Source organism: Myripristis murdjan, chromosome 6, assembly GCF_902150065.1.
Source record: "Myripristis murdjan chromosome 6, fMyrMur1.1, whole genome shotgun sequence".
Taxonomy (NCBI): Eukaryota; Metazoa; Chordata; class Actinopteri; order Holocentriformes; family Holocentridae; genus Myripristis; species Myripristis murdjan.
Genome location: NC_043985.1, coordinates 4,093,980 through 4,166,068, shown reverse-complemented (window position 1 = coordinate 4,166,068; position 72,089 = coordinate 4,093,980). Strand labels below are relative to the sequence as shown.

General features: G+C 40.3%; 3 protein-coding genes and 1 pseudogene across 4 annotated transcripts in view; 3 read left to right on the top strand and 1 right to left on the bottom strand.

The window, feature by feature from the left end:
* Positions 1-11,201, top strand: part of LOC115360433 (leucine-rich repeat-containing G-protein coupled receptor 5-like) — a 23,404-nt pseudogene extending 12,203 nt beyond the window's left edge.
* A 1,933-nt stretch (positions 11,202-13,134) lies between these two features.
* On the bottom strand, positions 13,135-43,164 carry zfc3h1 (zinc finger C3H1-type containing). Its single transcript, XM_030053109.1, has 35 exons — positions 42,473-43,164; positions 41,531-41,950; positions 40,977-41,170; positions 39,252-39,687; positions 38,373-38,584; positions 37,893-38,013; positions 37,049-37,143; positions 36,353-36,544; positions 35,361-35,525; positions 32,786-32,923; positions 32,460-32,578; positions 31,583-31,732; positions 30,553-30,727; positions 30,262-30,390; positions 27,069-27,698; positions 26,647-26,756; positions 26,429-26,560; positions 26,216-26,337; positions 25,131-25,232; positions 24,618-24,746; positions 24,111-24,288; positions 23,625-23,811; positions 21,061-21,249; positions 20,134-20,371; positions 19,472-19,577; positions 18,882-19,080; positions 18,160-18,254; positions 17,628-17,735; positions 17,150-17,254; positions 16,784-16,946; positions 15,910-16,010; positions 15,434-15,535; positions 15,193-15,232; positions 14,400-14,462; positions 13,135-14,229 (listed from the first exon to the last, which is right to left on the bottom strand). Exons 1-35 carry the CDS (start codon positions 43,005-43,007, stop codon positions 14,092-14,094), a joined length of 6,318 nt encoding a protein of 2,105 aa, XP_029908969.1. The 5' UTR covers positions 43,008-43,164; the 3' UTR covers positions 13,135-14,091.
* A 540-nt stretch (positions 43,165-43,704) lies between these two features.
* Positions 43,705-62,067, top strand: tbc1d15 (TBC1 domain family, member 15). Its single transcript, XM_030054289.1, has 17 exons — positions 43,705-43,811; positions 44,873-44,974; positions 45,344-45,418; positions 45,906-46,047; positions 47,469-47,676; positions 49,097-49,199; positions 49,288-49,482; positions 50,915-51,043; positions 51,521-51,624; positions 52,107-52,201; positions 55,620-55,736; positions 56,104-56,204; positions 56,992-57,091; positions 57,253-57,350; positions 59,423-59,539; positions 60,924-61,010; positions 61,307-62,067. The coding sequence occupies exons 1-17, from the start codon at positions 43,788-43,790 to the stop codon at positions 61,481-61,483; spliced, it is 1,974 nt and encodes a 657-aa protein (XP_029910149.1). The 5' UTR covers positions 43,705-43,787; the 3' UTR covers positions 61,484-62,067.
* Positions 62,068-66,481: 4,414 nt separating this feature from the next.
* tph2 (tryptophan hydroxylase 2 (tryptophan 5-monooxygenase)) overlaps positions 66,482-72,089 on the top strand; it is an 11,828-nt gene continuing 6,220 nt past the window's right edge. Inside the window, exons 1-6 of one of the 2 annotated variants that reach the window (XM_030053740.1) lie at positions 66,482-66,628; positions 69,303-69,437; positions 69,637-69,820; positions 70,487-70,587; positions 71,450-71,517; positions 71,816-72,012. In XM_030053740.1, the coding sequence (XP_029909600.1) occupies positions 66,488-66,628; positions 69,303-69,437; positions 69,637-69,820; positions 70,487-70,587; positions 71,450-71,517; positions 71,816-72,012 (826 nt within the window). In that variant the 5' untranslated portion in view covers positions 66,482-66,487. Of the gene's footprint in view, positions 66,677-69,302; positions 69,438-69,636; positions 69,821-70,486; positions 70,588-71,449; positions 71,518-71,815; positions 72,013-72,089 lie in introns of both variants that reach the window. The other variant, XM_030053741.1, reaches the window with a different exon arrangement.

The window sequence follows — 72,089 nt, the reverse complement described above, 5'->3', positions numbered from 1 at the left end:
CTGAGCGGAAACATTGCTTTTCTCAAACAAAGATGGTGACAAAATAACTACTTACCACTTAGGGGTCATGAAACACCTATGCAAATTTTGAAATAGCAGGTAAGCACAGGTGTTACTACTGTACATCTAGATTTATAGTAAAAGAGATCAAGATTTTAGCACTAAAGATGACACTTAATGACTTGTTAAGAGTTTTTTTTTAGTGCAGCAAACAGTGCATAGATATGACACATCTCCTCTCAGTCTTTCTCAGGTCCACCTCTTGGTTTATCTGTCTGTCTCTCTCTGTTTACATTTTGTTTTCCACCATCCAAGTATGCTGCTTTTTCTCTTCCTTTTCTCCTGTAATTGACCACACCTCCCACCTCTCATCGCAGACATCTCCATGACAACCAGATCCACTCTTTGGGGCAGAGGTGTTTTGACGGGCTGCACAACTTAGAGACCCTGTGAGTTGACTTTTTGACCTTGAGCACAGCAAGTACACATGATGCTGAACAGAGTCATCGGGCAACATGTTTCGTCCATGATCCGTGTTCTGCCTGCACACACAATGAAGGCCTGAAGCCGGAGGAAGTTGATGAAGAAGTAAAGCAAAGAAGAATACTAAAAATATTGAGAATATTCCTGAAGGAAGATGAATTCTGTTAATATGGTCTATGCAGGTAGATGATTTGACTCTTTTTTTAACAGGCCAAAACTCAATGTGTGATTCCCTTACTTGTTAACTTGATAGTTAAGGTTTTTTTTTTTTAACTTTCATTTTGGATGTTTAATTTGGCAGCAAGATCAAATTATATCAAGTAAACAATTGAAAAGTTTCTCCAAAATGAGATATACACAACTTGCACAAGCAGTTGTTTGACAAAAATCCAACTGGGCCCCCAATATTTAATAACCACTGAATGCTGAAATTGTTTTTTTTTTTTCTCAGATCAGTCATTATCATTTGGGAAACAAAGCTCAAGTTTAGAAAACAAAAGTTGAATTGAACTGAATTTGGAAAGCACTCGAAGAGAGCAGACCTTGGCCAAAACTGCACACATCCTCTAACTTTCTATTACGCCAAATGACATCATTCCCATCACTTAAATACTTTCAGTTAAATTGATTTCTTGACCCTGCAAACATCCCCATAAGACTTGGAATCAAATCAATGTGTCCGTTAGTTGTGGCTGAAAAACAATTGTAATTGCCTGATGGCAGAAATCCCAGATGCAGATCACCACCAAAATCTAATCAGCTGTTGTTTGGCTCACAGCTTATCTGTCCACTAAATTCCACGGAGATGTTTTCGCAGGTTTCTGAAGTGGCACTTTTTGCATAGGTAAAAATAAACCGGCGAACTCAGAGGCGGTGCAGGTACAGTGCTCTTCCTAGTGGGTGTGCATAACAAAGGCGCCTTGAGTGTGCCTTTACAGGAAAACTCTCTGGGTTTAGTCGTAAGTGAGCCACCACTGCAGTTCAAACGGCGCTGGGCGGCCTCATCTGGTGCATCACAGTGTGTGGTCACAGCACAGGCCTCTGACAATTACCCTCAATCTAAGACGCACGTGTTTTCCTGACTGTTTGGATGCAGTACCCAAACAAGCCCGCAGGCACGTGGAGCGTCAGACAGGACAGACAACTCTCATTATTCTGGTCTATGAGGAGGGGGGGGGGGCAGGTTCCAGCCACCATTATGATACAGAGGCATTTGTCTTGGTGAAAGAAAACAGAATTGTAAAGCAGGACTGTAAGGAAATCATTTGTATCGCCTAAAAAAGAGGGGAGGGATTTTCAAGACACATGCACGTCTAGCTCAAATGGGCACACTTTTAAAAATAAGATTATGCTGGTAACAATTTTTGAATCAGCGTGTGTTGTTACGAAGGTATTTGTTTGGATGGAAATGGAGATGGATGTGTGTTGCTCTGCACATTTTAGGCTGGAATGACCCTTCTTTGTTTCCGAGAGCAGGGTGGTATCTTTATCTGCATATGTAGATTTGGTGTGGCAACTTTACAGCATTATGCATCTGGCTGGCATTTATCTAGATTGGCCTATTACTACGTAGACCTATATAAGATAGATCCGCTTGCGGTCTCTTTGTTTCTTGGCAGACATACACATGGTCGGAAAGGAAGGCCAAGTCTTCCATTGACAAGCACAGATGTCTAATTTTATTTCATCTCTCTGAAATAGCCCTTTGAATTCCTAAATGTTCATTTGAAGCTAACCAAAAACGGTGTATCCATTTTGGAGAGAAAATTCTAACTTCAGTGTTCAAAATTCAGTGCGCTTAATCATGAGCAATCTGATCCTTGGTGCTATTGTTTTGTCAACTAAGGACTTAAGTAACCACATCAAGTCAAATCAACTCCATCTTTCTGCTCAAAATTATGCAGAATTCTGCTGAGGCGGTCGAAGACTTAATGTCCTCCATATGATGCGGACGTATTATCCCTAGTTTAGCATTTACCCTGGTCGCCGGTTAGTTTTGGAACTGACTTATTTATGTTATACTACCTGTTTAATTTACTTTTAAGCAACACTCAGTTTGGAGTTGTGCTTATAAAGCTGACATAACACTGTCGTATAACTGACATGACAGCAGTCATAAACATTAATGAATATTTAGTCATTTAGTCAATTATATGACTCAGCCCGCAACGTTGATTTTTTTCTTTCGATCAGCTAAGTCTTTCTTTCAAGGTAAAATGATATAAGTGAATGACACTTAATGACAAGTCAATTATATGACTCAGCCCGCAACGTTGATTTTTTTTTTTTTCGATCAGCTAAGTCTTTCTTTCAAGGGAAAATTATATAAGTTAATGACACTTAATGACACCAGCTACATATCTCGTGCACGGCCACGTGTTCCTTTTACTTGCACAAAAAATAAAAACTAAAAGACTGAGGGCATCTGTCTGAAGACTTCATCAATCATGTTATGGTAGCATTCTGATTCTTCTGTCTTATGAACCCAAGTATTATTGACTATTGATCTATTATTATCACATTCTGTTATTAGAATGACGTAATAACTATTGTTATTGTTACTACAAACAGCAGCAACAGTTAAAGTAGAGGTACTGGTAATAGCACTGGTGGCAGCAGCAGCATACGTAGTAGCAGGAGTAGCAGTAGTAGCAATTCATGAACAGAGGATCTCACAAAAATTAAACGATACATATATACAAGTTGTTGATAAATGATGAAAAGCGGCAGTAGGAGCAGCAGTTGCAGTAGTAGTAGCTGTAGTTGTAGCATTACTAGAAAAAAAAAAAAAGAATTTAATTTGGACAGCAACTTCCACACAAGACACACAGCTCAAAGTGCTTTACAGTACAGAAAGTGCATGCACCCAGTGCTTCACGTGTAAGTCAACTGAACATAAAAACAAGGACAGAATGCCATAATTAATTTAACATAAGATGGAGGATCAGCGTGCTTCTCTTCATACTTTATCCTCATTTAACAACAATGAGAAACAAGACAAAAATAGTAGTATAAGTAGCAGTGGACTTGTATATCAGAATCAGAATCAGAAATACCTCATTGATCCCTGAGGGCAAACGGGGTCAGTTATATATAGCTGAGGCAATGATATTAGCATTAGTGTGATCAGTAGTAATGATATCATTAAAGTAACAGCATCTTCTGCCCTCTCTCCAGAGATCTGAGCTCCAACAGCCTGGACAGTTTTCCTGCAGCCATCAGATCCCTGAGCAGCCTGAGGGAAATGTGAGTCATTTCAGCGAAACCTCGGCTTTTTATCCCTGCCTCTCACTATATATCCTTATTGCTGTAACACCTCCTTGTCATGCATTATCATTCATCCAATATCAGGATGCTGCGACATCTGACCTGTGATCTAGTTACTGTTACATGGTTTTAGCGTTGGAGATGTAGAGAGAGATGGTTGTTGTACTGTTGCGCTTAATGTAAAATAAAGATTTTAAGGCAGGCAGTATACATTCACTTTCAGTTCAACCAGCTAAGGAATTATTTGAGGAAGTATTTCTTTTGTTGACCGTTCATCCTGCAGAAACCTCCACAGCAACAACATTAAAGCCATCCCAGAATACTCCTTTGTTGGAAACCCCTCCTTGGAGACGATGTGGGTACCGTCAATCTCAATTTTGGTTTCTAATCATGTGTAGCTGCTTTCTATTAACATATTTCTGTCAGCATATAACATCTAGTGTTTTTCAACACTAGATGTGTTTTTCAACACTAGATGTGTTTTTCAACAATTTTTAAAAGAATGCTTATTTGTTTTATATATTTATTTATTCATACATTTTAGCAGGCATGAAAAGCCTGGGGTGTGACAAAATAAAATGACAGATTAAATACTAAATTTAAGAAAAGAAAAAAAAAAAACTCAATCACATGACAATCGATAAAATAAGGATATATGGACTGTCTTCTTTTTTTCTCCAACAGAAACATCCAGAACAATCCTGTTCACACTGTTGGAAGATCAGCCTTCCAGAGGCTACCTGAGCTTCACACACTGTAGGTCACAATTTACTCTTTATTGTAAACACTATAACAACAACTACTGTATCGTCACCGTCCAGTGAAAATCACTTAACTCCAATAATTTTGCTGGTTTCCATGTTTATATTCAATTAAAGAATTGATCCTTTCTTCTCTGGGTTGAGAAAGTTCTGCAACCCTTGGGTTCATTAAAGCTTTTCAAAGCCAAGCAGATCAACTGAAAAGTGCACAGCTGTCCAGCTAAAAATAAGACTGTTTTTCTTCATTTCTGAAGAGTCGATGTTTTGGCAATAAGTGGTTTTCACTTGACAGCGACAATATATATATATATGAGTCCCACTGAGCAGTCTCTATAAGTGGCCTTGGGAGATGATCTTGTTGTATATGAGGACTTTCAGTCCCACCACCAGATGTCCACAGCAAGTGAACACTGGCATGTCGGTGAAACCCAGCATGGCAATTCACTTAATTTATTTGCTTGATAGAAGATATTAAAATAAATAAATAAACAAATGCATTTTTGCTCATGGAATCATCTATATTTGGGAACATCCATATTTTTGAAATATGGAATTTCATTCTAATACATTCAAATCATTTCTGTGGGTGTGTCATTTTAACTTTATTAGGCTTTTCAAACTAAGCACAGGTGTATCTAGAAAGAGGGAAATGTTTAATAAGAAAATGAGTTTTGATCAAGAATATAAACTTAGGTACAAACCTGAATACAGTATTTTGTTTGTTGTATCTGCATTCCTGTGTCAGATATCTGAGTGGAACCAGCGGCATCACCGAGTTCCCAGACCTGAGGGAGACAAACAGACTAGAAACCCTGTAAGTCTCCTCCCTGTCCTGCCATCTTTCTGTTGTTGATATATGTTTATGTTGTGTATATGTATATGTATATGTATATGTATGTTTATGTATATGTTTTCACAGTACCATTAAATATATACATATATCCAAACATCAACAACAGTGGGTGTAACTTTCAAAGTAGGATCAAAGTCACATATTTGCTAGAAAAAACTCAGAAATTCTCTGAGATTAAAGGAGAAAATTAATGAGAAAAAAACCTCACAAATTTATTGAAAAAAAAAAAAAAAATCAAAAATGTGTGTGTTTTCTTCTGATTAGACCCAAGTCATAGCAATGTCTCTTCAAAGTCCATGTTTATGATAATATTGTGATTCTGGGCTAAAATCCCCAGGATCTCCTTGTGACTTAATCCATTTGCAAAGCAGAATTTGACGAAGTCATCAGCTGCACGCCTGCAGTGTGTGGCTGATCCAAGCTCGCAAAGTCAAACCATGACAACCAAAAAATAAATAAATGAAGAAAAGAAAAACTATTTTTCTGAGTTTTTTCCTGCCAAATTTGTGACTTTGTAATCTCAGAATTTTAGATTTTTTGTCTTATAATTTTGAGATTTTTCTGGTAAATTTATTGCTTTAATTTTGGAAATTTTTATTTTATCCATAATTTTTTCCCTCCAATGGCCCTAATACAGCGTTGTAAAAGTCTGATTTCCTGTAGATGGCGCTCTTTTCTTTCTCTGTTCAGGCATGGTGGCTATCATTGTTCATGCTAACCCTAACCCTAACCCTAACCCTAACCCTAACCCTACCTAATATTTCTTCTGTTTATTCCAAACAAACTGGAAATGTAAAACACATCACCTTCTGTATGCCAGAGGATTTTTCCTGGGAAACGCCGGCCAGACATAAGGGGTTTAGAATAGCAGATGCAAAAGCTTTCCTTCATTGGTTGGATCATCATTGTTCGACATCAATCACCAACACAGAGCAGCACAACAGACAGTGTGAGTGTTTTAAGGAGAAGCCATGATCTCACTGTGTCTGTGTAATCTCACCGTGCAGCTCCATCACAGGGACCCACATCTCCACCATACCCAGCACCATCTGTGAGGAACTGCCCAACCTGCACAAGCTGTACGTTTGCACTCACATCTCCTTTTCACTTATCCATCCATTTTCCATACCTGTTTACCCTTATTCATGGTCACAAGGGGGGTTGTGCCTATCCCAGCATGTGTTGCATGGAAGTGCCTCAGTTATGAGAAACCTGAATATGATAGCTGTGATGTCTACCATAATTATCTAACCAAAGCAGACCACACAACCTGAACTGAAATATATCTCCATCATTGGTGCAGTCAGAGCATACAACTCCATGTACTCATGTGGATGAAGTTAAAAGGTCTTCATTGACAGTATATCATATTAAAAGATACACAAATACAGATTGGCTGTACCAGTCCTTCATCACGGTGCCATGATTTTGTTCTGCCTACTCCAGAGCACCTGTGGCTGTTTATTAGCACATCAGATGCTCTTCTGAAACTCTTTTGATCCGGACCATTTAACAAACCTGTTGTCAATCTGTAGGGATCTGTCTCACAACCTGATCCAGAGTCTGCCCAGCTTCAGCAGCTGTAGAAAACTACAAAACATGTAAGTGATTATGTTACACATCCATGATTCACTCTGATTTTTTTCATCATCCTCGTTTCAGTCTTGAAGCTGCCAGATGAAACTGATTTTGTCTTTGCAGTGATCTGCATCATAACTCCATACATAACGTCCATTCAGATACTTTCCGGCAGATGAAGGACCTCAGATCACTGTAAGTGAGCTTAAGCACATATGTACGACAAATACATTGCTGTGGGTAAAAGTGTGCATCTAGATAAGATCCATTCTTCATAATATCAGCTCCTATCTTACTCCTTGCCTTTTCCAGTCTAATGTCAGACTGGAAAAAACATGCAGCGCTTTGGCTCTACCCACTGATGTTAATATTTTGATACGTGCAAACAGAATGGCATGATAGCTGCACTTGATAACACCTCCCTCTCCCTTCAGTGACCTCACCTCCAACCACATCTCCTCCATCTCCTTGGAGGATCTTCAGAGTCTCACCCACCTGAAGCTGGCTGGGAACCTGGAGCTGAGAGCCCAGCTGCCCCTTCACCAGCTCCCCAGACTCAGGTAGAGGGGGTGCGGGGTGGTGCAGGGGGGTGAGAGAGACCGTCCTGTAACCAAGAAGTGCCAGGCTCAAAGCCCCCACAGCACCATGGAAATGTCCTGTAGAAACATTTCAATACATTCTATCTATTTGAATGGCCTTTTTGCAACAATACTAATTGCACTACACCGATATTGTCAGTAGAAAGTCAAGAAATGGCCTTTTTTTTTTTTTTTTTTTTTTTTTTTTAGGAAAGAAGAAAATAATATTTCCCCACTGAAATTGTGTTGTTTTTTTTTTTCAACATCATATCTATATACAGTTGATTTGTGTGTGTGTCCATGTATTTCAGAAATTCTACATTGGATTATTTGACAAAGTTTCAAGAGCACAATGGTGATAAAACACACTCAATGCATAAGCCTTGTAAAATAATTTGTGTTGCCATTAATTATTGCGTGCCTCTTGTGTTGGATTGTTCTGTTCTCAGGGTAGCAGAGATGCCGTTTGCCTTCCAGTGCTGCGTGTTCCTTCACTGTGTCAAGTCAAAGAGCCCAAAAAGCTGGAACCCAAACGCTGCTGACAACATCAGAAAGAAAAGTCAGTTCCTTTTTTTTCTTTTCTTTTTTCATTCTGATAACATGAATCATCAACTCTGAAACATAAACCTGCCACAAACAGTCATGATGGGTGAGCAAACCTACTAAAGGAGAGCAGCTTGACCACCCAGGGAAGGCTTTAAGAAACAGATTCTAATGTAACTGTGTTACTGTTCACAGCCACTTTATTTACCAGCTACAATACATGTGCAGGTTTGCGAATGATGCAGAGACATCAACTTAAATAGGAGCTCAGCACAATGACAGACCACAAGGGGTCAGATATAATGCAGTATATTTACAGAGCAGCTACAATGGAGTTTAATAGCAGAAATGTTTTTGGCATTAGAGGTAAATTTCACGTTTTGGTGTCGGTCCCTAAGAATCAAAAAACAAGGGCATCTTTCTAGAGTGATCATTTTGCACACATGTTCAACAAACATACAGGGAGAAATCCATCATAGGAGAGGCTGAGATATCATTTTATCCACCAGCGATAGTCTCAGTATCCCAGGGTGCAATGCAGCAACAGCTTCCATTCCTTTGGTTCCTTGCATGTCAAATGAAACACTCTGTTTTGTCATTCGTTATTTTGTCAACCGCGTGTGGCTCCATGCCATAATTTTCTCTCACTTTTCCTCAAAAAGACTTTCAATGTTATCGCAATCACTCTCCACCCACATGTATACAGCACAGAAAACCACTGACTCTTGTCGAGAGGCATTCTGGGCAATCAGGAACTGAAGTAGAAGATGGCAGAAGCAGATGAGGTGGTTTGAGGGAAAGCGGGTACAACAACTACAACTGTGTATGGTCAATGTGAGGAAAAGTGGCCAGTTTGTTAGTAGCAAAATGGAAACATTTAAAAAGTGACTGGTCCGCAAACAGCAGCTGCACTGGACAGCAGTTTTCAAACCCGGATTATTTATACATTTAAATAGTGGTGATTTTTTTTTTTTTTTTTAATGAAATTAGACACTTTTCCACTGTATGGTACAGCTCACCTCAACTCAACTCCACTCACCTTTTTATTTTCCATCAGGTAAAAGTTAGGGATAGTACCTGATACTTTTTTGCCACTGCTACGACCTTCAACGAGGTTCCAAGTGAACTGAGCCGGCACTAAAAGGTGACATGAAAACACTGCAGAGCACTGACTGGTCAGAGAGAAACTCAACAGCTCTGTGTACAACCAGGGAATGCCAAAGCCACACTTGTGAAACTCGTATCATACTTGATAATCTATCCATGCAAAACCTTTTTTTTTTTTTCAGCAAATCTCTTTGTTACACAAATATTGTTGAGGTGAAGCAGCTATTTTGAATTGGTGTTGTTGTTTTGTAACCGCTGCAAATTCTCCACCATTCAGTCGACCGATGGTGTAACTTCATCACTCAGTCAGTGAGTGAGTGACGGACATTTGTGTTTGTAGGGCTGGCCCTGCTGTTTTGGTCCAGTTAAACACTACCTCACATCAGACTGGTGACATTAAACAGTGTAAGAACATCTGATCATTTCTTTTCTTTAATTAAAAAAAAAAAATCCCTGCTATCTTTTCATAGAGAACAAAAGTCCAGACAACTTGACGACGGATTTTAGTGTGAAGGTGAGACCACAGCCTGCTGTCCGCTGTTCTCCAACACCAGGTGAGTCTGCGAAACCAAGACGTTCCAAAATGAGATACCCATCTGAAAGAGGTGACACATGCTATAACAAAATCATTTTTAAAGCATGGTAGGTAGTTCTAAGTCTTGGGTGGACAAAAGTAGCACTCTTGCAACGTTGATCTTTTATTTTCCAGCGATAATGAAAAAGTTTAGAGCTGATGAAATTGTTGCTGTTCAATAAAGAAAAAGCTATAGATGGACAATATTGTTCAGTATGTATTAATGGCTGATTTTCATTACATGCCAACAATCATTTTATTATAGCAAATATCACATTTTCCAAAAGGTGGATTTAATTTTTGAATAAATGTCTTCATATACAAGATCCTTTCCCAAGGCCATGTGAAGAGATAAATTTCAGTGTAGTTATTCTATTATACATATATAATAGAAGTGTGATTCTGTATTGATCCTGCAGCCTATCTTATAAATTAATAGTCACAAAATGAATTTCCCGGTATCTTGTCTGTCTCCATCTTCAGGTCCATCCCAAATGTGCCAAAGCCCATTTGTTCCCCGATTCATGCAGTTGAGTGTGCGGTTCATCTTCATCCTCTCTGTAGCCTTCAACTTCCTGGTCCTGGTCTCCATCTTCCTCTCCTCAGCATCAAAACCTCCCAGCCAGCATCTCCTAGGCGTTCTCTTCTGGCTCCGCTTCCTCTCAGGCGTCTCCGGCGGCACCATGGATGTAAGAGACGGCGTGATCATGGACTGCTTCGGTGCTTTTGGCCCGTCAAAGGAAACAGAGGCAGGATCCAGAGTCACGGGCTTCCTCTTCACCCTCTCCTCCCAGGCCTGCGTCTTCCTCACAATGGCATTCGTCCTCCAGCACAAAAACCTGAGCTTCGACCTCAACCTGCCGAAGGCTTGGAGGAACCTTCAAGTCACCTTTGCAGTTTGTTGCACTCTGGCTCTGGCTGTGACTGCCTTGCCTCTCATTATAAGTCTCTTCTCGCCCTGTGTGTCCTCATCCCACAGACATTCGCCATGTTGGGGTTACAACACAGCCTTAGTGGTGTTGAACGCCCTTTGTTACACATTCACGACTGTAACCCACGCTTTCCTTGACTGTCATCGTGTGACATTAAAGCCGAAGGGTCTCCAGGACGCCGCCACAACCAGAATGACGACGTTCCTCCTCGTCACCAACACTGTGCTTTTCTTATCTGCGACCCTCCTCTCCTTCTCCTCCCTGCTCCCCCTCCCCTCCCTCCCTGACACACAAGTTGACAAATCCACGGTGTTACTCATCGTCACGGCCCTTCCCGCATGTCTTGATCCCCTGCTCTACATGTTTTTCAGCCTGCATTTCAGAGAGGACCTCCTCCATTTTCTCCAAAAGAAACTGTACAGGTTGAATTCTGGCAAAGACACTCAGCATGCGTCTGTGAACTCAGAGGACGCAGACAAACAATCCTGTCAGTCCGTGGAGATCGTCGTCTCCGTCTCACTGTAAGAGGCCTGTCTTCTTGAGGGTTGGCATGTTACTTCGCTGTCAAATTGGGAGCATGTCTACAGGATGATCCCAAGGTCCTGTGCTCCCCCAGTGTCAGTTTTTTACACTATTTTCAGACACCACCTCAGATATTATTTACTGAACTTGTACTACTATCATATTGCGCATTTTGGTTAATATACCAGAGGACATGGACACTATAGGCATTCTTCTTTTTTATATTTAAGGAACATAGGATTGGGTATGTTGCTAATGTTTAATGTTATGTATGTGGTTTATGTTTATGGAACATAGGATTGAGGGAAAATGGGGCTGTTTTCATTTTGAAAAAATTCACTAAATGAACCAAGAGCCTGGGAACATACGGTGGACTCCATTAAATCAAGTTCATAAAGGCTCTGTTGCTTTTTTAATAAACATTAAGAACAAACTTGCACGCTTCGATTGTATAAACTGAAGTTTATAAACCCAGGGTTAGGATTAGTGCTTGCATGCTGGCACTGCAAAAGCAAATGCAAACATTTAGATGTAATATTCTCTTGCAGCCATATTGGAGGTCCTCAGAATTTGGGCAAGGATAGCTGAGCATCTGATTCAAAACACTGACGCCGTTCATCTCAGCAGAAATTAATGCACATTTAATTTTTCCTCTGATACATGTGATCAGTATGTTTCTCTCAAGTTAACTGAGCTTCTCAAACTACAATTCAAGAGGGTTTTGCCGTAGAGACTTGGACTAAAGACAAGTCTGTTTCTGACAACTTGAAACAAATGTTATGTGTCAAAGTATTCACTTTACTTTGAACAATATCTTTTCTTTTTTTTATCATTAAAAAATCTACTGAGTGTATTTTCAAATGCATAGATGAGTAACCCTTTTTACTGTGTGAGCACTACAATTTAATTCAGAAAGATTCATTAAGTTATGGAAAGCAGCCTTCCTTTCTTACTGTGGCTTTATTGTGATGTTACTTATTGATTTCATTATTTGCATCAACATCCGCATGTGTATACTGAACACTTTAATATTCAGCTTAATTTATTCAGTATTCAGATTAATTCAGTAGGATTATTTCTACTTTTACATCTAACTGCTCACTTAATATTTTTTCCTGATTGAGGGTAGTTACTTAAAATCTGAAGTGTAAATGTAATATGCAGCCTGGTTATGATAAATTGAATTAGTGGATGTATTGTCTTTAATTATTGAAGTTTAAAAGCATAGGATGTTCATAAGGTATTTACTGTTAAGCAAAATTGGTGGAGTCAGGGTTACCGTGGCTGTGGTGTGACTGTCTCCACACCCTTATAATAACATCTTTCTAAAACCATAAACACTCCTGCTGGTATACCTAATATTTCAAGCAGTTTATCCCACAAGCAGTTAACCTTAACAGACTCTTCACCAAATCCCTCCCATTTCCACATATTTGTCCTCTTTCTACTGATCATTGATATTTTTCTTTACTGCATACATGCCTCATGCCTTGCAGCAAATTCAAATTTCAGTCTGTAACCTTTGCTGCTTCCATGAAATGTACAAACTGTGCGATTCAAGGTCCCTTACTGACTTCATCTGTCAAATCCACTGCCAACATAAGGTTCAGGATAAAGATTTTACACTTCTTATTTGGGACCTGCAAGCATCAGTAGGCATAGTAGAAATGTAAGTATTTTTTTTTTCTCTGCTGTCATCAGTATTGGTGAAGCACAGGATTTACATGAGTTTCTGCTTTGTGCTGTGTGGCCTGTGCCAGTGGAATGTGTTTCTATGCCAATGAGGTCATCTCACCCAAGTCTTCCATATGTTTGAGATGTAATGCAGTGCCTGTGTATTCAAAATATGCATTGCATTTGTGTGACCAAGTGCTTTCTGTCACTGATTGATCTGGTGTTTTGATTAATTACAGCACAATAAAAACACAGAAAAACATTTTCTTTAGAAAATAATTTAATATAAACATTTGAATCAAACATAGAAAAACAGTGGAAGGACTTAAATTCTCCTCTCCTTGCTAATACTCTTTAATTATTATATAATAGAACTCTGACAAAAAAAGACAAAAATTGCACATGAGAACATGTTAGCAAGGTCCTGACTGTCTTGTCCTTGACTATCAATGTTATGCGTTTAAAGGGCCTTCCCCGTTGGTCGGCTGGCAGAGGACAGTCACAGCGTTGATCAGTCTCTGTGGCAGTCTCACAAATACGAGTGGCAACGGAAAGGCCAAATAGAATACTAGCAGGCAGCCATGATCCACATGGACTTCAATTTTCAGTTTGTTTGTTTGTTTTTTTGGATCAGTTAAACAGAATGGTGAAATAAATGTCTCAATCCCTTTCCTCGGGAGGCATCAAGACAAAGAAAGACAATGTACAGTTGTTGGGGGAAAACATCCTTTAAAACACACAAGGTTATCAAACACCACAGTGAGATGTCATGGTCCATCCCAACACCAAACCCCAGGTAAAAAACTGAAAATAAACTCCAAATGAAAGTGACAGTACAGGGATAAAAAAGGGAACACATAAATTAAAAACGGGGAGAAAGGCAAGACTGTGTCACTTAGCATAATCTATACTTACGTATGTGATGTAAGGTTGATATAAGCTGGCCCAGACAGTTTTGGACATTCGAGGGAGTTCAATGACCTCCATGGTTGAGTGCTCCTTTCTTCCTGGCGCCCCCTGGCTTGCAAAGGCGGCACTGCAGGAGGGGGGAGGCGACTAATGTAGCCCGCCTGCCCTCCTCTGGCTTACCTCGGCAGTCGCCGTCTCATTAGTATAGTCTCACTGAACAATCTAGCGCCAATCTTGTTTTTGATTCGTTTTTTGTTAATTAATTTTTCTCTCTTGGAGAGAAGGTCGACCTGAGGAATGGTAGCGAGTGTCACTGATCCTCTCCCTGCGTTCTGCCCGGGCCTAAATTTAGGGGCTCACTTAGACTCACTCCCACCTCTTGACACTTGTCAACAAGTTTCCTCAGTTTATCTGTTTTACCTCCCTCAGCAGCTTCAAACAGCAGACGCTGGAAAAGGGTGGAAAGAGAGAGAAGGGAGGGGGAGGGAGGAAGGGGAGCAGGTGAACATGCGTGTACACTGGTCTAGTGCAACAACAAAAACAAAACAAAAAAAGAATCAAATTTGTTTTGTATGTGTGTTATGTGTTTGCATGTCATGAGTGTTAAGGGGAAATTACATCTTTCCAAAGGGCGGCACACAGTGGAAGGTTTTGGAGGGCTTGCTGATAGAGTAGTCGTACCTACAAAACCAAAACAAAGCAAACAAAAACAAAACAAAAATGGGGAAAAAAAAAAAAACACCAAATGCCGGAGCAGTGTGTCAGTTTAGCAGAGGACAAGGACAGGAAAAAACAGTGTGTGGAATGACGTCAGAGGTTTAGTTATGTCATCCTACAGAAACCAAACTGAGCAAAGCCAATTTCCATCAAGACAGTGAACCAACCATACAGTACACTACTTTGTGAACTAGTGACAAAAAGCCTGTAGGGAAAGAAGTAAGATTTGACACAATGAAATGATCATGATCATGAACAGTTGGGTAGGGCAGGTCATGGAAAACCAAGAAAGCCACACTGACAGATGACAAGTCAGGACACTGCTGACTGCCTCTTTGTATCATCCTACCCCTCTGGCTGGGCACTCCAACAACTAAAGCCTAACTCAAAAAAAAAAATATATATATATATACCACAAAAACACAAAACAGCAGCACTCCTGTAAAAAATAAAAAAAAATACATAATACATAAATGAACAGTATGTATTTTTACTGATAGACAAAAGGGGTTGTTTCTGATAAAGTTTTTTATCTGGGCCTCCTGCTGATCTGAGATTTTTTTTTTGCGGGGAAAACCTGAAGAAAGGGTGTCACCTCATCATTTTCTTCATGTATTTGTGTCTACCACTGTTGCTACACTAACTTTACACCTCAACTCCCCCTCACATCCCAACACTTCCATCTCTAACTCACCTCAGATCGCTCCTTTAGCTCCCTCTCCACAGCTATTGCTCTGCCGAAAAACATAGCAGAAAGAAGTCATCAGCTTCGCTTCAGGGAAACTCGAAGAGAGCTTTTTAGACAGTGTGTTAGCTAGCAGACACACAAATTCGCATCCCAACTAGCTTAAAAAAGACGAATGTCGTCCATGTGAGCTTTTTTCATGTTTCTCTTGATTGTTATTCAGCAGGGGACAGCTAAATCTTAGACTTACATTTTCCAGGTGGCCAAACACTTTGGAGCACTATTGCTCAACATCCTGGCCTGGAATTTCAGATGTTCAGTGTTTCCATCCTGCCACTCATGGTACAGCAACCTGTACAGTGACAAATCAACACTAACCAAGTGGACAACATAAATGGCTACCATACAACTAACTTGACTCAAAACACTCCAAGAGGCTGCAACAACTGGAGAACATAAAAGGTACTTTCTTTTTTAAATTTTTTTTAAATAATTAAAATGACTAAAGAAAGACAGAGGCTCCAAGTTGACGGTTGTCCACCTGGCAAAAGTGGCTTGTACAGCCAAAACCCAACAGGTCACAGCCTAAACAGGACAGTGAAGCACATGCCGCCAGTTGCATGCAACAGGTATAAACGCAAAGTGCTGCAGCATGTGCTGTGTAACCTTTGTACGGTAGGGAAATTCCTGCACGGTACTGTCACTTGGTGATTAGTGATTCTGTACCTCAAACCAAGCTCGATGTTGTGGGGCATGGTGTTTCGCAGTCTCTCCAGGACAAGGGCATGCTGGGACTGCGGCAGACAGCTCAGATAGTAAGTCACCACCTGAAGACCCAATAAAGAGAAAATAAAAAAGAGTTAACACTCTCCGTGCCCTCCATGAACGAGCCACTAAGCCCCCAGCTGTGTCAGTGGAGCTGCTCAGAGGCCAAACAGCACTGGTGGTAATGAGCAGCTCCCACTGTGAATGTTTGCAACTACATGAATGTCAGTCTATAAATATAACTGATAGCTTTTTAAATTCATCTCACCTACATCAGCTGAACCCTACTACCAATATTATCAAAAAAAGGTTCCTCCAGCAAGTTAAATTTAAGACTTAAGATTTTTTTAATGTCACTAGGAATAAAATTGAGGATCAATTTTACTAATAACCAGAAATTATTAAAAAACATCAATTACTAGGGTAGAGGAATTCTGTGTTTCTCACTCTGCATGTGGGATGCCGCTGCCTTTATTCCCATCATGCCAAGTTTGAAAAACATACTTCACAAAATACACTGCTGCTCTGATGATTATGGCCGCAAACAAAATGTAAGTGTTGTCGGTTCTGCTATCCTGATCTGTGTGATGTTAAAGCAGGAGGCATTTGACAAATTATTAAAAAAAAAAAAAAATAGAAGGTACTCATTATTTTGAGATTTGAAATTTGAACACCAGGGAAAAAACCTTTTGAAAGAATGCTTTAAGACATTTTAAAACCACTTAAGGCCTTATTTTTAGATGAATGAATTCAATGCCTTGAGACTTTACAGATCCACAGGACACCTGTAGAACTGACAGGAGCCTGCTGCTGAACACAGCCAGAGTTGCCTTGCCTTGTTATGGAAGCGGTAGCAGCTCCAGTACTCCGCTGGGCTGAAGGGAAGCTCTAGCCGAGACGGGACGGTGCCCAGACAACGCAACACCATTTCTGAGAAGAGTTTGTACCTGCTGGCAGCTGGGCCACCAGCCTGCTGAGTGCTGGTGAAATGGAGATAACTGGAGGGAAAACAGCGTTGGACGACAAATATTACTGCTTTGAACTACTCGAGTGAAGGTATGACTACTCTTCAGTTACCGCGGTGAGAGAATACTGATGTCCTTGTAGCATCTTAATACAGAACAATCTCTGATTTGTATTACAGATCAATTAGTAAATACTGAACTTGCCAGCTGCTGAGTTTAGTGCATGTGCGACTTACTCCATCCAAAGTTTGTGAAGCACATCCAGCTGCATGGTTGATCCCAGTGCCCTCTCAAAGGCGTCCATCGTCTCCTCTACAGTACCGTGCAGCCACTGCCAGCAGCTGGGAAAAGATGATAACACTAAGTTGTGTACAATTACATTCGAAATTTGAGGTATTAATCTGAGTGATCGGGTTCAGTATTTTGCAGTATCTCTACTAGTATTTTGACACTGAGATCGCTAATTATTCTGGTTAGTGGTCTTTCTAGTTAGAAGTCTATCATATTATGAATGGAAAATGACTTCACTTGTGTTGACTTATCACTTGAGTTGCTTGTTGTGTGAACATGCATTTTACCTACTGTACTTCCAAATACTTTTCCAGTACTAGTCCTGAAGATCAATGGGTAAAATGACACCAACGTTGTTAAGGTTTATGGGTTCATGTGGAGTTACAGCTCAATAAACAGACAGAGCAATAGGGCAGTACCAACCAGTGAACCAGATGGAGGTAAGGCATCTGCTGGCCAAGCTGCTCCTGAACTTCCTTTTTGATGACTGGGCCACGCAAGATCTCCTCAGTGGGAATACCAAGGATGTGCCTGCCACCAAAACTCCAATAACTCATTGTGTCATGTTTTCAACAAGCGAACCAATGGCATGCATTCAAATTACTATACATATATTTTTTTTACAATCTATTTACCACAGGCAGCTGTTCCTTATGCAACAGTCTATGTAACCATCATGTCACTTCCAACTATTCACCTCCATTCTTCAATCTGTTTTTTTTTCCATTGTTTCCATTTTGTCTTGTGGATATCTGACATTTATTTTGTTTTCACAATTATTTCTATGTATGTGTATGATGAGCAGGAAACAGGTATACTTGCATGCAGACCAGGAAACCTTTTCTTTTGGCTGGTGGGTACTGTAGATTCCCCACATTGGAGAGAAGCCTAACTAAAATGGTCAGATTCCCATTAGGGAGTAATAAAGTCTGGCATTATTTTCTGGAAAACCTACCGCAGAATGTCCATAGGTTGCTTCAGACTCTGTTCATCTTCACAAAGAGACAGGATGAATCCTCGAAACAAAGGCACGATGGCGCTAGACTTCTCCTGTGGATGAGGACAACAGGAAACCAACAGTAAAATGTCCATATGTAATAGTTTAAGCAATTACTTGACAGTGTTTAACGAGGATTTAATGAGGATGAGAGGGGAGTATGTTTAAATTCAAACTACAAGCAACCAGCTGTAAGCAGGACAGAACAACAGATGGAACAAAATATTCCTGAAACTATAAAAGATACAGAAATGCTTGGAAAGCAAAATACAAAACCAGAGGAGAGAGCTGAAAACCATGTTTGCCTTCAGAGCAATAGTTCTACCACAATAAACCCCAAATATTATTATCACGAGGGGACAATAATTTCCATTTTATTCCACAATATGACGCTCTCCACCACTACTATGAGAGATCAAGTGGTTATTAAAAGGGGGTATTTTCATCCTTTTTTATATGATGAAACATTGTTAAAAAAAAAAAAAAAAAAAAAAAAAAAAAAAGTTCACCCTCCGCCCTGACTTTAATGGCTGTTACCCAACAGGGCTGCTAAACTGATGCAAACCATCTCCCACCGACAACCTTTGCACAATACCACCACCATCTTTTGACATCATTAAATAACGTCCCAGACTGCAACATTCATAACCAAACTAGGTAAAACGTGTTTTCTTTATTACCTGAGCCATGAGGAACTTGCAGGAGTGGTAGAAGACCTCAGCGTTGTTGGGACACTCTGCCAGGGCATGAAGCCACATGCTGACTGCCTGGTCGCAGTTTCCTTTAGCTATGTGGAGGTCGGCCAGGGCGTTCCGTAGGATACAGGACTCAGGGCAAAACTCCATCAAGGACTCACACAGCTGAATACCCACATCAAACCTAAAGGGGCATAAAAGAGAAATCTTTCAGTAGTGTTTTTACAGCAGATGGGCCTTAACAATTAATTGGAAAAATACCTAAGAGGATGCAAGTTATTCTGGTGCTGGACAACAAATCAAGCTGCATGCCAAGGCAAAACATTTAATTCAACTGAGTAAAAGCATATCATCTCCATTGGGCCAGTCAGCACAGTTAAAAACCAGAGCATCTGTCGTTCCTCCACATTTTGCCAAAAATCAGAACAATGGCATCTAAGTTGACAGTTTTGAGTTAGAAATATCAGCCTTTACCTATAGAGCCCCGGTTAGGCCAATAAGTCATGCTAGGTTTTTAATGAATTCCTTTATGCAAGCAAAATCTCCAAAGCCACAGAGAACAGCAGGCAGCTCACCTTTCTAGGAGTTTGTTAAGGGAGATGAGATTGGTGTGCAGAGGCATGCAGGCCAGCGTCCTCTCAGCTGGCGACATAGTCTCATCGCTGCACTGATGGATGGCATCTAATGAGGAAAACCAACATTATCGAGGGTGGAATCAGTAACATGAAACAAAGGAGCACAGTGGTTTCCCTATAACAGGCACTATTACAGAGGACACAAGTTTTGTATGAGGCTCTAGTTTATGTAACAAATACCAAGGATTTCAGATAAGACACTTAAACATAGTTTTCTTGTGTTGTGGAGAAGTTGTGGGCTCCAAATCAAGTTTGTAAAGATCAATCATTTAACAAAAAATAAGGGAACACAGTAAGAATTTCTGTCAATGGTGTCAAGCCATACTTGCAGTACAACAAATAATGTAATAAGCAGTACAGAACAAATAATGGAATAATACAAGTTGATCATCTCTATGAGAAATGGAAGAGATGTGTATCTAAATAGGAAACCTGAAAACAGAACTATGCCTTTGATCATGCACACTTAATATGAAATCCATTTTCAGAGAGGCCAGAGATCTCAAACTGTGATACATACTTGAAAGAATGGTGAACACACCAGGTAGTGATTTGCTCAGATGACTTCACTTATTTATTAGCAACTGTGGTTGCGTTTGTACCTTCAAACAGGGCGATGAGGATATCAAGTGGTGTGCTGATGTCCTGTGGCGTTCTCCAGGGCAGCTGGAAGGGCTCTCGGCTCACGAGCCTGGAGGGGCTGGAAGTGGCTGGATTGTACAGGCTGGATGGCAGGCGATCAAACTCTGTCAGGTGGATGTAAGAGAGCCAGACCAGGGCCCGGTCGCTTGCTGTCAGGTGGTCAGCGATGCTCCTCTCATTGGCTGATTTCAAGGCATTCTGGAATAATGAGATACATTGTTTTTGTAAATGATACTCTGTTAAGCTCTCAGGAAAAAGGTCTTTATCAGGGTTTTCAATTTGCAACAATTCAATTTCAAATTCAAAAGTCTCTCACTGCTAGGTGAATCGGCTGCCAATCATTAAGCACAGACCGAAACTGTTTATTCAACTGCTGTGTGCTTTGTTCTGCATTTCCTTGGCATTTTTTCTGTAGTGTTATGCCTCCACAGCAAGATAAACACTGTAAGAGAATATGTGGAATCAGCATTTGCCAAGTACTGATCAGAGCTTGCACTCCAAATTAGTTTAGTTCATCCCACGTAATGGTGCCAACTAATGCCACATAATTCCACTGCAAAGCCCACTTACCGTCAGTTCCTATAGTGAAATCCCAATGATTAACATTACATTATTTCTCCCAGTGAGTTCGCCTGTTCTACAACTGCTCATTACCATTCTTTTAAAATTGGCCGGTTGAGCTCATGGATACTTGGAAAGCAAAAAAAACACTTCATGAACTTCACAAATGCTGTAACTTCATCATTCAGCTACAGAGTCAGTCAATCGGGCAGCCACGGACAATTGCCATTATTGGCCTTCAGCCTATAGATGTCCTAAAAACCTTCCCATTTTACTTGGGCAGCTTATACCCCATGTATAGGATCTTCAGTCAGGTTATACTTTACCTGTAAAAAGGCCAGGGCACTCTCCATCCTGCCTGTGAACAGATTGAGGTCGACTCTGTAGAGCAGAGCCTCCATAAGCTGGAAGGAGACTTTCTCTGTGACACCAGAAGACGCCACAGTGAGGAGGTACTGTAGAAGACGATCACATACGTAGTCCTTCCCCTCAAAGGAGTTCTCCAAGTTCAAATACTGGGGGAAAAAAGGATCATTGCATATAAGATTTTAAAATTTTAGACATTAACCAGATACAGCGTTATTTATGTTTTGTTTTTTTAATGGTAACCTACAATGGCTTTATTACAGTGTGTCAGGCTATTAAGCAATGGATACATACTATGTCCAAGTGCTTGATGAGACTGTCCATTACACAAAATCTACTACTACAAGGACATAACTGTTAGACACATTCATTATATCGCTGGAATGAAACATTGTAGAAATATGCAGCTAGGTGCATTGTGCTGATGTTGAGAATTGTGTGGCAGAGGATGCCGCCTCTGACTGCTCTTGCTCATTTATTTTTGATACACTGGGCTGATACTGGCATTTTATTAAATGTCAGGTATGACGCATGTTCAATGTCATCCACCACCAATATGATGTTAGTTTCACACTGAACATACGCAGCAAAAAGTCATAAAACCTGCGATGACATTTCTTTTTTGCACATCTTATCTTATCTTCTTTGTTGTTTTTGCGCATTAACAGGCTATACAAGTCACACTGTAATCACTGTAGCCCTTCAGAGTGATAGTAAGCTCTGTGGCAGAGATTCATCGCACAACTGATTTCAACCATTTCAAGAAAGGACATGATAAATATTAGCATTTAACCACTGCATTTAAGACAACTGCTGAATAAAGATGTTTCAATGTTCCAGCTGAACATCAACTGGCAAATTCTATTCATCGTACACCTTAATGAAAGTATCTAACAGAAGTCCTAGAACAAAGTGATGTGCTTGTAGCAGTGTTAATTTCATTGAATTTCACAAATAACTTTTGTCATTGTTTTCATCAACGACGACGAAAACAAGACAATAAATAACTATGAGTACAAAAGCTATGACAAAATTATTGACACTCTCGTTAACAGATAAAAACAAGATGAAAATGTTAGGGGGGGACAATTTGGGAAGAGCTACAATCAAAAGTAATTTCAGGAGGAACGAGTTGGGGAGAGATCCAATCAGAACTAATCTTCTTGGGTTGTTGGGAGCAGGAGGTTAGATGCACACTGGAGAAGCCAATTAGCACTTGTTGCATGCTGACACAAACTGTACAGAAATGTCGACATTAGGGAGAATACATTTCATTTGATGATAATAAAACAAGACCCTTTGTAAAAAGTGTGCAGCGACAGTAGCTGGTGAAAAACACAACAGACTTCAAGTGACATTTGCAGATGGGTCTGAAATTCATGCAAAGGTAAGCACACTTAAATGTGACTTAAAAGTGACTCTTAAGAACAACAATTGAAGGAGGAGGCCATAACAAAATGGATTGGGCGCACAGGATTACCAGTCACAACGACTGAAGATGATGACTTTGGTCTAATGATGGAGACAGTAGATAGCGGGCTGACTAAAGAAAACAAAAAATACTAATCAAATTGACAAATATTATGAAGATGAAAAACAAAAATTCAGAAAAAAACTGGCTGCTGCTCAGAGTATCTTTTGGCATCGACTTTTGGACAAAAAAGGACTGGCTTGAATGTGTTTGAGAATTACAACTGTTGAAATAATTAACAGTGAGTAACGGATAGTTCTTCCTATAGAAATAAGCACAACCTAGGAGTATTTTGGTGCATACTGTTTCACTTCTTATGTTATAAATGACTGGAGATCATTTAGTTGGACCACATTTTTATACACTAATGACAGTGCTGACTTTACAATATTTCACAGCATCAGGCTGAGAAGCAGAACAGTTACACTGATTTCCATTGCCTATGTTAGCTGTAGACAACAGCACAACCAAAATATGTCCCTTGTCTTGAGTTTCTTGATACTTATTTTCATTATTACCAGATGATATTCAAGTACTATGTGCAATGGTATTACAGCCATTACAGCCATAATATTTGAGATTTGCACTTCTCCTTGAAATACATAATGCATATCTAATTATTCAGGGAGAGCAGGACTAATGCTTATCGGTGTAGACTTGGTTTGATTTCTATTTGACTTTAAGATAAATAAAGACATGTTTTATATTATGACAGTTTAATCTGTGTGTGTATTGCACATTGAAACCTAAACACCATTCCATAAAAACAGGTTCATAGATGTTTCCTCCAGGTGTATATAATGACTTTGGAAATTCTAGAGAAACATTTTAACAATGCATTACACTTACACTACATTACACACTCAACTAAATCTACTTTAGATATAGTCGACTAAAATCTTATAATATTTAGTCGACTAAATATTAGTAAACATTAAATATTAGTTAGTCATAATTCAGATGACTAAAATATGACACTGGCTTGTAGACTTTCAGAGACCTGCACAAAGAGAACAGGGTTTGAAGATTTTAATCATGTGGAAAGGGACTTACACTCCACCACACTTGGTAGTCAGGCGCGTGCTCTACAGCCATCTCACACATCTCCTGTACTTCCTCCCTCCTGCCTCGTTTGGAGAACAGCAACAGGTAGTGGCTCCAGATCTCTGGGTTGTCGCAGTTGTCCTCCAGAGCACGGGACAGCGTGTTCAAGGCAGCGTCCAGGCACTCCGATGGAGAACTGGAGAAAAAGGATCATTATGATATTGTTATATTTTAAAAAAAACCCAAAAAACATCAAGAGGTCAAAGGGAGAATGTCACTAAATTGGTTACATTATCCATTCAGTAGTGATATGACATCACAGCCGATATCACAGCGTGTAAAGTATAATGTGAGACAGACTGGCCAGCAAATAAACAAATGAATACACCAAGACTCATTCATAGTCTGGGCTAATTATACCTACAACATAAATACATTTTTGAGAAATCATATATGGGAGTAAAGGCACGTTAACCCAGATGTGTGGCCACTTACGTTTCTTTCTGATTGAGGTATTTGAAAGCCAATTTGATCCAAAGCTGAGCGTCACAGGGGTTCTCCACAACACTGCTCTCCAGGTTTGATATGTCATCTGTCTCACTGACAAAATAGCGCTTGTCCTCTGACGTGATACACACATCCAGGGCAGATAAGCCGGTTTTAGAGCAGTCATCTGTGTAAAGATAAATAGGCAGTCATGAGCGATTTATCCCCAGTCTGTCACAAGCAAAGCATCCTGCTGCTCTGAGGCAGTGAGCTGATACAAGTGCAGCAAACTACATCAGTAGTACTTATAAAACTAATTTGTGTTTGACAGAATTCTGTGACAGTTCTTCCACACAATGTATTATTATTAAATGTTAATATATATTACCAATGTTATTCCCTCTGAACTAGATATGCTGATATGGCTCATTAGATGGAAAAACAGCACAAAACATTTTCTATATCAGTAGCTTTTTTCCATATTTTCAGATTCCGAGACAGTAAATTTTGTCTTACCATGTTTCCCTAGTGCCAGACAGCCACCTATAGTCTCATCGTCGCTGTCCTCTGCAGGGCTGGAGTTACTCTGCCCCGATGGCTTTGGCCTCCACTTCCTGATATCCTTACATGTGGTAAAGGGAGGGACTGGAGAAGGAGATACACTTTCATATATTGAATTTTGATGTTTCCAAGTACAAAAATGTCAGCTGGTGCATCTGTCTGAGCATATATGAAGGGAAGAAAAATGCACTTTGGGTGTAGTTTTCTGTTCAATTGCTGGAAAATAAGGTAAAAGAGTAACAGTATTCTATTCTATAACTGTAATATTACTCTAGGAATCAGCCTCAAAACTGTAAAGATGCATTTAAAAAAAAAAAAAAAAAAAAAGCATGTAAGCACTGAGAACATGTCAAAGACTATCCAAAAGGATACTGTAGTGCTGTAGTATCAGTCACACCATATTTGTTACAATATGAGAATATGTGTTAAAACAGAAGGATGAAATCAATAATGATATGGATCACCAACCGTGTCGTTTGCTTTCGTTCACTTTGCTCACGAGGAGGACAGCCTTTTGGTCTATTCCCATTCGGTCCTTGTTTGTGCCAAACAGCTTCTTGATATATTTTTCTACAGAAGACACATAAAAATCCATTTAGTTCCTATATGAACCATCCAACATCTGAGAATACAAGTGTCGCAAAGACACTGAACACATACAAAAGACATTCTGGTTCACTGTTTATACAGTAGAGGGTAATCAAGGTCTTTGGTTTATATAATGGTCTGGACATGTGATTGGAAATTTTCAACTGATCTGGAGGAAATAATCTAAATGATGAAATGATGATTTTTAAAATTTATTTAATGATTTATTTTGTGTGACGTTATGCTGTAGACATTACACAATTTACAGCAGGGGTGGAGTAGGCCTAACATTCAGGCAGCGTTAGTAGTGGTGAGCTAGCTGTAGTAGACTAACACAGGGCAAACATGAGGCTGGCGTCTTGGGACAGTGAGAATGTGAAAAATGTTGGCAGTTTGGAAGTATTTTAAAATTGGACAGTGAAAGCAGTGCAACAGCCACTTGTAATGTGTGCAAACTGGGCATTTCGCATGTCGGAAAGAACAGCTGCGTTCAACACTACCAATATGATATGCCACCTGAAAAACAAACACCCAGCACAATACTCCAAGTTCACTGCAGCAACTTGGGCAAAGACACTGAGCCTACTGACACTGAAAGAGACTTTGAAAAATAAAGAGATATTTAGTTTGTTTATTTAAGACTAGATATTTATTTAAATTGAATTTGGTTATGGTTATTTTGTGCTGCATCACTAAGCTAAAGAGATTTTGTTTTGTTTACATGGTTTGAACCAATACTAAATAACTAAAAAGGCTTCATGTTGGATACTGTTGTTTAAATTTAAAAAACCTTCAGGGACAACTAGGATGTTTTTTTTTTTTTCTTCTTAATGCATTTCCAAAGTATCAGAACGGACTCGGTACTGGCAGGTACTCAAAATCAAATGACTTGGAGGCAAATGTGATAGGGACATCCCTAATATGGAATGTGACTTGACTGAGTAATAGTCATTTTTAAGGCCAACCTGTGCAAACACTGATTTCGTCGTAGGAGCTGCTCTCGGAACAGCCAATTAAGGACAGGTTGTAGGAAAGAATATCCTGGAAGAGCTGGTTTCCAGTCAAAGTGCAGTTTCTCATGTGTTGCCTGAAGCACAGGGGGAGACAAACAACAAATTAAACAATGCAAAACACAAAGCACTTTGGCAGAGAATCTGAACAAGATTTTTTACACTCACCATTGGCAGTCATCATCATTGCAGGTACCCGTCAGGTCAAACCGGCAGAAAGACTTTTTCGGGTCTATAGTGTTGCTATAAGTTACAGAGCTCAGTGATAACTTCTCCTTGGTCCTGTAATATGGGCTAAACCTGAGAAAAGGGATGCAAGATGTTTTAATCAAAATATCAAATAAACATATAGAAGCTGAATGTGCACTACAGAAATGTGGATTTACCTGTATGATTTGAAGGCCAGAAGAGGGCTACGATACAGTCCGAAGGGAACAGGCTTCTGCTCGATGCTACCTACTTGGCTTGTGACTGCTTCTACATCTGGTGCAATAACCTGCCCAGTGAGAAAACAAACATAAAAAACATACAAACAGGTATAAGCCCACTCTGACACATTCCAACCAACGTTGGATGTCAAATGAAAATAAAACTGATTAATACCTCCATCAAAGTTTCAAGAATACCAGAGTACATTATCATCAGTACAATATCACCCCCTGAATGTTTTTTCCTTTGATTTTAGAAAAGATTATTTAAATTCAATACAAGATCAAGTGAACTGTTAAAATGGAGACAGACTGCACTAAAATGTTAAACCTCAAGGACAATTTCAAAGAACTGACAGTGGGACCATTCGTGGTATCACCTTTCCAGCTGGAGGGGTCTCCGCATCCTCTCCCACTTTATGCAACTCTGTTAGCAGCAGCTCTCCTAATGGGGCCTGCTGCAGGTATCTCTGCTTCAGGGCATCCATGTCCAGCCCTGTAAACATCTCTGAAGGCTCTGTGGAACTAGCTGAGGCTTTGGCCGGCTTGGCGCCACTGTTGTCTTTAGCTGGAGTCGAGCCAAGCTGCTCCAGTTTGGGTTTGGTGAAAGAGCTGGACTGACGGAAAGAGTGGCGACGGGTTCCTGTGGCGGTGCTGGGCGCTGGTGTAGGTTCAGCTTCGTGATCTTCAGGCTCGGCGACGTCTCCACTATCTATGGTTAGCTTGTCCTGGGTGAGGTCATGTAAGGAAGGCTGGGGCAAGTCGAAGGGGCTGGAGGGGGGCGGTAGCTGGCTCTGAAGGTGGGGCGGCGTGGCAGCTCGCAAAGGCGGCTCTGTTACAGGTGGTTCCAACGTGTTTCCTCGGTTGCGCAGGGCCTGGGCCTCCTTCAGCTTCTGGATCTTGAGGGCGTACTCGGATTCCAGCTGCTGCAGCCTCTGCTTCTGGGCTATGAGCTCTGCAAAGTGACGCTCAGAGCCACGAGGTCCATCCACACGTTGAAGCTTATTAGGCTGTGGAGTGAAAACAGGAGAAAAAAAAGAGCAAATTGATAAATCTAGAAATGCAGGCTTAAGTCTCATTTTACTGAGTGAACCAATTAGACATTTATTCATTTGAAAATAAAACTGAGCCACTTTTATCTAGGGATATTCTGATTGCAGAATTTTGGTAGTTGATTTCACAGGAAAAATTAATAAAGAATATTCAGCACACATTTCTTTAGTTAAAAATGTTGCACTCAACTTGTTCACCTTTCTCTGACTGATAAAGAAAAAAAATGTTGCATAAACATTGTCAGGTTAACATAAATTTTGTGTTTCACGTCTTTAAACCTATACAGTATATTATTATAAGAACACTCTGACTGCTGGCAGATATTGCTTTTGTAACTAAGTGGAAAACAAAGCACTTCGACAAAATACTTTCAGATTAAGAGTATCTGTACAAAATGTCATGCTGTAACAACAAATACAATGGTGTTAATATGCGGCGTCATTTTCATGCACAGTGCTTTAAGCATCACTGCAACTTTAAGTCCCAGTATTAAGACATACAGGCTAAAGCTACATTAGAAAAAGAGCATATAGTGAGGTATCAAATTGCGCCCCTACTACAAATACTGAAACAACAGTATAGAGGCTTTTCGCATATTTGGAATTGCCATTTTTGTTTGAGGAGACCGCGGTTGAGTTCAAACTCTGTCAAAGCCATGGCACATTAAAACAAACACGTTAGCTAAGGTCTACAAAATGTTACAAACACACACAGGCCGCTAGCAACGAGCTAACTTGCACAAACTTCGCCCACTGCAAGCTGATAGCAGAGGTGTGCATACGCAGACAATATTATTATATTATCACAATGAGTCACCAATATGTTCGCTTTGCAAAACTGTTTTTCGAGAAAGATGCAAAAACCCAAACCAAGTAAGTTACAACAACTAAGTACGCCCCACAGCCAGATAAGACTGGCATTACAGCTCGACTGGAAGCTAACCTTAGAGGAGCCGGTGTTGTGCCAAGGTACATATCCCCGATAAAAAAAAAATTGTGTCCCCTGTCCGCGGGAGCTGACAGGAGCGCGCATACATTCAAAGAGGGCGGAACTTCGATGTTTTAGTGCTCAAGTTTTATCCACGAGCTTTTGCAGAGGGTTATGGTTAGGGTTAGGATTAGGTTTAGGGTTAGCAAATTTAAGCAGTTGCTTTGATTGAAAACCCATGCTTTACTCGGCAAAACCGGACAGGGACACAATTTTTATCGGGGATACATACCTTGGCATAACACCGGTCGACCGGCGCCTAGCAATATAATAATGGCGACTGTTAGCATTTAACGTTAGCTGATGTACAGGTGGGCTGACAAACCTGTTAATTACTAAGCTAACCGTGGAAATAAGGCGCTACAAAATGTACACATTCAGCATGTCAGGTAGCTTACCGTACCTGTCCAAGGTTAGCTGCCACCAGTGGCGTTAAATTGCTTTTACTAACTAATTAATAGTTAATTACTCTAGTACCGGAGAACTACGGTCAACACGACGTCGACTGATTCAGTAGGATTATGTAATATAACCTACTGTACCAGAATTCCCGGTAACATTGTGACGTTATTTCATCCCATATTTCTTTGTTATTAGTTGTTTGGTGCACTAATAACTTAATTATAACCGATACATATTTCAAAAACTACCTGGGCACAATAACGTCTTTGCAGTTCAGTGAATGTAATGTTTCCACTGAAACCATTCTGAAGGCAGTGTTGAAAAGATAATATCAATGCGCCCTGACTTTTAAGTTAATAACATCCAAAGCCATTTAGACCTCCACTGGACCAAGCCTGGCCTGATGAGGTCTGCAATCTCAAATCAGGGGGAAAATACAGAGAGCTGAAAGCCTATTCAGAACGGATAATCAAAGGATAAATATTTGGGTCCAAGGCCAAAGATCATCATGCTGTGTTTATAAATATAAAGATCTGTGTAAACTATATTTTCATATTTATCTTTTAACTAAGTAAAAGACCTGAAGTCAAAGATAAGGGTTATTAATTTATTCAGGACACAGACAGACTGCTCACCCTCAGTGACACCAGAGACAGGAAGAGGGAGGGAGACAGAATGCTAGATTGGAGGCAATATACCTGGCCTGCTTCACTGGAAACCAGGTATGTTGTTAAGTGTTGATCTTCTACCTATACCTCTTGTAATCAAATGATAGAATGAGATCCAATGTTGTGTGGGGGCTTATGTTAGGTGCTGGCCTTGCCCCAGTGCAAGTTGCAGATAGAAAAAGGATGAAAGTGTAAAAGGTGTGATTTATTATCCAAAAAATAAATTAAATAAATAAATGTGTTTGGACACTCACCCCATGCTCTTATCTCAAAGCCATTCCTGCCCCCTTCATGTTGTGTAACAGAAGAAGGCTATTACTTTGATTGAATCTCTCTCTCGGGTCCATCTCTACCTGCCTTATTATTGTACTATTATCTACACAAGGCCTGGGTCATACAGAGCTTCAGTGGCCCACATCAACCTAGATGATTTTCTGAGAGAAGCAATAGGTTTGATGCTAACCAGGAGCTGGGTGGAGTCAGTCCGTCGTTTCAACCCTCTGCCGGCAGCCACCTGGGCCTGTGCAAGCTCCCTCTCCAACTTCACAGTCTGGCTCTTTTTTATGGACACACGGTGTTCAACACGATACACCTACAGAGTGGAAATGAGAATTTGGTTACTTCACGTTCTCTGTAAGGTTAGCAGGAACATCCTCTACAGGGACGCAAGTAGTGAATGATTGGTACTGATTAATACCTATTCGCTTTAAGGTCACCTGACAGGTTTGGGTCCATCTGAAGCGGTTTCACTCACCTGTTCCTGGAGCTTTTTCAGCAGTATGCTGTTGACACCAACAATCTTCTCAGATGCCAGCAGCTGCTCTCTCAGCTTGGCCACTTTGGCCTCAGCCGCCCTCAGAGACTCGCGCTTCTTCAGCTCCTGTTGGAGCAGCTGCCTCAGAATGGCCTCATCTTTCTGCAGCAAGGCTCTGGGTGACAAAGGGAAATATGCTTTATTTCTTTGTTTCTGTCCCCTTGTGCTCAATGTGAGGTCCTGCAATCTCTGTAGCTTGTGTGCCAGTGAATTTCTCTGTTTCTATGTGACAGGTGATATGTGTCTATGCAAATGTTACCAGGACAAATCCCTGTCACTGTACTTGGCCACTGATTCTGATTAGGCAAACAGACTTAAAATTATTACCATAAATTCCTGTAGTCTGAACTAGCTACTGATTCTGCTTTGCTTGTTGGTGTTTAAGGCACATAGCTGCCAATTGGGAGTCGCTGCTTGTAGTGAAGAGAAGCCGTGGTTAGTATATTTATACCAGAGAGAGAGTTTTCATCCAAGCCAATTAATGTACACATGGGATTCCAGGTGAACATAATTAACTATTTAATTAACTATTAAGGATAGAAAAGCAGTGGTACTCCGAGTCTTGAAAACAACTTGTTTGTGCCAAGAGGAGGGAGAGTAAAAAGCCACTCATAAAAACAAAGCATTTGTCAAAAGGACATCTGTAGTAATCTGACATTTGAAATTTTGTTTATTCATTTTTTCATGTTCATATTTTTCCAAACCTTAATTAAAAAAAAAAAAAATAGGATTTAGGATTTATGCCAACTGGATGATTTGACTGAACTAGGCTTTTGTAAGATAAGTAAATATCCTCAAGTGAAACTGCACTGAGTCTAAAGTTTCATGAAATTCACATTTGTGAGATCCATAATTTCCAAGCCTTGGAAATGTTTATATTAGTTTCCCTTTTAAAGAAACAATATTTGCTGCTTCTTTGCAACCATTTAGTGTTCATATTCATGTTATTAACTTGGGTTGAAGCCCTCACCTGTGTTTGGTCAGCCTGTCTTCTGCCTCAGTGAGCTGGAGCTCTGCTGTTGCTTTCGCTGTTGAGTCCACCTCAGAGTCTGAGACGGCAGGCGAGGCGGCACTCCGAGGACTGTGGCTCTGCTCTTTCACCAGCCTCTGCTTCTCCCTGCTGTAAACGGTTGGAAAATTGTAACATTTTAGTTTTCTAGCCACCCATTTCGTCCATAGGAGCTTAGAATGTGTGAACAGTGAACAGTGAGGGGTTCAGGATCTTGTTGCTGTAAATAAAGATATTACTATTATGATTATCATTATCATCATAATCATCATCTTCATTAGTGGTAGTAGTAGTAGTATTCAGGGTCACTTCCACAAGGAATTACATCACTGACAGGCATTCTGCGTCAAACAACACAGTAAATGCTTTTCTATTATCAAGATAGGAAAGAAACTTATTCTTAGGTCTGTCCTATCTACAGTGTAGCCTAACTTAAATATAGATGTCTCCTGAAATCATATAGTCAACTCCTTAGCCAGGAAACCCGCAAACTAGTGACACTGGAACTTAATTCAAATTTTCTATCCTCCAGCTGTTTATTCGCTTTGTTTTAATTGTTAATCCTTAGAACCAAAGTTACCCTTAGAATGATTTTGCAGTGACACTAGCTTGACCTACCAAGTGTTTTGTTTGACATACTCTCATTAAAAAAAAAAAAAAAAAAAAAAAACGTTAGACGCAAGATCTTAAATATTAATTTTCTTGGGAAAAAACTCTCCAGTGGAGTATGCCATCAGGTCCCTCTTACTCCAATGTGCCATTGGTTTTTGTCATCTTTCAGATCTGTACTGAGTTTACATGTTGTTCACAGTAATGATTTTTGGGGTGTATGGCATACTTGGCAATTTCCTCCTTGAGCAGGCGGTACTCTGTCTTCTTGGCTTCAGACAAGGCCTCTGGAGTTCGACCTGGGTTGTTCTCCTTCTCAGATCCTGATGCGCCTTTCGGCTTTGCTGCCTGGAATGAGACACCTGATGTCAAATCACATATTCTATCAGCCCTCAGGCCTAAAGACAACATTTATGGATTGCTGGATTCATAGTACTTAAGAAGGAAACATGTTAGGAAACTTAGTGGCACCTAACAGCTAAAACTACATCAGTGGGGGGAAGGTTCAGGGTCCCACAGGTTATGACCATGGTAGCATTGGTAAGTGCAACCCACCTCTACAGTTCTCCTGGCTTCTTTGATCATGAACTCCAGGCCTCCAAACACTGTCTGCGTGGAGCTGCAGGCATCCATGTCAGAGTCGCTGTCGTCTGAATCATTTAGTGACACCACTACTGCCTTGTGTCTGGGAAGCTGGAGGGAGACACAGAACAGCAGACAAGCTATTGTTAGGGGAGAGCGTCAGCATCGGCATCACAGTTAACAGCTTTGAAGGATCACTGGCATCCAGCAGACCAGCGCAACTCATCTCTGTTAAAGCTCCAATCTGTAATTTGTGTTAAAACCTAATGCTCACAAAATGATTGATTGGCATGGTCTGCATTCCCGATAGACTCAACTTATTCAGGTCCACGCACTTTGCATGGGGAAATGCAGACCATGTAGACTCAGCAACATTGAGCCTATGCATGCAGACTGTGTTGACTTAATTAACCCTTGAAGTCCTGCGTTGAATCCAGAATATCACAGTTGTCAGTATATGTGGGGAAATTTCACGTTACACAAAGCACAAAGATTAAATTCATGTGCTGTAAGCCTCCACAATGCTAACTCATAAGGTGATTTCAAATCCAAAAATGACCATTTGGTTTGTGTTCTCTCCAAACGGTCATCCCAAATTGTCTCGGAGAATGAATTCAAGGTTTGAAATTGCGCAATCATTAACAACACACTGCTGTTTTTTCTCCCCATCTGTTTCCACTGGCAGACGCTATACCGCTGTTTGGTCATAATGTGTCATTCAAACAGTGAATCAAAAATTGTGTTTTCCCATTTGTTCATGTCCACCAAATCACCAGAGCAAGGAAACCACTGGAATATTTTTCCATTTTCAGCAGTCTTTTGTTTTGGAATCATATTTTGGCCATTAGAAACTGGATCTCTTCACCTCTGCCCCTGCTTCCTTGGTCTTTGGCCACACTGCTCACTGGATGGGTCTCATGAATTCTGTATATTTTATTTACTTGTTGTTATTACATTTTATTAACATACATAAGCATAGGAACTATTATAACTGGATGGAGCATGTGGTACTCACATTTACAAAATGTCAACTTGTCCAACACACTTTTTTAAATTCTTTCAAATCATATTTAAATTTTTTGCAGAGTCCTAATTTTTAGTAGCTTTCTACAAGGTGACCCGTATCTTTCTTCAAGATGTGTGAACCGAGCTGTCTGCAGGCTAAACAAAACCAAAAAGCTAACACAGAAATGAACAGAGACATTGTGACTTTCAAATGTAAGCAATCCACCTAAAAAGGCACAAGTTTGCTATGTATTGTCTTTGCAACCCCTTGCCAAATTAAGACGGGGACTGGCACCCACATATTTGCAGCGGCTAACTCTTCTCCCTTTGTGCAAAATTATTATGTAGCTGTCAATGTGCAGGCAAAGTTTTTCAGATATTTTTATTCAACTACTTTGCCATCATTATAACCTGCTACAAGAACTATAACAGTGAGAAATGAATCAGAAAGCAGGAAAATTGATCTACAAGGCAAAATATTTTCTGGGTCTGACCCCCCAGACACATTTTTAAGTTGTCTCATCTTCTTTTAAAATACCTTCTACACCATTGTTGACCTAACATTAGCCATTTTGTGGACACTTTCATTTATTCTGCCTTTCAGCACCATAAGTGCATACATTCTTAGCATGGGTGGTCCCCGTATGAATCAAATCCTGACCCTAGACACGCTTTCACCCACTGAGCTCCACAACACCACACTTATTCTTCTCATATGAGCTTTGGTGTCCATGGCTGTCCAAGGATGATGCTGAGGAGCCACACAGCATTCAGGGACCACAGACGAGGCAAGGCCTCATCAGAAGTGGTGTGCTGCTGGCACATGTTGCCCATGGCTGAGCGCCTGCTTCAGCACTGCTTTCATCTGAGGTTTTATGAACGGTGAAGGAATGAGAACGATTTGGGACTCCGTGGATCGACTAAGAATAAGGTCTATAATGTGTAAAATATTAAAGACTATACAAATGCTTAGAAAAATGCATAGACTGTCCAAAGGGAAGACAATGCTCTGTGGTCTACAGCAGTGGTTTTCAACCTATTTAATGTCAAACCTCCAAATCCAAGTGATGTCTGTCCACCCGGCTGGAGGCATTTAAGTATAGAACAGTGAACAAAATGGATTTTTTTTTTAAATTCACTGAATGAAGCCCAGAGGCTGTGAATATGCATAATGAAAATATAAAAATGCATAATCATGCTCTTGAGAACAAAAAAGGCATTTCTCACAGCGATTAAAAACATGATCCAACATTTAGGGTCTTTTCATATTAACTATTAGCTAAGTGAAAGAGATCTTTGGAACCCACTAAAAATTTGAATAATTATTCAAAAGTGCTTTGGCTTTTGCTCTCTGTCTTGCTGGTAGAAGAAACGTGACTGAGAGCTGAAAGCTAACTTTTACGACCTTTTAGTATTTTTTACTTTTAGCATGCAATAGGACATCTTTATTAAGTAGCTGGTAGAGTAGAATTACCTGGTGTTAATTTCCAACCCTTGTTATTCTGCTACTTTTATGTTTAGCATAAGGCTCAGATCTTCTTACCACAAGAGGAGCTCTAGGAACATGATGTCCTCTGGTGAACTTCTTGCCTCGTGACTGGGGCACTGTGTTCAGGCTGACTGTGCTCAAGTTGCCCCTGGATGGCTGCTGAGCACCCACCGCATGCTGGGGGTGTGGAGAGGGGGGACCACTTGTGGAGGTCTTCTCCTAGAGAATGAAACAAAAAAATAATAGGTGACACACATGAAGTTTTCAAAGCCACCAGCACTGCATAGTGGGCAATGCGAAAAGGACCAATCTAAGCATTCATAGGTCGTGTTATGAAACTTAATGTTAAGACTTTCATGACTTCTATTAGTGGTGATTGTGCATGGGCCCTCTCACAATCCCAGGGACATTAGTTAATGACTGTATTTTCATTAGTTAATGACTGTATTGTTGCTGAGAATGAACTTAACCTCCGGCAACTCAAAAATCTTAATACATAAAAAAAATATATATATATATGTGTGTGTGTGTGTGTGTGTGTGTATATGTATATAGGAAAGACATCATTCAGACATCTTACTCAGACCTGTTATCTTACTTCAGACCTCTTCCTGTTATCTTACTCAGATAACAGGAAAAGGAAACACAGACATGTTCATAAAACTTTTCAAAGAAAACCCCACCACCACCCACCCGCGGTGGTGGTGGTAACATGGTCACCGAAATAGTTTAATACCACTAGGGACCTAATCTTATTTTTCTACTCTCTTGACTTATTTTTGTTATTGTGTCTTATTTTTGACTGCTTTTTGTGATTACAGGCATTCAAACTTATTATACTGATGCAGTCACTGAAAGTCATCATGGAGAGGAAAATCAGCTAAATATCTAATAAACAAATAAATATCACAATGTTTTTTTCCACAATGGTTGTGACAAATGACAAAGGTCACATTGATGCACCTTAGATGACAATCAGCACACCTTGGAGGTGCACTTTTAACACACCACACCAGGGCTAATGCTCAAATAGACTAAACACACACCTCTGATACAGCCACCCTCTTGTTGGCCATAGACATGAGACATGTCTCCCTGAGTAGCATCTCCTCCTCTTCTTCCTCGTCCGCAAATGGCGGTTTGGGAGGCTGCTCCACTTCATCTGGTGGGGGAGGAAGTGGCGGTGGTGGGGGAGGAACACCAGATAATATGGGGGACAGGAAAGGCTGTGCAAAATCCTGAAACAGTTAAAAAAAAAAAAAAAAAAAGACATAAATAAAAGCCTAGCCGGTATTATGCATTATCAGTATTAATGTTATGTTATTTCTTTTATTCTGAAACACCACACAACTGTTGAAGTAGTGAAACTGAGAAGTATGATTAAGACTAAAAAAAATTTTCACACCTACCCTTAGCCTGCACAGTGCAGAACTGCTGCAAAAAATGATCACTGGCATAAAAGTAAAACTCACTGCGCATTATCCTTAAGATCAACAGTTATGTTCAGATTTGCATTTACAAGGAGGATATTTTTTAAGTTGGTCAAGATGAATGTTTAATAATACCAGTTTTGTTTACTTATTTATTTGTTGTTTGGCTGGTTGGTTGGTAAGAAGCCCATCAGTTCTAAATTCTAAATCTTATTTGTAATCTTTTTTCTGAATGTTAGTTCGAAATCTTATTGATAACACTTAGTTTGCATGACAAAATCAAGGGAAGGCATAGTTGCTTGTGTATCATACCATTCCAAACTGAGGGGAGTCTGTTGGGTAGAGAGACATCTGAGAAATACAGCCAGGATCTTCAGCTGCAAAGGGATTATGTGTTGGTGAAGGGACTGGAAGGGGAAAAAAAACACAGAAGCAGTGATTTAAACCTTGGGGATGGTGTCAAAGAAGACAAAATTCCTGCACACTGTCCATATACTTGCAATAAAATTGATTGAAAATACAACATTTCAGTCCTTAGACATTCATAAAAGGTAAAATTGAGGAAACTAAGGCCTTGTTCAGACAGACAGCCCAAATCTGTTCTTTGGCATATCCAGATTGTATACATATTCATTTTAGAATGTTTGGACAGCAAAACACACATGAAATGTGATTTTTGCATATCAGATCCAAACCACATTTGACACGCTGGTTGCACAAACTGGATTTAAAACTGTCTTTCCTGTCACATAAAGACAACGTCAAATCCAGAATGACAGAAGGAGAATCCAGCAGTATGGAGGACACCACAGCATCTGTGGACAGATGCTGAAATAAATTGTCTGCTGGCCATTTGGAAGCATTTCTCATGCTTCCATGTTGGAAAGACATGTCACCAGCGTGCAACCCATACAAATAGGTTGGTGATGTGTGGACACACAAATACAATCTGATCACTTGCAAATGCTGTGCACAGGGCACTCTTAAGGGCCTTGTTCAGACTACACCAAATCAGATTTGTAAAATCTGATTTGCAAAATAAGGTGAGATGTTTAATTACATGTTTGTTTTTAATTATAACTGCATACTTTAGTGATTAGGCGATATTCTCTGTGGAGAAACAAAAACACTACTGAAGCATAAGGCGGCTTCTCACCTGGTGAGCCCTCACTGTCTGTGTCCATTGCAACCTCATCATAGTTGTCATACTGGTAGAGGTTCCCTGAGGCGTCCAGGCCTTGTTTGCCCGTTGATTTCCTGTGTTCCCGGTCCCTAGACTGAAGCACATGTGTTTTAATATAAACACATGTGATTGTTATAACTATGGTAATCACTGTATAAGTCCTCATTCATGCATGTGTCCTGCAGGCAGATCTTTCTAGAAAGTTATGTCAAAACAAAGCTCCTGTAACTTAAGCAAATAATGATGGACTGTGCTCTGTGCTCTTCTTCTCTGGTGCTCATATCAATTAAAAACACATGAAGATGCACTCAAGATGTAAATGGTTTTGCCAAACTATACATATTTTGCACTTTGGAACAGTACAGATTTTTATCCCACAAAGGAAACCTCATCAACATTGGCTACACTGATTTAAGCAAATGAGGACAGGATCATTTGTCTGTGCCATCTTACTTTACTGCGGGGCTGTGTCTTGCCCCCCACCAGCTTCATGAAGCGGTTGTACTGCTCATCCTGGTTGGACAGGTCACGGATCTTGCGGATTTCGTCCTCACGTTTGCGGCGTTCCTCCTCTTCCTGTTGTCGTGCCTTATCCTGCTCCCGTTGCTGCTGCAGCTTCCATGTCCGCAACTGCTGCTTCCTAAATGCCTGCTTGGCTGCTGAGCCTGTTAGGGGTCAGGAGAAGAAATGGGTTCACAAATGTTGCAGGGTCATTGCACTCAAAACAACATCAAAAGTCAGAAATGACACCTTGATCCTGTGTATCTCAAAGGGTAGAAATGATCCTGCCAGGGTTAAGGTTCTGATGCCATAGAAATGTGCACATGGTACTGTAAGCAATCACAATTCACACAATTGTTAGAAGGGAGAAATCAGAGTATTAGAAGTTTCTAAATATAAAAATGCATATCCTCACATCATGAAAAAGGATGTGAATTTGAGGATTTTGGTCAGTGATTGGCATAAGCATAGCTGGCCTGAACTCCATTTTACAGGCTTTGAATACTCATTTCAAAATCAACGCCCAGATACACCCTCTAAACAACAACAACAACAACAATAATAATAATAATAATAAAAACTCCTAGGTTATTGCAGTTCAAAGTACATCAAGTGGGTGGAGATAATTTGTTGTCTCCACCCACATTTGTTGTCATGCCTGCATACTTATCACTTAACATTCACTCAACATTCCTCTTAACCACCATTAACCTAATCCTATTAACCAACAACTCGCCAACAGGGCATGCTTAAAACACTACAGTAATTCAAATTCATACTTAAAATGTCAGCCAAACAAACAAATCAGCCCTATAAGAGAACCACTCTCACCTGGGTTGATCATCTTCTTGGCCATATGAGGCTTGGCTGGTGTTCTGCCTCTCTCCATTGGTGGCTTGCCACTAGGTTTGGGCCTTTCCCTCTCCAAGGCATTCACACGCTCTCTATCTCTGTCTGGAGGCCTGGTCCCAACCTTTGCCCTGTCCCGTTCCCTCTCCAGAGGTTTGGACCTCGTTCTGGTCCTTTCTGCAGCAGTAGCAGCAGCGGAGGAAGCAGACCTGGTTGTGACCCTCTGCCTGCTTGACAGAGTGGTGCCGGAGCTCAGGTTGGAGTTCTTCCCCTGGGAGGCCTTGGTGATCCGATTCTTGCTCTCCTTCATCACCTGCTGCTCCTTCTGTTGCCACTTCTTGCTGGCCGACTGCAAGGCCAGGAGACGCAGCTGCAGTTCCGACAGCTCCTCTTCCTCAACTTTAGCACTCGTCTCCAGCTGGGTGTGTGAGCATTCAGGAGTTAAAATCCTTTACAAAAGAGTTACTAACATTTGCCATATGAAAGAATATATTAGGCATCAGAATTAAGTAGTTAACTGGTCCTTAATAACTTTGAAACAGTTACCATCTAGCGGACCTGTGGAGCACTGCATGACTTGTCACGTCTGAATAGGCTCAAACTGAGTTGGTTGCTGGAGATGTAATTTTAGCTACCAAACCAGTGGACTGTCAGTATCTGGAGGTTCTTTCCAAACTGTGATAGCTACCTTTTGAAAAAGGATGCAATACAGAGTGGTGTAGCAAATAGTCTAGGTAACTTAAGTCCCTGGTTGACAAATCAAACAGGTTGAAGTTCACATCAGGGATTATTACAGAGAATTCAAACCCACAGTTGCAATTTTCTATGTTCTAGAAATATAAATTATATATAATGTAGAGCATAGAAATATAGATGTCTATATAGTAGAAACGATGTCTCGGTTATGAGGAATCTGAATGAGACACCTGCATAAGATCCCTGATGAACTCAGAGATTATCCAGAATACTGAAGCATGTAAAACACGGTGTCCCAGATACTGTTTCCCCTGTGTACTGTGCAAGCTGTATTTTGCAATATATTAGCAAGGAAACATGACCCAAACATCCAAATATGACAAATACTAAATCAACCCCACTGATCATACACGAGATATGAGCTAGTATATAGGGTTGTGTGTGTGTGTCTAAGGCTATGAGCGCACTGACCCATCATGGCCCACAGTCAGTATCTATTTTTGACCGTTTTTCAGTGAGAGGCATCCATTTGATTACAATGCATTTATCACTGCTGGAGTGTTGTTGGTTTTGACTAACAGAAAAGTATAAAGACGCTGAACTTTTTGGGACCGGTGGCAATGTTATCATGTGTTTAGCCAATAACTAAACAATTTTTTCCTGTTCTAATCCATATTGGCATGTTCTGGTTCTGCTACTATGCCAAGAGGATTCTGAAATCTTCTGAAATATTAACATCTGGCTGCAGAGTAGACAAGATCTGTCATGGCAGCCAGAAGAGCAGGGCTGGCGGCTTTCTGAGCAGTATCAACCCCGCTTGAAGATAACCCCGTCAGATCAAAGGCTTGAAACTTCCTGTTGTGAAATGTCACTGAAGAAATCCCTCTTTTTTCAGTCTGAAGGCATGGTTGTTGCTACCTGTCTCATAATTACATGCATTAGTATTACTTTATTTTTTGCCAATATGGCCATGTTACAACACACCCAAAAGACATGTCACTTTAGACATACTTTGTCAGGGGAGGTGGAGTCCTCACTGGAAGCAGATGATTCACTGTGGCACTGGCAGCCACAAGACTTCTTTGTTTTCCCCTTCTCTCCTTTCTCAGTTTCCTGATTGCAGCACGCACACGCAATTTCATCTCCCTCTTTGGCAGTTTTGTCCTCTGCCTTTACTCCCTCTTGTTGCGTTGTTCCTTCATCTCCTAAAAAGACAACATGGTAAATTAATTCATATGTAAATGTCTGTCTTAATTCATGTGTTGTTGATGGGTCATGGCCAAATATGATTTCATGCAACACAGTAGAGCCTAATATGTGATATGCTAATTGGAAATGACAAAACACCATGATGCTGAATTTTTGGCTGCTGCATCATTTTAAGCAACAGGTCTATTCTCGGTAGGAACCTGACTGAATTTGTCCTGCCAGTATGGCCTCTAATCTGAAATGGTTCATTCTCCCCATAGCAATATATAACAAACCTTTAAGAGTGTCAGTTGCTGGGTCAACAGCATCTTTCACACAGTCCTTTGAATTTACCTTTGGGGTTTAGCCCAACTTACCCTCTTTTTCACCATCATCCTCCTTATCCTGCTGCTCAGGCTGCTTGCTCTTGAATGCATCCAACTCTGCAGGCGTCAGAAGTTTCTGACGTAGAGGTTTGATGTTGAAGGCCTGGAACACTTTTTTCTCTGTCTTCTCTGGACCTGGGACATCCTCTGTGGCAGCTGGACTCTGAATACTGGCTATTTCAGGTACTGGTTTGGCTTCAGTAATACTGGCAGCATTGGATGGTGCCTCCTCTCTTGCTGGGGACCCTTTGGGTTCCAGAGCCATGGTTTCCTCTTTTCGAATGCATTCCAGCTCGAGCTGAATCTGCTTATACTTTGAGAGCAAGTCCTCGAAGGTCTCATCAACACCATTTTCTGGTTTGGCAACACTGTGTGCTGGTTTTCTTGCTTGGTTCCTGCCGGATTGTTTTTCTGAAGGAAGAGTTAAGAAAATGGAAGCACAAGAACTGGGTTTGGACTAGTTCAGATAAATGATATGGGATGTACAATGCGGGGCTTTGATCAAGGCGATACAAAGAGGCTGAAAATAGCATGGGATTCAAGTAAATAGGAAGCTTCACTTTCATTTCTTGGGAAAACTACCACGTTGGTTGGATGAATACGCCTAAAATCGGACTAAATATTATAATTAGCTAAGTGGTGTTTTTGTGTGTAAATGGCCGTTGTCTCAAAACAATAATCATAACTCTAAACCATAACCTTACCTCACCTCAATCATTGTGTAACAATAGTGTTCAGTATTATCTTAGGTAACTTTTTTAATGTTTCTGAAAAGGCAAGCAGTGTCGCGGTTATTTGCTGGTCAGTCTGCAGACTGTAAGGTCGGTCACTGGGTCACTAGGCTGAAAAAAAAAAAAATTAATAGCAACATTATCTGAAGTGGTGGCAAATTATTGAATTACAACAATAACACCATGATTAAGAAAAGGATACGTTTTCTCGTGGGAGAGTCCTTCTTGTTGCCGTGACTCTCTCCGGGCCCATAACGACCAGGGGGAGGTCTAATGTTACTCTCTCCCCAGCCGCCTCTGTTCCAGTCCCCGCGTACTCCGTTCGGTACGGTCCGGTGCCTAAATCTTCCCAGGGCGCTGTGACTTCGCTCCCAGAAGTTGGATCGTGGGCTCGGCTCTCCGTGAGGGCCGAGTCCCGGTGGTGGTGGAGGAGGGGGTCGATCGGGCCCGCTAGGCCCACACTGCTGCCTGTGGCTCGGCGGAAAGGGCCCGCGTAGACGAGGTCCGAGGCTGTAGGGCATTAACATGCGGAAATCTGGCGTCGGGTGCGCCATAAGTGGCAGCATATTGTGCGGATGTTTGACGTTTGGTGGCTTCTGTGTCCGTTGAGAAATGCTGCTGGGCCTACCATCCCCCAGCGGCATAAGCACATTTTCCTCTGTTTCATCATCGCAAATCTCCCCGTCTTCAAGCTCCCCTTCTTCTTTCGGCGAACGGTTAACCGAACTTAAATCCATGTGTAATAAAATTCAACTTAACAGCTACTGGCTAAGCTAAATTCATTTGTTCGTAACTGAGAAATTAGAGCTGTCGTTTGACTGGTAAGGAAGTATGCTAGCTCCAGTAACCAACTAATTCATGTAAGCTAGCTACGACGCTCTCCTTCTTCTCCCTCTTGTCTCGTCAAACCATCGCGATAGAAAGAGACAATCATGAGACCTCAGAGACGATTACAAAAACATTCTCGACGTGAATTCTCCTTACTTCGCTCAACAATACCTTGTCCAAACTCAAAAATACTTTGGTGTTACAATCAGAACTGATTATCTGTCAAATTCATATTTGCAAATGGAAAGGTATTAAACCATCCTTTTCCTTGTTTATGTATTATTTATTTTATTACTATTTATTTTATTACTATTATTATTTTATTATTTATTTATTTATTACTTTAATTTCTTTCTTTTTTCTTTCTTTCTTTCTTTCTTTCTTTCTTTTCACTATATTTTGTTATTTCTTGTTCATTGTAATTTATTTTATATTATTTTTATGCTGAAATATATTTATGCTGAAATATATTTTCAGAATCTTCCCGAATGAAAATTGCATGTAACATGTAAACTTAATGCACTTGACCTGAATTTAATCTTAAAAAACGATTTTAAAAAAAAAAAAAGAAGAAGCAGGTGTAGTGCGCATGCGCAGTGCCAGAGTTCCGGAAGCTGACTTGTCAGTGTTGTTTTGGAAGTTGACAGGCACGTGAGCCGCAGTCGTCATCGGCGGAGTGAATTGGCGACATGGCGGCCGATACTCTTCCCAAGGTACTGAAAAATATCCATCTCAAGTGCATTTCTGTTCAAACGACCTCCCGGTCGACCAATTACAACGTCTGTCAAGATGAAGTAACTGTTTATCTCCGGCGTTGGCTCTTCTGTGTGCTCGATACGTTACCAGAGAAATGCTGACTAGCCGAGTTAGCAGCCATTAGCCACTAGCTAGCTATGGTGTGTTAGCTACACAACAACATCAGTCCACCTCCCTCGGTCAAGATCATGCCACGAAAGCACACCAGTCAGGGTTTAGCTCGTAACCCTCGCTGTATGGCTGACGTCTGTGGAGCCTATCCTCTCGTAGATCATGACTTGCAGGTTTCTGCTTGAAATGCCAAGATGTAACATCGTAATTAGCTCGTTAGTTGAGGAGCTAGCTGACATTAGTAACGTTAGACACAACAACGGTCAACATTGGACAGCTACCCTCAGTTTGGCTGCACGATGTGGATATCACTGTTGCAACACTTACAGTTTCAAATAAATGTGAACTCATAGTCATATTATAGATCCTGTCGCCGTCGAGAGATTTGGCATAGATATCATGAAATTTTGTCCATACCGTGCAGCCCTAGTTACCTCAGACATTACTTTATTGATCAAAACAGATCAACCAAACAACATTTTGCTGCAACCTCTGCTTCAACACGATGCTTCGACAATATTTTAAGTCCTGCAGCTGTGAAAATTGAGCATTCTTCAAAAAAAAAAAAAAAAAAAAACAGCTTAATGATTCCAAGTGCATGTAGAAAATGCAGCCACTTCACAAAATATTTTTTCGATCAGAACTGACCAAGTCATTGCCTTAGGTTAACTCTAACCCTAAATTTGATATTGTCCATATCGTTGCCTTTTAGGATATTAATATCGCACGTTCATATCTAGATAACAATAATGGCTAGATAGATGGATGGATGGATTGTAGGGCTTCCTGACTAGATATAAGTGTTGCATGGGTACCTGGCTGGTTTCCAAAGTTTTGGACCTGGCTGTACATACACAGTACTGCCTTTGACAGTTTTTAGGTGAGAGAAACTACTTTTTCCTTGCAGGTTATATATGAACACGAAGGAGTGTTCATCCATTCAAACAGCGATGATGATGGCCTGGAGCAAGATTTACTTCTTTCAGGGTCCCTTCGGATAGTTGATAAGGTAATACTGAAGTTACGTGGTCGTAACTGCCTTCCTACCGTATGATATTCATGGATATATTGGAGGTTGTAGAAATTTCCACAGAATGTGTCGGTGATGCTATCCCTGACCTGTGATTGATTTACTGTTTCTGATCACCTGTCTGGGGACTACAGATGGAAATTAGCTAAATTTGACACAAACATCTTTTCTCTTTGTTTGAGATGAATGTATTTTGTACATGGCTCCTGATATAAATACATTTGCTAAACTAAGCTCATTAAAATATGCTTTGGAGTTTCTGTGTTGTTGCTGGTAAATAAACAGATATGGGTAGTCTGGGTGTATAGTAAATGCATGCTGACTGCATTTTCCTCTTCACCCTGTCAGGATGGTGAAATCATTGTGGAGTATAGACCTTTGGAAGACAGTGTTGACCCATCAAACATGCTGTGTGCTGGCAAGGTTCGTCTCAGTTTACCTGGTAGATTTTTCACATTACAGTTCTCCTAGCTTATGATGTTTGACTCTTACACAACAAGTTACCACAGTGCATTGTTAGTTTCAAGGCATTTTAAGGAAATGGACCCTTTTCAGCTACTTACCACAGGTGCTGGTGGTTTCCAAAGTTCAGCTACACTGTTTTTTTTTTTTGTTTTTGTTTTTTTACAGAGCTAATGTATTTTGAGAAAGCAAATGAAAAGGGGAAATGGTTAGTCACCTGTTTGCTTGGCTGCTAAAGTTCTCACATTCTCAGGGCACAATCCAGCCTTAGCAGAATGGTCATAGTTTTCATCCCTTGATTTTAAAGCTTGCAATTACACCCCTTTTAAGTCAAGACATCTGGAACTTTATACAGCTCAGTAGAGATGGTGAATGCAGTTAAGATCCCCTTCACAGTTAAAGTTTTATAATGTGAAAAAGAAAAAAAAAAATCTCTTTTCTTCATTAGGACTCCAGTTCTGTCATGGAGTGGGCCCAGTGTCCGGGCGAGAGGTCCCACCAGCTGCTGGAGACTCAGCAGAGCTATGAGACAGAGTGGGATATGGTCAATGCTGTCTCTTTCAAGAGGAAACCCTGTACAAACGGAGAGGGTGGGTTTTCATAAGCTTCCTCCTCCACATTTAAACACTGCTTAACATCTGCCAGGTGTGAAATTTCCCCCAGCTGCCAGCAAAATGCGCATAAACTTTGGCTGTGGTTAGTAAAATGGTTTACTCTACGACCCATTTTGACAGGTAATTAAGTCCAGTAAGTCCAGTTTAATTTAAATTGTCAAAGTAGCTGGTGCATTTCAGGATGCACCAGCTGCTGTGTTTGATGAAGGAAAGAGTTTGTTTTTCACCCCTGCACTGTTAGCACTAATTCATTTTGTTTCTGTCTCAGTTCCTAAATTGAATTGCTTGTATAATAGCACTCATGTAATGTGACCATATTTTCCAATACTCGGCATCTGGTGTAAACCATGGTTCTGTGTGCAGTGAGTGCTTCTGTATTTGAATTTTGAATTGGATGTTAAAGGACAACATAGTGGTTATGAACAGTCACGTCATTGCAGGCACCTCCCAGCAGACGTGTGAGTCCCATAACGCCTCCAGAAGACTCAAAGAATTTTTGAAGAATTGTATAAAAACTACCCACAGTGCTGTTTATCATGAAGGGATGATCAAAGAACACAAACTGAAACAGAAATTGACAAAAATGGTATGTTAGTCTTGCATCAGGCTGCAGTGAACTCTGAGGTCATTCAGCTGTTTAATGTAAGAGGCTGCACTTCTCTCCAGCATTGCTAATGATTTAAAAAAAAAAAAAAAACAGAAAACATGGATGATCACTGCTCTCGTAAATTTAAGTTGTCACGATTCAAGTACTTATTAGTCAAAGATAACTAAATGGGCCAATGGGCTTTAGGCCTCAAGGCCATAGTAAATTGGATCGGTTTTTGTAATTGAAATTTTGATAAGTTTATTGGATAAAGGTTGCGGCATGTAAAAGTTAAAGATTAGTAATGTCATAATTTGGCATCTTGGGTCAGTATTGTGTAAGATTTGACTTTGCAATCTGTATTTACAACTTAATGGTGTTATTCAGACACACCTTGCTTGAATTTAGAATAGATGTCCAACAGCATTTGAATGCAGCATTGGCTTGCTACTGTAGTGAAGGTGTGGTGTGGAGTAAGTGTCGAAAATCTAGCAGATTGGATTTTGGGACCCACAGAGCAGTCGTTTGGTTTCAGAACTCTCATAATGTGCTGCACAAGATGTTTAAAATAATGTTATAATGTTCGCCCTTTTTACCACAAAAAATAATTTATTATAATTTGGGCTATTGATTTATCTATTTTTCATATTTTCTGGTGGACATTTTGGCCAATAATGTTTTTTCGCAGGCAACTACCCAATTTATCATCCAACAACTGGCATGGATCAGCTAATGGAAGTCCCACATAAACACACTAGGATGCTAAATGGCTTTGTGGTTTTGTTTGGGATCTTTCACCCTCTTTTCTCAGGCACCCTGAACCACAGTCATGAGAGGAGCAGGTGGGCGTTCAGCTTCAGCATCAGTGACCTCAGGTCCATCACCATAAAGGAAGAAGGCTGGTCCTATCTGGTCTTCAAGCTGAAAGAGTCCTCCACTTCTCTGCCAGCCCTCCACTTCCACCAGGGCGGCAGCACTGAGTTCCTGGACAGCCTCAGGAGATACTCCCTACTCAGCGAGTGAGTAGTGCCCACCAAGTAGTCTGTCTTCTCTCGTACACCGCTACTATGCATTTCAGTATGCAGAGTCTCAATTTAGGAGCCACATTTTCTCTTTCACTGCTGCACTGAAAGATGTTTGGAAATGACAGAAACACCAGCTGGAAAATAGTAGATGTGATAAACCATTTTGTACTATTAACAAGGATAATGTACAGCATGTGTAAGGGTTATATTAACCACAAAAGTCAACATGTTCTAATATTTCAGTATTTTTTACATATTGCATGCTACAACATGCAGCAGAGATGGTATGGAAACACTTGAAGTTCGGCGTGTATGTGTGTTGGCAGGCGTGCGTGCTTTGTAAATCAGGTGTATGAAACAATGCATGCTGCTGCCTGCATTTATAATTTTTGTCCAGCAGAGGGAACTTCAAACTCTATTCACTTAACTGAAGCACAGCATTGAACCTTATGCACAAAGAAAAAACAAGCAAGTGTCAATATTTTTGGCCCATGGGAAGCATAAATCAACAATTCCGTCTAGTCTTATGAAGCTGTACATTTTCTTTAATTGGAATGTATTCCACTCAGATGTGTTTTTAGCTCAATTCAGCTTTTTGTTTCCCCCGTGAAAGCTTTTCTAATGTCATGCTAATTCAAGCGATTTCCATGCAGTCAAAAGCAGCAGGATTCTACTCATCTGTCCAGGTCTCTGACCGTGTAGGCGATGTTCTCTGTTACTTCTGAACCAAATATCACGTTAGATTATTTTCTGGTGAACACAGGCTATGTGTTTCTGTATCTCAGCGCAGATAGCTGTTATTAGAGTTCTTATCAAAGCCTTTCATAATGAAATTGTCTGCATTAAGTGCTGGGTATTTTCAGTGGCACAGCAACCAACAGCTTGTGACGTCCTGCTGCGGTTCTGTCTCCTGTTAGGCTGGGTTGTCTGGTTTTACAAGTTATTAAACTCCACACAGCTGAGTGAAATGGAAGACTGGAGCTGTTGAATGGGGGTGTTTGCAGTTTCCAAAAAGGCATAAATTGATGTAGTAAAAGGCAAAATCCATCCTAAACCACATCAGCACTCAAGCAGCTATTGGCAATGTATCCTGCCTCTCTTTTGTAGTCTGAGGTTTTTTTGCTGTTCCCACAGATAACCGACCAAAGGGATTTCCCGCACAGCTAGTTTAATATGAAAGAACTATTATTTTAACCATCAACAGTAAATATCAGGTTTTGGAGTCAGAATCATAGAGCAAGGACTTTTTTATTTAGAGAGACGACATTGTTTTCAGATTGATGTTTATTTTACTTGCAAAATGGCTTTTAACAGTGCAACCAAGATGAATTTCCTTCCATTTAATTTGAAGGATAGTTGCTGGTATTGACCCGTAAATGCTCTCATATCTGTTTTGTCCATTTTCTGTTTGAAGGGCCCCCGATGATGACACTTGTTTTTTGGTCAGCACCCCCAACAGGGCTCTTTCCCAGTCCTTTGAGAACCTATTAGATGACAACAACTTTGGCCTTGTTCATGTAAGGAGCTGAAATTATCACATTTAGCTACACACAGAGTTTGATTTCAAGGACTGGATTTCAATAAGTCATTGTTCATCTCTCACAGAAATTAAAGAAGGACCCATATGTCACAACCCTGGGCAGCTTCTCTAAGGTCACCAATTACATATTCGATGCTATCCGGGGGTCAGAGGAGCAACACCAGCGCCCCCCAGAGGAAGTGGCTGACCTACTGGGGGAGATCATCCCGGGACTCGAGATCAACCAGCAGGAAGAACCTGGATTTGAGGTCATCACCAGGGTGAGTGCATGGCAGTGTGTTCATACTTTTTCAAGCTGCACACACCTTTTTGCATGAAAGCCAGAAGCAAATGAAAGGAAAGTGCTTTGGAAGGTGGTCTGCATCCATGTCTTCTTTTAGGCAAAGAGGAGTATTTTCTATCCATTTTCCGCATGTAAAGATGGAGGCACCCAGGGCAGGAAATATTTTTTTATTTTGAAAATCAAAGTTTTACTCTGGCAATAGAGATTTCTGTATTTATACTTAGACTGAAACTAGGCCAGAAGACAGAAACATGGACAGTTGAAAGTGACAACATAGAGATGTGGAGTTTATTCCTGTGTGTGCAGAAATATTTTGCCTTTCTTCTTGAGGTCTTTCTTGGTTAATGGCAGATAATGCAGTTTCAAAGGGAAGTGCACCCCATCTTGGTATGATGCGGTAACTGTGGTAAATGATGAATACCACTCTATTCTCAAAAGAGTACAACATAGAAATGACTCAGGAGTTCAGGACAGCTCTTTTATCCCATCATAACCCAAAATATAAAACCATTTTGCCCCATTATTTCTATTTATTTATTATTTATTTACTTACTTATTCTAAAGAAGTCTAAAGAAATATGCAGCCACCTAGGCCAGTAGGCTAATAAAATATTAAAGAAGTACATGAAGACCATCAACCTGAGAGATTCAGTACTGCCAATGAAAGAGCTTTCTTAGTTGCTCTTTGAGCAAAGCGGTCTCACTTTGACCCCCATCTCGTGCCTCCCCCATGCAAAGTGTAGGGGTGAGAGTGGGAGGACATGTCCACCTGCTATTAGAAATAGTTATACCTTTTTTTATTTATATATATTTATTTTGGCATTTCTGCTTTGGTTGACAGTCACAGTAGAGAGAGATGGGAAAGGGGATGACATGCAGCAAAGGGCCTGAGGTCAGATTTGAACCCAGTACGCTGCAATCAGGACTCAGCCTTGGTACATGGCATGCACTCTTATCTGGTGAGGCACCAGGGTGCCCCAGAAATTGTTATACTTCTGATTACTTCCAATAACTAGAGCACAGCGCTCATCAGGCGTGTCTGCCTTTACGCTCTGCCTTTCACCCTGGACTGGTTCTGGCCTATAGTCCAGTTCTAGCTATTTGTTGTGGTCCAGTCAACTCAGGGACCGCAAAAACCCTGGAAGCTGACTTTGGGCCAACCACTCTGCAGTTATTTTAGTAGGAACCTCATAGTGACTCAGTCCAACTGGGAGAGGTGATCTTTTCACTGATTAGTTGAATGGGCAACTGTCCCACATGATTTGTGGGAGACAGTATGTTCTTTTCACTTTGGTGTTTGTACTCATCCAGTGTTCTTTGTGAAGCAAATAATCAGAAACGTCTTTGTTAAAGTTAAAAATCACATTTGCTAATTTACTGTGCTCGTCTTTTTTCTTTGCCACCGTCAGATTGACCTGGGAACTAGGCCAGAGGTCCAGAGGAGGGGGCCACTGTCTGCGGAGGACTGGGCCAAGCATCTGGATCCAGAGGGAAGGATGCTGAATATCGCTCATCTCAAGCAAGTCATCTTCAAAGGGGCACGTTGAATATTATTAATATTTTTTACTAATTGCCACAATGGTCAAATCACTTTCAATTCATGCAGTTCAAATTGGATTAGAATTGAAGTCAGGCCAGGAAACTGCCTGTGTTGTCTGCAGGGCACAGGGTGCTGGAAATTCTCAGACTTCATCAGCCAGATTAATTTCTTTGCCAGCTAACTAGGTTTTTAGTACAGGACAGGACCTCTCATCCTTGGCTGAAAATGAGAGCTGTTGATATTCTGCCACAGCTTTGATAAATGGACTTTATCAGGACAAACGTTTTCCACTTTATGAATTTTGTGGGAAAAAAGTCCCACCTGTGAACAGAATAAACTGAATGAGCTCTAACGTCATGATGGCTATCCAGTGTTTTGATTTTTTTTTTTTTTTTTTTTTTCTATTTCATGGCACAGCTTCTTCTTTCTCTGGATCATCAGGGTCTCATGTGTCCTAACTGTTGTGAATCTGCAGGGACTCTGCCATGCGGTGAGGAAAGAGGCATGGAAGTTTCTGCTGGGATATTTCCCCTGGGACAGCACCCTGGAGGAGAGGAAGGCCTTACAGCGAGCTAAAACGTACGGCTCTGCAGACTCTGGTTCATATCTGTGGTTGTGTTTCTTTGATAGAAAAAAGCTTACCTTTGCCAGTGTAAATCTAGATGAATTATGTTGATGATTTGCATGATGTTTGGAAATTTATTTTGTTTATTGACTGGAAGTATAGGGGAATATTTTCACTGTCCTGGCACACGTTTAATTTAGTCGTATACCTACTGTCTTTTCACCTGTGTGCAGTAATATACTTTTTGGTTGTATTTGTTGTTGTGAAAAAATAATCTTTAGCTGCAAGGTGATCACCTTGTTGCATTATATCACCTGCCCAATATCAGCATCTCAATACCCTAAATTTTCAAATACAGCCTAGATATTAAGGTCTGGACATAAATTTGAAATAGGAAATGTGCGGGAACCTTGTTACAGATGTGTGATGTTGAATATCCTAAGCTAGTTTTGTCGTGCATTTCAGTCTAAACCGTTGTCTTCTTTTTGATTCAAAGTGACGAATACTTCAGGATGAAGCTGCAGTGGAAGTCAGTGAGCGAGGAGCAGGAGAGGAGAAACTCCAGGTTAAGAGACTACAGGAGTCTGATAGGTAAGGCTGAATTCAGATGTAATTCAGAGTAAACATGAGTCATTCACAGCTAGTGTGCTGTTTGAAATCAAGCAGCCATGAAGGAATGTGTCAGGAATGTGTTTGAAGCCAAGTCTTATCAGAGCTATGTTGCAGTAGTAGCCAGATGAAACGCCAGTTCTTCTCTATTCCAGTACAGAAAATGACAGATTTACTCCTGGGATGCCAGGTGAATGCAATTAAGCAGATGGTAGGACAGATTCTGCCTACAGGTGCTCCTCAGTAGTTCCTGCTTCAAGGAGTTTTGGTCATAAATACCATAAACTTGGACGTGCTTGTCATTCAGTAGAGGACATTATGTAGGTGCGAGCAATGTGTGAGAGAGAAGCACAAGTGTGTGAACTGCGTGTGTCGATGGTTTCCACCACTGTTAATGCTACTGACACCCACTTTAATCTCCCACTTAATGAACTAAGGCCGTCAGAAAATTTGGATTTTCTCACTGTTGAATACAACCTCAGTAGGTCGTCATGTGATCTTTTCACATAAGCAAATTAAACGCAACACCTCTGGAAAGCACCTAGAATACCCGCACTTCTCATTTCTCTGGAAATGAGATACTGTTCACACTATACACGCTACATGCAACATTTAACTCTTTCAAATCAGAAGAAATAGATATTAATTCACTTATTTTAAGTGGCTCACTGCCAACTTGAACCAAGCTGAGATAAACTCACATGTGAATTTCTTGTTGATGACTATCAGAGCTGACTTCAGGCTTTTTACTTGTGATACACTGAAGAGAAACTGAACAAGGAGCTGTCACAGTGATGTTAATGCATGTACTTAAATGATTATATTAGACCAGGTTCTTAGACAGCAGTTGCATCAGACCTTGTATAGAAGAAAATGCCATTTTTATATCATTATTTTCTTTTTTATTCATGTAACGTCTTTTTCCGCTTTGCCCTGCTTCACATTCATTCACATAAGGGTCTTGTCACACCTGTCACATCCGTCATGGGTGAACTGATCATAAGTAGACAGCACTAAACACAGGTCTGAATGCACACAAAACATTGAGATCTGATCACTCAAGCCGCAGTCGGATGTGGCCTGGGATACATATATTTTTGTTAGTGTGAACGCATGTTTTCATTCCCAGTGAAGGACCACCAACTCACCGCGTCATCTCTGTGATCGGTTGTACTTATTAAGTTCCATGAAATCCAAAATATCTCAATTTAAAAACTCCCTGTAAATAAAGTAAGAGTATGTGGTCTATGGTGGAAGCCTTCTGTATTGTTTTGATTTTGAGCATGTACACAGGAATGGAATTGAACATAAGTGATGTAGTAAGTATTTGCATATTGAGTGGGGATGCGGTATCTAAACACGAGACACATATTTAATGCCAGGTGTGGACTACAATCTAGCTTAACTAAATGTAGATATGATATATCCAGGGCTGAGAGCATTCCGGCGCCATGCCGGATCTTTGGCTATGAGGGACGAAAAATGACAAAACAATAAATAAATGAATAAATAAATAAATACGCATATAAATATATAAATGCATAAATAATTAAATTAATAAATATTTCTACATTTATTTATTTATTTATTTCTGTTTTTATTTATGCATTTATTTATTTATTTGTGTATTTATACATTTATGCATGTATTTATTTATTTATTTTTACATTTATTTATTTATTTATTTATTCATTTCTACATTTATTTATTCATTTATTTATTTATATATTTATTTTTACATTTATTTATTTATACTTTTATTTATTTCTACATTTATTCATTTATTTATTCCTTCTTTTATTTCTACATTTATTTATTTATTTCTACATTTATTTATTTATTTCTACATTTATTTATTTATTCCTACATTTATTTCTGTATTTCTACATTTCCACATTTATTTATTTCTGTATTTCTGTGTCGTATGTTAATAAGGTGGGCGGTTCTTACATTAGTCTTAAGCACGATTGGTTTGTGGGTGTGATCCTATCCACTGCTGCTGCCTGGACTGGCAGTAGCAGTGGATAGCAGTGGACTAGCTAGCTGCTAGGGCATTAACAACGCCAGACTTTTCCACGTCGTCGACGTTACGTCGACCCGTCAACACCGGGAGATTTTTGGGGGGCTAGCGGGGCTCTAACCGGAGGGAGGGAGGGGTTGTAGTGGAGCACCGACCGGGCGGGTGAGGAGGCTGTAGTGGAGCGCCGACCGTGTGTGTAGTCGGACTACTGGAAGTAGTCGGTGGGTGCATGATTTACCACATCATTCGCCAGTGACCTTAAATCACTGACGATGGCTCTCAAAACGCTTTCCATTGCGTTTTACACAGTAGCTAGTAGGGCATTAATGTAAACATCGACCCGTCGAAAGTCGAAGAAACACCCACACACCCACGGTCGGCGCTCCACTACAGCCTCCTCACCCCCCCGGTCGCCCGGTCGGTGCTCCACTACAACCCCTCCCTCCCTCCGGTTAGAGCCCCGCTAGCCCCCCAAAAATCTCCCGGTGTTGACGGGTCGACATAACGTCGACGACATGGAAAAGTCTGGCGTTGTTAATGCCCTAGTAGCTAGCTAGTCCACTGCTATCCACTGCTACTGCCAGTCCAGGTAGTAGCAGTGGATAGGATCACACCCACAAACCAATCGTGCTTAAGACTAATGTAAGAACCGCCCACCTTATTAACATACGACACAGAAATACAGAAATAAATAAATGTGGAAATGTAGAAATACAGAAATAAATGTAGGAATAAATAAATAAATGTAGAAATAAATAAATAAATGTAGAAATAAAAGAAGGAATAAATAAATGAATAAATGTAGAAATAAAAGTATAAATAAATAAATGTAAAAATAAATATATAAATAAATAAATGAATAAATAAATGTAGAAATGAATAAATAAATAAATAAATAAATGTAAAAATAAATAAATAAATACATGCATAAATGTATAAATACACAAATAAATAAATAAATGTATGAATAAAAACAGAAATAAATAAATAAATAAATGTAGAAATATTTATTAATTTAATTATTTATGCATTTATATATTTATATGCGTATTTATTTATTTATTCATTTATTTATTGTTTTGTCATTTTTCGTCCCTCATATTTGGCGTACAGGTGTGACTGCAAAAAAAAAAAAAAAAGGGGGGGGTTGCCCAGATTTATCTTTTGGATACAAAACACCAGGTCTGAACTGGGCCACTTTCATACCTTAGAGCTTGCCAGTACTACACTTTGACCGATCCAAACTGGCGCAGCTTTGTTCAAGGTCAAATGAATTGGAACTTTGAAGGTGTGGAGAGTGTTTGTCAATCAGATATATCTAGGAGTTTGAACCAAAGACCCTCCCAGTGAACACACAGTTTGCTCTGTTGGTCTTTTCAGAGAAAGACGTGAACCGAACAGACAGAACTAACAGGTTCTACGAAGGCATCGACAACCCTGGCCTGGTCCTGCTCCACGACATCCTGATGACGTACTGCATGTACGACTTCGACTTGGGTGAGACATCACATCCTTCACCAGTGATGCTCAAGTCCTTTCATTTGCCCGTGCAGTATTGAAATCAACTCTCTATATGCATAATGAAAATAACTATGATACATTTAATTGTGAGATTTTGTCCTTGTAGTTAAATTCTGGATTTCTGTTCCAACTCTTAACACTGTGGGAGAAAAATCAATATCTTGAGGTCATATTACATTACCTACTACCCTTTAAAAAAGCATCCAAACTTGTGTCTGTTTCTTGCTGTTCATTTTGTCAGAGTGGTTGATATGTTTTTTTTTTTGTTTGTTTGTTTGTTTTCAACTAATTTGACAAAATAGATCATTTACTAACCAAGAATGTTTTCTCCTGTCCTGTCCAGGGTATGTTCAGGGAATGAGCGACCTCCTCTCCCCTATCCTGTACGTGATGGAGAATGAGGTGGATGCTTTCTGGTGTTTTGTCTCCTTCATGGACCAAATGGTGAGTAAATCCCTGCTTTGTTTCGTCTCAGCTGGTCTAGTCCAGTGTAAAGGCAGCTTGCTGGGCAGCTCTGATAGGCAGTGGTGGCTGAGGTACAGTTGTATTAATCACCCAGGAACTTCTTGTAGCCAGGAAGTATTTTAGGGTGTTTCTGACTCTGGAGCTCACTTTGTTACATGTAACTGGCAAAAACTGGCCATTGCAATGCAGGGCTGGAAAATATTGGCAAATTTTGGTTGTGCCAGCCACATGAGCCAATCGCCATCCAGTTATATTTTAATTGTATTTGGCTGTGAAAATTCTGAAAATGTTTTCAGTTTTGGGGATTTAGTAGGCATCGTGGTTTGCAGACATATAGTTAGCATGTCGCTTCCAAAAATGGCTCACACACCTTTTCCACCTGGTGTGGAGCAACAACTTGTCAGTGCAGTCTGTCCTCAGTCTATAGACACTATGTAAACGGAAATACACTTTGACAGGTAAATCTAATCAGGAAGTGAGTACAGAAGAATCTGGCAGCAGACAGTTTAGATCTTGGATCAGATTGTCACAGTACTGGTGGCTGGAGAGAGAGACAAGGTGTTGTGCATTTGGCACATAACGAATGTGCACTGTATTAAATATAATGTATGTAGACATGTTAATGCAAGGTAGAAAAGGAGGCCCTCATGTATCACAAGGGTAGTGTGTGTTCACTTTGAATAATCTCCGTGTGTGTGTGTGTGTGTGTGTGTGTGTGTGTGTGTGTGTGTGTGTGTGTGTGTGTATGTGTGTGTGTGTTTCACAGCACCAGAATTTCGAGGAGCAGATGCAGGGCATGAAGACTCAGCTGATTCAGCTCAGTACTCTGCTCAGGCTGTTGGACTTAGCCTTCTGGAACTACCTCGGTATGAAAAACCATGAAGCTAAGGGTCTGCGAAATGTGTGGTCATCTAAGCTTTGGGTATATTTACGGTCCACAGAAAAATATGCACAAAGTGTCTTTTTTGCAACAAGTCAAATACAAAACGTCTTCAGACACCAACAACATTTTGTCTGTGCCTTCCAGAGTCCCAGGATTCAGGTTACTTGTATTTCTGTTTCCGCTGGTTGCTGATCCGATTCAAGAGGGAGCTCAGCTTCCAGGATGTTCTACGACTCTGGGAGGTGAGATGTCTTAATATAAACATATGTGATGTTTGATTATAACATTAATACACAAAAGGGATCTCTGCACTGTGCATATGGATATGATTCAGCTGCATTTTTTTTTCTTTTTACTGTGCTGTGTTGTAAGGTCAGGCAGTAACACAGTTATCACAGGGTAATTAAAAATAGCAATGGTATCATTTCTTTCTGTGACATCACCACTCAGACAAATTTAAAAAAAAAAAAAATTGGCTGTGATCTGGCAGTATTTCAGGTTTGTAGCTACCTGTAATGACATCACCACTAAGACAAATTTAAAAAAAAAAAAAAAATTTGGCTGTGATCTGGCAGTATTTCAGGTTTGTAGCTACCTGTAACGACAGAGGGAGCCTGCAAATGTGGATGAAGCTGTGAGCAAAATTTGTATCAGAGAAGTTACAGCCAAAGAGGGAAATACTTCAAATTTATGAGCCCGTTCCTGAATCAACTACCAGCTAACCGCTGCGAGGACTGATGTGTCGTCCACTTGCGCTCCCACCACTGCAGCTCCTGCCCAAGCACCCTCACAACAAGTAACACTATGAGTGGCATTAACTGTAGAAGATGAACCATTACACCAACAGAAATATTCCTTGTAACTAGCTACACAATCCTGAAGATCCCCAAGTGTACAACATGGTTACAGTAAATATGTAGTCTAGCCAGCAGACTATGTCCTGCAGTGACACTAGCTGTGATTCCCCTGTGCAATCCTGTACCAGGACAACTGTTTGCTGTTATGACATATCATATTTTTCATGGATTATGTAGACTTTTGTTCCTTAATACCCTGACAGTTCAGTGAACTGTTGCGAGACCACCACCTTCTCCTGTTATTTCACATCTGAATGAGCAATCAGTGCTCTGACATAACCCATATCTTAATTTTGAAAACATTTTTCCTTTGGGTGCTTAGAAGCAACCATATTGTGCAATTTGTCATTGTTCAATAGTGTCATCAGTGCTTGAATTTGTTCCCTTTCCCTTTGTTGCAGTGTTTTGCCACCGTTGACATGGTTTATGCATTACTTCCCTCAACATTTTCTGACTTTCCACTTTGTCAGTGACTGTCACCTGTGGATCACTTAAATATACTGCCAGCACCCTTTAAAAGGTGGTAGCAGATGCATAAGGATGCTGTATCAGCACACGTTTAATGTACCCTAGCTGCACTGAAGAGTGAACATTATGTAATAAAATCATACTGTGCTGTCACAGCATGGTGCACTAATGCAGTGGAAAAAGTGTAACTGAGGCATTATCGTTTCCTCAGTCACAGTAAAGGAAGTCATCAGGGGTGTTGCACCTTAACTTCATCAACATGTATACCCACTGAAAAGTTCTGTACTTAAATATGAAATAAACTGCTAAGTAGATAACAAACCATACTCTTACACTGTGTTTTAGCATACCTTAGTCCACAGCAGTGCATGGGGCCCTCACTTTTTTTACACAAAACAAACTGCTTCATGGAACTTATTAGGCTTTCCGCTGATCTGATCAGCTATATCGGGTCGGCCAATATTTTGCATTTTCTGCAATTTGTGTGATCAGCTGTAACATCTTAATTCGCCGATCCGATCAATGACGTCATTGTAGTGTTGAAACTTTTTGCAGATGCTCCCGTTGCATTGTTTTATCTGTCTCATTTACTCCGAAGAAGTTCCACACCACCGCCATGTTAGTTTTGAGCCCTGTCACTATGTGATGGACAATAAAGTTTTTTGAATCTTGAATCATTCGCTGTCGGATTCAAACAAACATGTCGGTGGTGTGGGACTTCTTCAAAGTGTCTGAGACAGATGAAACTCAAGCTCAGTAAATGGTACATAAGTATATACAGTAAACAAGTTATTTAGGTTAAATAGACATATTGCTCCCTCATTTCATCAGATCGGTGATCGGTTTGTTTAAACTCACTGATCGGTGATCGGCCCCAAAAATCCTGATCGTGTAAAGCCTAGAACTTATCTCCTTGTTTTGAATCCATATTTGACACAGATAATATGCCGTTCAGCGTGATCTGTATCAGCCATGTGTGTTTTTCTCAGGTGATGTGGACAGGCCTGCCCTGCCAGAACTTCCATCTCCTGGTGTGCTGTGCCATCCTCGACTCAGAGAAACATAAAATCATGGAGGAGAACTACGGCTTTAATGAAATCCTCAAGGTAAACTGGGCATTCTGTGTTAATTTGCAGTCATTAGGATTCCCCAGTGGATCACATAGGGTTCAGTTCTGAAGAATGAAAAGGAATAAAAACTGCAAAGGAAAGGAAGAGCAGTGGGGAAATGAGTCATTCCTCACCCCCATGCCAGACAAAAGTTTGCACAAAAACCAAACAGAGCGAGAGAGCCATTGTAGTTAGATCGTAGCCCTCTCCCAAACTATTTAAGCTAAAGACATCTTTTACCTCATTATCTGTATATTATTTCCACATTGTTCTGTTGCCAACAGCACTCTGGCAGGATTTGGAAGACTGTCGATCGATTGGTGCGTCACTACTTTTTTTTTTTTTTTTTTAAGTTTTTTTTTTTTTCTGGCATTGTAGTAGGGCTATTAACACTGATATGAAATAGAGTTAGAATATCATTGCTGTAAAATTGCTGAAGTTAATTATCATTTGCATATTGCTAGACACAGCATTACCCAGTTCATTCTGAATCCCCATGAGTGAATAAAAATATGCTTAAAGCTCCTGGGTGAAGTTTCCTGTTGCTGATTCCAGATCAGATCCACATGAAAATGACAAATGTTTTTGTCGTCTGAAGACTCTGTCAGTTTTACTTGCCAGACATAACTGTTAATTTGAAAAGGTAGTTGGAAAAGAATTTAGTCAGCACCCACTTTTATGTAAAAAAACTGAGCTCAAGGGCGACTTGCTAAACTTGTGAGTAGACGGTTCATGTGCACCATCCAGCCAGCAGAGCGTTACATCAGCCAGTTGCGTTACATCCATCCTTGCCATGAAAGTAGCTTGATAAAGATAAATCCATACATCCTTCGCTGATTTTTATATTTAGATTTGCATTTGCTGGGTTTATTTCTCATGCCATTATTGGCCATCAACCTCCATAACAAATTGCTGATGCCATCCTGTTGGTTTATCACATCACGTCACACGCTCACTTAGTGCCACCTTGAGGCAGCAGCTGCACACTGACTGCAGCTCTACAGAAACAGGATAAAGCATATTGATTTGCATTATTAAACAGTATCTGACTGAACATATATATTCTTGATGTAGTATAAGGGAAAATAGGGGTGACAATGTATAAAACTGGCTGTAATTCCTAAACGGTTAATGGCATATTTTTGTTCAACCCCTTAAATTAAAGCTGAAAGTCTGCACTTCAGTCATGTCTTGATTACTCCATTTCAAATCCACTGTGGTGATGTATAAGGACAAAATTATGAATATTTTGTCATTGTCCAAATACTTATGGACCTAACTGTAGATGTTAATTTGTGGTATGTCCTCTGTAGTTTGAGTCACAACAACTAAAATAACATCGTTGGTCTTTTTTTTTTTTTTTTTTTTTTTTTTCTAACAGCACATAAATGAACTTTCAATGAAACTGGACATTGAAGAAATCCTTCACAAAGCAGAAGCCATCTGTCTGCAGATCAAGAGCTGTAAGGTACGTTCAAGACGCTGGACCGTTTTAGTGTAACTCATGCAAATAATGCAAAATAGGACATGTATATAATATGCCAAAGTGACAAACAACTGATGATGTTAGATTGTCCAAAAATGTTTTCAGTGCACCATTTGGCCCTTTTTCACCCAGTGTAAAGAAATGTTGATTATTCTGTTTTTTGGCCTCTTTCTACTGTTTTTGTCAGCATGCAAGCTCTGAAGGGTTTGTTTTTGGAATATAATCCTGCTTGTCATGAATTATATAATGATGCAATGTTTTGTTGCCCATCCTCCCAGGATTTGCCTCATTCAATAAGTGACATCCTGGGCTTCACCACAGACGCGGCCGAGCCGGGATCGCAAGAGTCGCCGCGCCCCGCAAGACCAACACACCAACAGGAAGCCTTCTCCAATGGTCACGGACACTTAAGAGAAACCTCTCACAACAGCTGCAAAGTTGCCTTCATATCATAGTGAACAATAAATTGAACCAGAGACTGACTCTGTGTCCTCTGTAGGATGACATTGGCAGTGTAATGCCACGTGATCCTGCCCGCCCCAGAAGAGAGATGAATAGAATGTAAAAAGGATTTAAGATTATTCAAAATCTTATTTTTGTAATTTCTTGTACCATATTGTCTTTCATTGAAATGGTCATTCCTTCTCTCTTGCTAATGTTTTCTAAGAACGGGCAAAAGGCGTTGTATTGTAATCAATAAGATGTGTTCCATTTCCCTTCACTATATCTGAATTGTGCAGAATTAATTATCATGTGAAGTGATGGACACTGGAAAAACTCCCAAGCACCCAGGTTACACATTTTGTCCAATATTGTTTTTATAGTTGCTGACAACGTATATTGTCTTGATATTTTGTCACTATAAGGCCCGCTCTAACTTAAATGTGACGAACATCAACCACTTGTCAGGCTGCTTGCCCAGTGTATCAGAAAAGTTCAATATAATAGCCTCTTTTAACATAACCTCCACTCAGTATTAAACAATTAATGTTAAATTGATCATTCCATGTGCAATGGAATAAAGTATTATGTTAATGTGTCCCATTGAAAGGAGTTTCCCCAGATGTGTAATGAAAATGTTGATTCATTTTGTTTTTATATTATCATGCTTATGAGCTGAACCAGGTCACATGATTTACTCAAACCAACAAAAGCAATGTCTTTTAAATCTAATTTTACCACTTTGCTGTGGATATTTTCATTTTGTTGGGAAGAAATGGAGAGTTTCATTCCAAAGTGAGATATTCATCATTTGAATAATGTGCCACTTCTGACACAATGAGTGATGTCATGAAAATAGAATTAGTGCAGTTATCAGCGATAACTGCACTAATTATATATATATATATATATATATATATATATATATATATATATATATATATATATATATATATATATATAATTCTATCTATATATCTATATATAATTCTATCTATATATCTATATATTTCTATCTATATATCTATATCTATCTATATATATAGATAGATATAGATATATATAGTAAGGACGACCAGGGAGCTATTTTCCCAAAAATGGATGTTAAGCATTTTGGAATGAAACAATTTATATTCACAGTTTAAATAATCCGTACCAGTTTGACTTTGATTTCCTTCCCTCGTGTTCTGCGATGCTTTGCTACAGGATGCAAAAAGTAGGTTTAACCAGTTCTGACTGTTCTCATCTAATGGAATCCACACTTTGGGCAATAAAACCATTTCAGGACTTTGGCGTTTTTACCTGTCCTGGTGATGAAGATGTGTGTAATCCTGTTATTGAAATGTACTGATTTTAATTCAAAGGCAGTAGTGGCCTAAAAAACTAAAGAAGCAAGCTGCTGTGAAGAGGGTTGCTGGTTCGAATCTCTGGGTCAGCTGCTCCTTTTCTTGAGGACACCACTTAGCCTTCAACATCAAATGAAACAAGACAACCAGAAGACAAATAGTTCAAGAAATGGCAAAAATGATGCTTGAGTATCTCAGACAGTGCTTCCCTCAGATCCATCTGGTTTATGTTTTATTAGACAGCAGAACGACAGGAATTGAGGATCTCTCTTGTAAGTGCACAAGCAAGAATTTTTTATTTCAGATCAAGAGTTGAATTATTCAAAGGGGGAAATTAACGTGCAGTGCAATATACAGATCATAACAAAGGAGCTGAATAAAGGTGTCACCATAAAAAAAATATGGTAGGTAAACTGAAGCTTCCATTATAACATTTGCAAAGGTAATAAATCAAGTTCAAGATGTGTGATTTTATTTATTTATCTATTTATTCATTTATTTTGTTAAGTGCACTGTTATACTACTGCAGCTTCAAATTGCACATGCTACAATCTAATACACTAAACATCACTCCCTGTGCAAATAACTCAGCTTTCTAGCATGTGCCTTACAAATGCAACTGACTGCAAAGCACTTTGAAGTTTTAAAGCAGGACTCTTGTCACATTTTGTCTTTTTTTAATATGCAAAATAATCACACATTATCAATATTGCAGATTATAGTAACGCTTCCTAGGGCATCTCCAAAACAACAAGAAAAAGACCAATATTTGCTAAACCCTCATGTCGACTTGAGCACCAAGAGGGTTGATTGCTATTCTAATCCATCCACCATCCATGAATTCCTGCAAAAATGTCACAAATCTACTCAACGGGGCCTCAAGACATTTCTCAGCCATTTTCTCTGTGATTGAAGAACTAATACACCGCTCCTCCTCCATGATTTTGCTTTAAAATGCAGGCTGTGCACGGCTCCAAATGGCATTTTCAGGCCCTTTCAAGTGGCTGATGGACGTCAGGATGTGACGCCCTGGAGCCTTGGTGACAGGCCACAGCGCTCCCCCTCCTTCCTTTGATGGAAGTCATTTGGAGACGCCTTGTGCGTAAAGCCGGAGGAGACGGAGGGAGGTATCACCTGCAATCTGCTCATAAAGCAGTATCACAATTAGAACAAAGCATCTGGGCCCGTCTGCCATCTGACCGCTCTTTCATTTCCTGTGCGGCAGGAAATTGCCTCAGCATACAGTTGATAGCACGTTGCCCGTATCTGTGACTTATCCGCCACTCATCTCCCCGAGTTTTATTAAAGTGGAGCTTGCTTTGTGTGGACACATGCCTGTCCTGTCATTCATTCAGCTCCACCTGGTAACACGGTGCTGAACAGGCAGCCGGAGGATCAACATTCACAGCCCATTTATAGGCAAACAGACCCCTCGTCAGAGCCCTGTTTCCCTGCAGCAGCCCTGCTCAGGTGGTGTAGTGGATCTAAGACAAAGAATACATGTGAGACAAAAAACTTTCCTCTCAAAACCTAAAAAAAAAGAAAGGAAATAGCATGACAGAGATATTCAATCAACTGAGAGACTTGAGAATTCGGAGAGTTAAGTTAATATCATCAACAAGCACCTAAAAACAAACCCTAACTGATTTAAATGGGATAAAATGAAATAAAGAATCAACAGGAACTGAAAATAAATCAGCATGTGAGGGACAAAGAATGTTTTTTAAATACAGGAAATCAGTCAAAGCCACAAGAATCTTTCTGCCCCTCTGCTATAATGAGCGTCATCAATTTCTGACACAACTGGAAAAAGTCATTATTCAGGCAGCTTTTTATTTATATCACTAACACTTTAGTGTCAACAGCATACATCACTAACACTTTAGTGTCAACAGCATACATCACTAACACTTTAGTGTCAACAGCATACAGCCACATGTATAGGGGTTTTGCACTGTTCTCGTGTGTGTGTGTTTTAAAAATGTCACTGGGCATCTTCTTCCTCCCAGTTTCCATGGCTCATCACGCCCCTTTAACAACATTATTGTATTATTTTGGACACTCATCAGAAAACGGAGTCACTTTTCTCCCATTCCGCCGTTTTTGTATTTTTTGAATTTTGATGATGTTCTGTCCAAACATGAGATAATGACCCCTGCCCTGACAAACATGAATCAGCTGTCAGTCAGATTCAATAGTGGCTATCTGAAGAACAAAGTATTAACATTTAAAACGATGTAAACGTGTTATTGGTTTTGAAGGTGGTTTACCTTCGCCATGAGGTTATGTGATCACCCCAGTCCATCCATCCATCCATCCATCTGTCAGCAGGAAAACTCAGAAACAACAAGACGGATGCCAGTTGGCCTCCTGAGGTTGTGGCAGTGGGCGGGGCTTAGCACAAACAGGGCGTAGACTCCATGTAACATCACAAAACCTGGAGGTGACGGTTGGTCATAGATCAAGGTGACAAATCATCGTCTTGTTTTTTTTTTTTTTTCCTTTTTTTCTTTTCTAAAATGATACATGGTTCTGATAGTATGGAGGAAGCCCCCCCCTCCACTGTCAATATCACTGTCTAGATTTTGATTATTCTTCTTTGCAACCAATCTACAAAAAATGTGAGATGGTAAGGGTCTAAACCTGCAGAACATGTAGCTGCTTGTTTTTCGGGACAGTACAGTATTTCTCCATAACTTCCCAAATTTTTTGTGACATGTCCAAACTTACAAAGACCTTGAAAAGATCATATTATTTCCAGAAACACTTTCTGATACAGCTACAGATACAGGGTTGGAATCGTAATCAGTTTTATCGTAAGTAAGTAAATAACGTTTGTGAATGGACATGAAAGTTGTAGGCTTTTCGAAGAAGTAATATATATATACAAGTGTAAGTGGTATACACAGTACTTGAGTTGAGGGGGGATGAGGGTGGATGGCTACCCCTGAAATAAAAATGGTCAAAATCATCCCCCCTGTAAAACTGCCATCCTCACTTTTCATCAAGTAAAAAAAATTGACCATCCCCCCTGGATTTTTTTTTACAACTCGACTACTGGGTACACACAAAAACATAATGTTCCCTGTTGGAACCTGATTGAGTGCACTGACTGAAAGCCAGTCAAAAGAAAATAATGATACCAGTAGTAATAAACAGAAGTGCAGCATATATAGGTGTAGAGAATATTGCTCTGGGCTCCTGTGTATAAATTCACAGGTATAAATATATAACTGCTATATAAGCCAGAACAGAAGTTGAATAAACTTGAAAGTTGAAATGAATAAAGTGACTCTGAATGCAGATGCTGGATAGCAGCAGTAGAGTGCTAGTTTGGAATCTAATTTCTTATTTGCAACAAAACCTGTTGTCTTAGCAGTGAAATGATGGCTGTGCTCTGTCTGCTGAGCCTCTTCACTGTAGGGAGGAGACAGAGCTGCACCCTCTGCTTTATATGAGCATCAGTGTCAACACGGGATGGGGGGGTGGGAGGTGGGAGGAACGCGGCACCTCCCCTCTCACTATTTAAACAGCATGGGGCTGCAGCCTGGCTGAGTCTGGCCCACAGCGAGCGTTAACACCCAGGCAGTGTGAGGAGGCAGGCGACCACAGGAGAGGCTGGAGCCCTGGTACTCTTACACCCACTGGTTCCCCATGGCGTCGTCCCATGTGATGAAGGACGCTCCGGAGCCAGTGCCCAGGATGCAGCCAGCCATGATGATGTTCTCCAGCAAGTACTGGGCCAGGCGGGGGCTTTCCCTGGACTCAGCCATGTTCGACCACCAGCAGCAACGCCACACCGGGGGCCAAATGGTGAGCAGCCCCTCCTCTTCCTCCTCCTCCTCCTCCTCTCGGACCTCAGTATCTACTCACTGTTGGTTTTGGTACCTGGGGATTTTCTTGACGTGGTTTTAACCATTCAGATCAGATGTTCAGACCTGGTCCTGACTGAGGACCCACACTGTGTGCCTTTTGTTGTTTTTTAGTTTGTTTATTTATATCCTTTACTTGGCTGATATGACATTGATGGATTTTTTTGGGGAGGGGGAGCAGGTTGCCAGGTGAAGGGGCTGTATGTGTTTAGAAGTACTACTTCCTAGTTGGATTTTGAAAATAACAAAAACGCTGGAAGTGGGTTTTAGACAAAGTCATGGAGGAATGATTTCAAAAACTTTTGAAAGTGCTAAACATTTCATTTCTAAAACTGGGAACAGAAATCAGTTCTAATGATAATAATAACTATTAATATTAGTATTTCTATGGCATTATGCAGGCATGTAACACTTGACAATTAAAGCTGCACTGTGGACAATTGCCAAGAATCATTGAAGTGAAGACCACTGACAACCCATCATTGACCAAATAATAATAATAATAATTATAATAATATAAAATAATTAATATACATGTACAGATTCCTGTGATGATGAGAATCACATAGACTCTCTTTAATTATGTGCTTATTCCACATTTTTGTCTAAATCAACCACTTAAATCAACCGTGTGAAATTTTGCACAGCACACCTTTGAAAGAATAAACAAACACATACAGATAACAGGTAGACATTAGGAGAGTTAAAAGTTGCTGCAAAAAACTATTTGCTTTGTTTGCACAGAACACCAAACATGTTCCTAAATAATAAATCATACAGTAATATAGTGATTAATGTCAGCTGCTAAAAGTGAAGGGAGACACAAGTGTGATGAGAAGGGCGTGGCCGCTGCTGGCAGCCTTGAAGGAAGCTCCTGTCCTCCAGCTGATGTTAAGGGAATAAAAGTCTCTTGTGCACAAATACATGTCTCAGGATACTTAATCTGCATTAGCAACTGGATTTGAATTTGAAGTAATTTCCACAAGTTGAGTTTGGAAGAATCACATTCACTTTTCAAATGGTTGTATCCACTGTCGAATGCTGGTCAGCAGCTGGGGTCTGCTGAGAGTTACTGGTTTCCGATCAAAATCGGTTAGGAAAACAGCCTTTGTTGTGGTGGTCGATAGATCGTCCAACAGCATGATGCATCTTCACATTGTATTCTGCCATTTAAAACTTCATACTGATGCTATAATTCATTAACTCCAAATCTTCATGCTTCTGTCAATTTGATTTGTTTCTCACAAGTTTTAAAGAGAAAGAGCATGTGAGAAACAAAATAGAAAAAAAAAAACACGAAGATTTGAGCGCCACACCATTTCGAATATCGTGAAATGGAAAGTGTGAAATGACTTTCAGAGTGACGTACAGCAGTCAAGGCATGGTGGTCACATTAAAAGTTCATAATTAATCAGCCTGGCACAGCCTCACCCAGATTTGTTTCCCTTGTTCACTTCATGAAACAGAGTGTGGGCTGCTGGGTTCAAACTGTTTGGAAAAGGGGCGACAGTATTTGTAGACAGGCGTTCACAAAAATATGTAGCTGGTGACTGGATCAACCAGCTGTCTACCATGAGCTGTTTAAACATTTAGCTTGACTGGATATGGACTGCAGTCATAAATAAGTTTCAGATATCTACAATTTAATAGAGACTGGTTATAATTCCAGTTCAAAGTATCTTTAATTCCCCTTGATCCAATATATCTGCATTTTCCTTTTCAGATCTTAAAATAAGTCTTCAATCTTAAATGATTAATAATGACATTGTAGATGTATTGAACAAAAATTATGACTAGTCAGCATTTAACTGTAAAAGTGGAAATTAAAAGTGGAATTACAACTAGTCATAATTATATCTACAACTGAATTTTAGATATCTACAAGAGGAAATTCTATGCACATGAGTGGCAAAAGTGACAAAAATTGAAAATGAAAAAATAACATCTCTAATTGCCATTTTGACTAGTCAGAATGACGTTACCTTGGCAATATCTCGAATGAAAGTTCTGACCAGTCACAATGTAATCACAACTCGTCAAAATAATGTTGTTGATATCTGTAATGTCATCTGCGATGCTGGATAGTCAAATTTAGCTATTAATTGTTAAAACAGCTTGAATATGACACAGCATGACAGCGCCAAACCCAAACAAACAGCAGCAGCCGTGAGGGTGACAGCATGCTGCTAATGGCTGATGTCCTGTTGTTTCTGTTTCCTAATTTATTGCACAGTAGCTTCTCTGAACTCCAGAGATCAGGTGGCTGTGCCAGGTGAATAATTACTGCTCAAAATTTCAAACTTTTAAAGGCCATAAATAAAACACCAGCAGTGACATTTCCGTTGAAACTTGGAGAGACTCTCACTGTCACTCATTGGTCTAAGGGATGCCTGCATCATTCTTAGGGAAGAAATGTTTACTTGTTGGCAATTGGAAACACATGTACACTGTCTATTTATGACCTCAAATATGAGTAAATATCCTCTGGCCTCAGAGTTAACTTAGTCTTGACCCTGTTTAGACCTTGTCTGACTTCAAACTCGACTGGACCTGGTCTTGGCCTCGATGGTCTTGGCTGCCGCTCAGTAACATTTGTGTGCTCTGTTTCTGTGCAGTCAAGACGGCCATCTTTCTGTCCCATAAATGAGAAGCCAGACAAAGAGAGTGGCGAGGAGTCTGGCAAGACAGCTGTGGTTTTCTCTCTGAAGAATGAGGTTGGCTGCCTGGTCAAAGCCCTGCGCCTTTTTCAGGTGAGCGATGCTACTTTCAGTGTTTCACTGGTTGCACCATTATTCTTCCATTACTTCCAACTTGTCTTTTCTTATTTCCCTTTTCCTTGACATTGTAACGTTATTTTTCTCTCCTGTCCCTGCTTTCTTTCATTTTCTTTCCTTCCTTACTCCTTCTTACGTCCTTTTCCTTACTTCCACACATCTCATCTCCATGCAGGAGAGGCGAGTCAATCTGAACCATATTGAGTCTCGGATGTCCAAACGCATTGCCAACAAGGTGGAGATCTACGCCGACTGCAGCTGCAGTAAAAAGGAGTTCAATGAGCTACTGCAGCATCTCAAAGATCACGTCAACATCATCTCCTTCAACACGCCTGCGCACGTCTGGTCTGCAGAAGCAGGTACACAATACGGAGGTGCTACATTGCAGGAGGTTGTGATTTGTCTGACATGGCATATAGCACTCTATAAAGAATGTCTCCACTCATGTCAATGCTGCCAATCATTACTGCGTAACTTGACTCTGTGGTGCAGGCAAATGAATATTTCATTACTGGGGAAAAAATGCCAGATTCCAACTATGAGCCCTCTACATGAAGACATGCTACAGAGAAAATGTAGGATATTGATTGGCCTACTGGGGCCTCATACACCACTTCTCTTGCCAACTAAGCAACTTTCTGTCTACATGTCTCAGCCCCTCACATAATGCTTATGTGGGGATTCTCAAACCATTTGGCAGCTAAACTGTACAGCCAATACCAATTTGAGCTACTTGGTAGTCTAATGATTACAGTGCCTCCCAGACACAGCATATCAATACATGCCTATTGGTAAATACTGATATGCCAATAGGCATATGACAGCAGTTGTATGACATCAACTTTTTGGGCAGTCAGTAGCTTCTTTCCTTTGAAAAGCAACACTGCACATACTCAGAACTTTTCATTTTATCACTAAGGAAATGAACTAAACCAGACATTCCTGTTTTCCCTCATTATTTATTGTTTATTTTTGTGTTCTTGGATTTTACAACTGTTTTCAAATTCATCCTGTCTAAATACTAGATGGAGAAGATGTTCCGTGGTTCCCGATGAAAATCTCGGAGTTAGATCAGTGCTCTCACAGAGTGCTGATGTACGGATCAGAACTGGATGCCGATCATCCCGTAAGTTACTGGAAGTTTGATTTCCATGTTCCACTATAAACAGTTTGCTGATGCTCTTATCCGGAGTGACTTACAGTAAGTGTAACTGTAGAAGCACCACAAGAAACCAATAATGAATTGATCAAGGTGGCCAATATTCCTAGAACGATTATGTCTGTAAGTGTGAGGTAAGGCTTATGAACCGGGAATGAGGGCAGATTTTTCAAAGTAGGAATAAAGGGGCCAGTAGAGGAAGAAGAGCAACCGGGAAATGAAGTGTCTCTTGAACATATGAGGTTTTGGATTTTCATGAAAGATAGGGATGCCCTCAAGCAGTCTGTTGCCTCATCTTGTCAGCGTGTGCATGACGTTTAGGTGACGCTCAAATGTCAATCAGCTAGATCTGTTTTTGTTTTCTTTTAATCTTGTCTTCATCCTCGGCAGTAAGCGCTTTCGGCTGTGGTGTTTCTGCTCTTCACTTCCCAGAGATCACCTGTAAATCAAACAGCGGGTCCAGTAATGTGGCGTCTTCTTTTGTTTACGCCAAACTAACGGGAAATATAAAACACATCCCCTCCTGTGTAACAGAGGATATATCACAGTAAAGACCTATGAGACAGCGAGGGTTTAGCAGCAAATGGAAAACCTTTTTGGAATTAGATTTACGTTAAATAGCCAAGGTATTATGGCCACTGGTGATAGAAAGTAGCAAAATGAATATTTATTTACATGAAAATGACTGAGATTATTATTTTAGACTTATGCTCTTTTGCATACAGAGTAGCCTTTCTAACCACTGGATCACACTACCACCTGTTCCTGTAGATAAAACCCCCTGACGCCACTGAACACTGAACTTCTTGATCATGTCTTTTTCTTGCAGGGCTTTAAAGATAACGTTTATCGCCAGCGCAGGAAATACTTTGTAGAAGTGGCTATGAATTATAAATTGTAAGCACCGCTATCTCTCCTTCCTCACTGAATAACATTCATTTTCACCAATGCTGCATGAAAACTGTATTTCTGAAAAGTCAACTGCATCATCAGACTGATGAGCATTTCAATGATGTTGAAATGATCAATGTAGCAAAAACATGAAAAATAAACTTAATAATAATAAATAATAAATAAATAAAATAGTCCCAGAGGTTAGATCAATGTCATTTGTTTTCTGTAAGAATACTAAGATATCAGAATTCATTTGACCACAATATACTGCAGTAAAACCTGTCCTTTTGCTCCACCCCAGTGGGCAGCCCATCCCTCATATCGAGTACACCCCAGAGGAGATCAGGACTTGGGGCGTGGTGTTCAGGGAGCTGACCAAGCTGTACCCCACCCACGCCTGCCGGGAATACCTCAAAAATCTCCCACTCCTAACCAAGCACTGTGGCTACCGGGAGGACAACATTCCACAACTGGAGGACGTCTCCCTGTTCCTGAGAGGTTTCACTTTCACATTGAAGGCATTTAGCTGAAACAAGAAAATAAGCTTCAGTTGGCAGATCACTGGAGAGATCAAG

What these genes read in the sequence shown, in the direction of transcription:
- zfc3h1 (XM_030053109.1), bottom strand. Translation starts at nt 43,007, where the DNA reads ATGGATTTAAGTTCGGTTAACCGTTCGCCGAAAGAAGAAGGGGAGCTT. An exon ending in ACTACCAAGTGTGGTGGAGT is followed by an intron (nt 21,250 to 23,624) that starts GTAAGTCCCTTT and finishes TTTTTCCCCCAG; the next exon opens with TATTTGAACTTGGAGAACTC. An exon ending in CAACCTATGGACATTCTGCG is followed by an intron (nt 17,736 to 18,159) that starts GTAGGTTTTCCA and finishes TTTTGGTGGCAG; the next exon opens with GCACATCCTTGGTATTCCCA.
- tbc1d15 (XM_030054289.1), top strand. Translation starts at nt 43,788, where the DNA reads ATGGCGGCCGATACTCTTCCCAAG. An exon ending in ACATGCTGTGTGCTGGCAAG is followed by an intron (nt 45,419 to 45,905) that starts GTTCGTCTCAGT and finishes TTTCTTCATTAG; the next exon opens with GACTCCAGTTCTGTCATGGA. An exon ending in AGATACTCCCTACTCAGCGA is followed by an intron (nt 47,677 to 49,096) that starts GTGAGTAGTGCC and finishes TTCTGTTTGAAG; the next exon opens with GGCCCCCGATGATGACACTT.